This window comes from Lycium barbarum, chromosome 7, assembly GCF_019175385.1.
Source record: "Lycium barbarum isolate Lr01 chromosome 7, ASM1917538v2, whole genome shotgun sequence".
Classification (NCBI taxonomy): domain Eukaryota; kingdom Viridiplantae; phylum Streptophyta; class Magnoliopsida; order Solanales; family Solanaceae; genus Lycium; species Lycium barbarum.
Window position 1 is genome coordinate 81,720,332 of NC_083343.1, and position 72,089 is coordinate 81,792,420.

Below are 72,089 nucleotides of genomic sequence, written 5' to 3' on the forward strand. Positions count from 1 at the left end.
GCTATAATGACACCCCGAGCTTATAATGCCGGGTAGAATATATGTATATGGATGTATATATATATATATATATATATGTATGTATATGATTACGTAACGCGCGCACACATCTGCAGATGGTACGGATAACCCTGAAGCCTTGGTAGGGCCAGGTAGAAATAATATTGAGCCTTGGTTGGCCAAGTACGTATGAAACACCGAACCTTATGGTCGGGTACGCTATGTATGTATATAAGTGCATGGCTATGTATATAATATGAATATGAATGTGAAAAGACTATGTATACGAATACGAGCCCTATTATGAAATACGCATGAGAAATGGAAAGTTCCTATGAAAGGCAGGTAAGTGCCATGATGATGATATTATTGTCTTCCCTCCTATGCCACTTCATGTGTTGTCTATGATGCTTCTACATTGATGTTGATCATGTTTTACATACTCAGTACATTCTTCGTACTGACGTCCTTTTGTTTGTGGACGCTGCGTCATGCCCGCAGGTGCACAGGGAGACAGACTTGATCCATAGCTGCTTATTCATATATTACATAGCGGAGCTCCATTTCCTTCGGAGCCATAGCTTTTGGGTACTTATTCTTTTGTGTATATAATTATGGGCATAGCGGGGTCCTGTCCCGCTCATGTGGTGTGTTATACTCTTCCTAGAGGCTCGTAGTCAGGTGTATATGGTTATACATGTCCGGCCTTGTCGGCCTATGTTTTGTATATCATTTTGTCGGCCACGTTGGCCCACGTACATTGATGTGGCATAGATGCCTATGGTGATATAAATGTACCGTTGTCCAATTAGTTGACGAATGAATGGAAATGTATGTATAATTATGTGGCTCACCTAGATGTAAGTATAAGCGTAAGCTAAGAGGGTGCTCGGGTGGGTTAGCACCGGGTGCTCGTCGCGGCCCCGAGTCGGGTCGTGACAAGTACCTTTGCCTTTTTGAAATGAAAATCATGCATATCATCATCATCATATATCATATATACCTATAACGTGTCCCGGCCCTCTAGTGAGGGACTCGGTGGATAAGTCATGCATGTCATCATCATATATCATATACATATAACGTGTCCCGGCCCTCTAGTGAGGGACTCGGTGAATAAGTCATGCATGTCATCATCATATACCATATACATATAACGTGTCCCGGCCCTCTAGTGAGGGACTCGGTGAATAGAGTCATCATATGCCATCCTGGCCGCCATCCCCGTATCATCATATCATCAAGTCATCATATCATCATATACATATACATATAACGTGTCCCGGCCCTCTAGTGAGGGACTCGGTGAACAATGCAGTGGAGTGCGCACGAGAACATGTCCTGGCCCGGGACTCAGTGAAAAACATATTGAGGCATGCACGAGCAGAGTAGTGAGAAACTATATGCATATAAATTAATTTCTAAGACTCGATAGATAAGTACACTAATCGACACTTGAAGGATCATAAACACGTTTCAAGTCAATCCGAGTTGGCATCAGGAAGTTATGGACGTTATTCATTACAGGAACTTCTACGGACGTTTCAGAACAATCTGAGTTAGCATATGAAAGTTATGGACGTTATTCATTATAGAAACCTCTACAAACGTTTTCAAAACAATCCGAGACCGTCTATGAAAGTTAAGGGCATTAATCTTTATGGAACCCTTTAAGGAACAGAAACTTTTTATGCTTTGCTCGTTATTCCATCATACAATGAACTCGACCACATTAAGCATGCTCATGTCAAGAAGTGAATAAGAATCACAAACAAGCTCGGAATATATGACCTTCTTTCTTCATAAGAATCGTGTGATAGAGCTATGATGTAGGAAATTCTTGCTCCTAAATCGTGTGTTGTGTATTTCAGAGATGCCTAAAAAGAAAAAGGCTACAGCAGCCTAAAAGGGCAAGACGGTGGCAGAAAAGCGGGCTAAAAGAGCACCGCCACCGGTAGCAGAGGAAAGTGAGTCCCAGAGTGCGGCTCAATCTCAGTCCTCCCAGACAGTGCCTATTACTGAGGAGCGTGAGGGAGCCTCAGCCCCAGCTCCTCCACCAGATGCTTCGGGCCAAGATGTGAGAGAGGCCATTAATTTGTTGACTCAGTTGGTTGCGGCCCAGACTCAGATGCAAAGCTCGGGGAAAGGCGACAGGGCTGTTAGTGCAAGGGCCCGTGACTTCATTACTTTGAAACCCCCGGAATTCTTTGGGTCGAGACCGGAGGAGGATCCTCAGGACTTCATAGACGGTATGTTGAGGACGTTCCGATTGATACATGCTTCAGACACTGAGTCGGTAGAGCTAGCGTCGTATAGGTTGAGGGATGTCTCAATCCAGTGGTATACGGTTTGGATGGCTTCACGGGGAGCCAATGCACCTCCCCCGGTATCGCAAGAGTTTGTTGATGCTTTTCTCCGTCACTATATGCCTCCAGAAGTTCGGCGAGCAAGGGCCGATAAATTCTTGAATTTGAGGCAAGGTAGCATGAGTGCTACAGAGTATATTCTCCGCTTCAACTCCTTGGCCAGGTATGCTTCGGCCATGGTAGCGGATATGGGCGATCGGGTGCACCGGTTCGTGAAAGGCCTAGGGCCACACTTAATGGATAAATTCTTGACTGCGTCCCTTCAGGATGGCATGGATATTGCACGCATTCAGGAACATGCTCAGGAATTAGAGGAACACCTATAGTAGCGGAGAAATGAACGTGAGCAAGACAGGGGACATAGCAAGAGGGCTAGACCTTCGGGTTCGATAAGTGAGTCCATGGGCGGGCACAGACAACAGTTCCCCAGGCATTCAGGCTATCCTACGACCAGTACACCTCCACAGTTTACGGGGCAGAGAATTGACAAATCTACTCATTCCGGGCCGAGTCAGGGTTACTCGGGGTCTCAGTTTAGAGATGATTCAGGCCAGTCAAGGCCACCTGTACCACGATGTTCCCAGTGTGGAAAGTTGCATTGGGGTCGATGCCGATTGGGCTCGGATGGTTTCTATTCATGTGGTCAACCAGGCCATATCATGCGTGATTGCCCCTCAGTACAGGGTAGAGGTAGGACCCAGCCAGCATGGTCGGCAGCCGGATCATCAGCATCTGTACGCCCTACGGGGCCAGGTTCACATGCGCCAGTCGGCCATGGTAGAGGTAGAGGCAGAGCTCCCAGTACTAGCGGTCCTCAGCACTGTATTTATGCTTTGGCTGGACGCCAAGATCTTGAGTCTTCTCCTGATGTGGTCACAGGTATATTATCGGTATTCTCTCATGATGTATATGCTTTGATTGATCCGGACTCCACATTATCATATGTTACTCCATATATTGCGGGTCGATTTATAGTCGAGCCGGAGTCGATCAAACCTTTTGAGTTGTCTACGCCCGTTGGCGAATCGGTGATAGCTAGCCGAGTGTATAGAGATTGTGTAGTCGTGATATGTGACCGTCGTACTATAGTTGACTTGTATGAACTAAAGATGGTAGATTTTGATGTCATTATGGGCATGGATTGGTTGGCTTCTTGCTATGCCACTGTCGATTGTAGAATGAAAATGGTTCGCTTCCAGTTTCCGGGAGAACCAGTTTTATAATGGAAAGGAAATACGGTGTCACCAAAAGGTAGGTTTATTTCCTATCTGAAGGCAAGGAAGATGATCATGAAAGGGTGTATCTATCACTTAGTGCGAGTTCAAGATGTTGAAGCTGAGTCGCCGACTCTTCAGTCAGTTCCAGTAGTGAATGAATTTCCGGATGTGTTCCCGGAAGAGCTTCCAGGCCTTCCTCCCGAGCGGGAGATTGATTTTGCGATTGATGTGTTGCCAGACACTAAACCCATATCTATTCCTCCCTATAGAATGGCGCCCGCAGAACTGAAAGAGTTGAAGGAGCAATTGAAAGACTTGCTTGATAAAGGCTTCATTAGGCCCAGTTCATCCCCATGGGGAGCCCCTGTATTGTTTGTCCGAAAGAAGGATGGCTCCTTGAGAATGTGCATTGATTATCGAAAATTAAATAAGGTGACGATTAAGAACAAATATCCTCTTCCGAGGATTGATGATCTATTTGATCAATTGCAAGGTGCCAAGTGGTTTTCAAAGATCGATTTGAGGTCTGAGTATCACCAAGTAAGAGTTAGGGAGAAAGATATCCCTAAGACAGCTTTCAGAACAAGATACGGTCATTTTGAGTTCCGAGTGATTTCGTTTGGGTTAACTAATGCACCGGCAGTGTTTATGGACTTAATGAACAATGTATTCAGGCTTTTTCTGGATCTATTCGTGATTGTATTCATCGATGATATCCTAGTGTATTCTAGATCCGAGGCAGAACATGCGGATCACTTGCGTATTGTCCTTGGAGTTCTTCGAACTCGAGAGCTATTCGCGAAGTTTTCCAAATGCGAGTTTTGGTTGAACTGAGTGGCATTTCTGGGCCACATTGTTGCAGCTGACGGAATTCGAGTGGATAGCCAAAAGATTGAGGCAGTGAAGACTTGGCCAAGGCCCACGACCCCTACGGAGGTTCGTAGCTTTTTGGGCTTAGCAGGTTATTACAGAAGATTTGTTTAGGGTTTCTCTTCTATTTCTGCACCGCTTACAAAGTTGACTCAGAAGTCAGCCAAGTTTCAATGGACAGACGCTTGCGAACGTAGTTTCCAAGAGTTAAAGGGTCGATTGACTTCTGCCCCAGTTCTGACACTTCCAGAGGGATTGGAAGGATACGTTGTTTATTGCGATGCTTCAGGTGTTGGGCTAGGCTGTGTATTGATGCAACATGGCAAGGTGGTTGCGTATGCTTCCAGGCAGTTACGGAAACATGAGCAGAATTATCCTACCCATGACTTAGAATTAGCCGCGGTGGTCCATGCATTAAAGATATGGAGACATTACTTATATGGTGTCCACGTGGATATTTATACAGATCATAAGAGTCTCCAGTACATCTTCAAGCAGAAAGAGTTGAATTTGCGGCAACGACGATGGCTAGAGCTGCTAAAGGACTATGATGTTGAAATCCTGTACCACCCCGGAAAGGCAAATGTTGTGGCTGATGCTCTTAGCCGTAGGTTGATGGGAAGTCTAAGTGATGTACGACTAGAAAAGAAAGAGATGGCCCGTGATCTTCAGCAGTTAGCTAGCCTAGGAGTCCGAGTGGTGGACTCAGGTAGCAGCGGAGCTGCTATTCATAATTCAGCAGTTTCATCGCTAGTAGCGGAAGTAAAAGAGCGACAGTATGAGGATCCCACGCTAATGCAGTACAGAGATGCACTCCCTCAGAAAGAGGAGTCATCGATTGATATTACAGGAGATGGAGTTCTCCGATGCCGGGGCAGATTATGTGTTCCCGATGTGGCAGGTCTACGCCACCAGATTTTGAGAGAAGCTCATTGTTCCTGTTACTCCATTCACCCTGGAGCGATGAAAATGTATCATGATCTTAAGTCCGTATATTGGTGGAATGGTATAAAGAAAGATATAGCGGAATTCGTGGCTCAATGTCCTAATTGTCAACAGGTGAAAATCGAGCACCAAAAGCCGGGTGGATTATTGCAAGCTATAGAAATCCCGACGTGGAAGTGGGAAGTGATTAATATGGATTTCATTTCAGGCTTACCCCGTTCTCGACGTAAATATGATTCCATATGGGTGATCGTGGATAGACTCACTAAATCAGCTCATTTCTTACCGGTCAGGACGACCTATGTGGCTGAAGATTACGCAAAGCTTTATCTTAAAGAGATAGTGAGACTCCACGGTGTTCCAGTATCTATTATCTCCGATAGGGGAACTCAGTTTACAGCCAAGTTTTGGAGGTCTTTCCAAGAGGGTTTAGGGACCCAAGTGCGCCTTAGCACGGCATTTCACCCCCAGACCGATGGGCAAGCTGAACGTACTATTCAGACTCTTGAAGATATGTTACGGGCATGTATGATAGATTTTGGAGGAAATTGGGATGACCATTTGCCACTCATTGAGTTTGCTTACAATAACAGTTATCATTCTAGCATTCAAATGGCACCGTATGAGGCTTTATATGGGCGAAAGTGTAGATCCCCGATTGGGTGGTTTGAAACTGGAGAGGCCAAGTTGATAGGGCCAGATTTGGTCCAGCAAGCTATAGCGAAAGTCAAGCTCATACAAGATCGGTTGTTAGCGGCTCAAAGTCGCCAGAAGTCCTATGCGGATAATCGTCGAAGGGACTTAGAGTTCCAAGTTAAGGATTGGGTATTCTTGAAAGTGTCGCCAATGAAAGGCGTTATGAGATTTGGAAAAAAGGGGAAGCTCAGTCCCCGGTATATCGGACCCTATGAGATTGTTCGCAAAATAGGCAAAGTGGCCTATGAGCTAGATCTACCTCCAGATTTGGAGTCAGTCCATCCAGTATTTCATGTCTCGATGCTTCGGAAGTGTGTTGGAGATCCTACGAGAATCGTCCTAGTGAATGATATTCAAGTGACAGAAAAGTTAACTTATGATGAAATACCCATTGCCATATTAGATAGGCAAGTACGGAGGCTTAGAAACAAAGAAGTGGCCTCAATTAAAGTTCTGTGGAGAAATAACAATCGAGAGGAAATGACATGGGAAGTGGAAGAGAATATGCGATCCAAATACCCACATTTATTTCAGCCATTGGGAGAAGTCCAAGATGAGACGTCGAGATCATGAGGTATGTATGATTCCCTTTTATACATTCAGGTCGTGTGTGGCCAAATTTCTAGTGTTGTTGTATTATTGCCCTGTGAGGCATTGTTATTGTGGGCTGCTGTGACAGGGTGGTAGTGCCACATTACAGAGGAAACTCTGGCGAAATTTTTATAGAATTCCCCAAGCCTTTAACATTCGAGGACGAATGTTCCTAAGGGGGGTAGAATGTTACACCTCGGAAAATTTCCCGTTGATACGCAAGTGAACGAACTAGTGATGTGTGCGAGAGTATAATGTTTCATGAGCAATGTGCGTAAATGGACGAGAATGATTAGAATGAAAAGTCGAGAAATTTGAAAAGTTGAAAGTTGGCAAAACTGCCCAGTGGTCGTAAAGTGAAAAATACGGACCGTAAACTGGTATACGGTCCGTAAACTGGAAGGTCGTAAACTGCCATGCAAGGCTTCGACTTTCTGCCCAGTGGAGAAATGGTAAAATACGACCAGGAGGACGGACCGTAAAGTGATTTACGGCCCGTAAACCATGGTCGTAAATCACCACGCATGCAGCCTAAAGTTTCTGGCGCTGCTTAAGGTTAAACACGGCCACGAGGGACGGTCCATAAACTGAAATACGGACCGTAAACCTCCATGGACGACCACTGTTCACCCCAGCACAGATTTTCAGTTCATTAAATATAAGGACCAAGACTTGTTTTATTTCATTTCTACACTACACCACTTCTCTCTAGAATTATCTCTCTACATTTATTTCATAAGTTTTCAAGGACTATAAGCCACCAACAACATAAACAAGTGAATCAAGTGTAAGCAAGCCATTAATACCATTCAAGTCAAGAAATGCAAATGGAGAAAAACTAGGGTTTTGCTCAAAGTGGAGTATTATTAGCCAAAGCTTGTTCCTACAACTTCTAAGGTAATATTCATGATTTTTACATGATGTTTAAGGTATTGAAGAGTTGAAATACATGGATTGTAGAAAATATGGTCAAGTAGGTCATGAATGATGAATAGTGGCATTTTGAGGAATAGTTTGAATTGAATCATGAATGTTGTTGTGTTGTGATATGAATGCATTATAAATGTTACTAAGATCATGAACTAGACACTTTAGACGAATGGACGAAGTTGGATGTTATGACCATGAATATGGGTGAATTAGAGGCAAATTAAGGAGTCTAAATAATGTGGATAACGTGAATGACTAATGGCCATTGTTATGATACTAATGAAGGTATAGACGCTAGCATTGGAAGGAAGCGTGCAAGTGTAGAATAGTCCGACGAAAAGGTATGTAAGGCTAACCCTTCTTTCATAAGGCATGGTTCCTTGGCCTAACTCTTAAATCCTCTATATGAGTATGTTGTATTCAAGTGACTGACACTCCGAGCTCATAAGCTCACAACCCTCGATACGTGCTACGAATGTACTACGCACCCTATTGACGAGTAAGCATAAGATAGAGATGTAGCGAAAACGATGATGATAGTGATGACGATGATGATAATAATGATGCTAAAGGTACCTACGGGCTATTATATTCACATGTGCCTATGAAGGGCTATAATGACACCCCGAGCTTATAATGCCGGGTAGAATATATGTATATGGATGTATATATATATATATATATATGTATGTATATGATTACGTAACGCGCGCACACATCTGCAGATGGTACGGATAACCCTGAAGCCTTGGTAGGGCCAGGTAGAAATAATATTGAGCCTTGGTTGGCCAAGTACGTATGAAACACCGAACCTTATGGTCGGGTACGCTATGTATGTATATAAGTGCATGGCTATGTATATAATATGAATATGAATGTGAAAAGACTATGTATACGAATACGAGCCCTATTATGAAATACGCATGAGAAATGGAAAGTTCCTATGAAAGGCAGGTAAGTGCCATGATGATGATATTATTGTCTTCCCTCCTATGCCACTTCATGTGTTGTCTATGATGCTTCTACATTGATGTTGATCATGTTTTACATACTCAGTACATTCTTCGTACTGACGTCCTTTTGTTTGTGGACGCTACGTCATGCCCGCAGGTGCACAGGGAGACAGACTTGATCCATAGCTGCTTATTCATAGATTACATAGCGGAGCTCCATTTCCTTCGGAGCCATAGCTTTTGGGTACTTATTCTTTTGTGTATATAATTATGGGCATAGCGGGGTCCTGTCCCGCTCATATGGTGTGTTATACTCTTCCTAGAGGCTCGTAGTCAGGTGTATATGGTTAGACATGTCCGGCCTTGTCGGCCTATGTTTTGTATATCATTTTTTCGGCCACGTTGGCCCACGTACATTGATGTGGCATAGATGCCTATGGTGATATAAATGTACCATTGTCCAATTAGTTGACGAATGAATGGAAATGTATGTATAATTATGTGGCTCACCTAGATGTAAGTATAAGAGTAAGCTAAGAGGGTGCTCGGGTGGGTTAGCACCGGGTGCTCGTCGCGGCCCCGAGTCGGGTCGTGACAAGTACCTTTGCCTTTTTGAAATGAAAATCATGCATATCATCATCATCATATATCATATATACCTATAACGTGTCCCGGCCCTCTAGTGAGGGACTCGGTGGATAAGTCATGCATGTCATCATCATATATCATATACATATAACGTGTCCCGGCCCTCTAGTGAGGGACTCGGTGAATAAGTCATGCATGTCATCATCATATACCATATACATATAACGTGTCCCGGCCCTCTAGTGAGGGACTCGGTGAATAGAGTCATCATATGCCATCCTGGCCGCCATCCCCGTATCATCATATCATCAAGTCATCATATCATCATATACATATACATATAACGTGTCCCGGCCCTCTAGTGAGGGACTCGGTGAACAATGCAGTGGAGTGCGCACGAGAACATGTCCTGGCCCGGGACTCAGTGAAAAACATATTGAGGCATGCACGAGCAGAGTAGTGAGAAACTATATGCATATAAATCAATTTCTAAGACTCGATAGATAAGTACACTAATCGACACTTGAAGGATCATAAACACGTTTCAAGTCAATCCGAGTTGGCATCAGGAAGTTATGGACGTTATTCATTACAGGAACTTCTACGGACGTTTCAGAACAATCTGAGTTAACATATGAAAGTTATGGACGTTATTCATTATAGAAACCTCTACAAACGTTTTCAAAACAATCCGAGACCGTCTATGAAAGTTAAGGGCATTAATCTTTATGGAACCCTTTAAGGAACAGAAACTTTTTATGCTTTGCTCGTTATTCCATCATACAATGAACTCGACCACATTAAGCATGCTCATGTCAAGAAGTGAATAAGAATCACAAACAAGCTCGGAATTAGGAGTAGAGTTACCCCAAGGTACATGTCGTAACTTACTCAGCTCTAGGACATGCCAAAAGAAAGAAAGGGTAAGTCTTACATACCTTGTCCGCTTCCTAGGCTAATCCGAATTTAAGTCTCGACTTTCCCAAAATCTACAACAACGTCGGAAGATAGCAAACATTAGCTTTAGGTCTTTAGGAATCCGATTCCAAGCTAGCAATTCACCTACAGAAATTTGGGCAGCATCTCCCCTATAAATTCAACCAGCCCCGAGAATTCAACTCGGCCAAATCATCAACAACAATACCATCAATCATACTTTCAACTTCAACAATTAATTCAAAATTCATACTAACGTTAGCAACCCTTCCTACATAATTCGACGACATTCCATTTACATCCCAATTAACCACAACAACCCCATTTACAATCTTCCAAACTCAATAAGAACAACAACAACACATCCCTCGCTTCCAAGCTTATGAATTATACCAACAACCACACATTAACAACATCATTCATACAAAATTAAGAAACCATGCTAATGTCACATTAACTTCTTCAACAATCCCACAACGATTACAACTTCATTTCAAGCCATCAAACCTTCATTTTCATCATGGAATCCACAACAACAACAACCAAAAATACTAAATAAAATCAATTCATCACATCCTACCAACATAGCCCCTATTCGGCCACAACCAACACACACATATTTCGTGAATTTCATCCATTTCTACATACCACAACACTCACAAATCATCTCTAACACATAGAAAAGGAGATTAATTCTTACCTTTACCCCTTTCACTTCTCAACTTGGCTAGGGTGGATAAATTGCACAAATGAATGCTTTGCATGCTCCAACATCTACTCCATGTTAATAAGGGTCTTCCAATTGGTTGAAATACTAGAAGAAAATTATTTTTCTTGATCAATTTTTATGGCATCAATTTTTGGGAGCCATGGCCGAATGCCTTTATCTTTTTTTTTTTTCTTGAAGTTTCTTGAATTGTGAAAGAAGATTATGTCTTGCTATGTAAGCATTTGTCCATATATATAATTAGCCCCAACAAATAAAAAGGTGGACACATGCCCCCACTCATGGCTTGAGTTAATTGGCCAAGCCATGGGTGGGGCCCACTTAAGCCACACGGCCATAGTGGCTTTTGTGGTTCAAGAATTAATTATTTCCAAATTCCAACTTTGCCCTTAATATTCCATACCAATAATACTTATAAGCAACTTGTGCATTGAAATAAAATCGGAAAAAGTAGCCTTGCCCTTAACTTATCGCGCTTATCTTGAAACATCCGAATGTGCAAAAATACGGGATATAACAAATAACTCCGCTTCCGGACTTATGGCACCCATGTCATGAAGAAACTTGACGTACTAAAATACAGAGTGTAACACAATGTGCATCCGCCATTTGTCTTGATACAAATGTCTCCGATCCCCGCAATCTTTGTGTAACTTGTGTTACACATTTTCACAGTGCCGAAATCACCTGCTACATATCTGCAAAAAAGATCTCTTACCGGTGTGGCAGGTAAGTTGTTGTTGTGTCAACCACTCATTCTGATCTGAACCTGCCAAGTGCATGCATTCCTCTTCCTCGTTTATGAAGAGAACAACATTATCATTGTTTTGCACTGTGGCAGTTGCGTTGTCGTCATTCTTCTGGCCACTTCTTTCACCTTTGCCCCTTTTTAGATTTGGACAATCTCTTTTGTGGTGAACTGGTTGATCGCAATTGTAGCAATTTCTAGCTTTTGACTTGGATCGGATCTTAGACTTCCCACGAGCACCAGATCTACCATAGTTGCTCGAACCCCTTTGGTAACTCCTGCCTCTACTTTCTGTGATGAGAGCTTGTTCGCGACTTTCAGGTTTCTTTCTCATCTTCTCATTGAGTAGAAGAGCTGATATGATGTCCTTCAGCTCAATTGAGTACTTACCATGCAAGATGGTTGTTGCCAAATTATCGTAAGAAGATGGCAACGAGTTCAAGAAAACAATGGTTTTATCTTCCTCCTCGATCTTTACAGCAAGGTTGGCCAGCTGCGTGATTAATCCATTAAGCACATTTAAATGTGACAAAAATTTGTACCTTCACCCATATGCATGGTGTATAATTGCTTCTTTAGGTACAATTTATTTGTTAATGTCTTGGACATATACAGGTTTTCCAACCTTGTCCAGATACCACATGCACTTTCTTCGTCAATGATGTTATTGACCACATCATCTGTTAAGTGCAACCTGATTGCACTAGCTGCCTTTTCATCTATTTCTTCCTAGTCCTCAAGTTTCATGGATTCAAGCTTTTTGGATTTTCCCACTAGTGCCTTGTGCAACCCTTGTTGGATGAGCAGATCCCTCATCCTTCTCTGCCATGTTGAGAAACCGTTATCACTGTTGAATTTTACTAGCTCGTACTTTACTCCAGACTTTTTTTTTCCACTGAGTATAGTACAACCGACCGCAAAAAATATTTCTGTAAATGAGCAAAATTTGTGCTCTGATACAAGTTGTTGGGAATAAACCCGCCACAGAAATAATATTCACGGCATTAACAACGGAATAATAATGTAGTACCGTGATACGGTTAATCAACAAGAATAAAAAAGAGTGATAATGACACCAAGATTTTTACGTGGAAACCCAAAGGGGAAAAAACCACAAGTCAAGAGGAGCAACTGATATCACTATAGCAAGGATTTTACACTTTGTAGGTCTAAGTAAAATACTCCAAAGACCACTACACACTCAAAAGAAATAACCCTCTTTTAATATTTTTCCACCTCACTACAATATCGCTCACACTCTATTTTTCCTTACAGACTATTTCTCTAGCTGTGAATGGCTCACTCGTCTTTCTCTCTTTGTTTGGTGTGATTACAAATGGAAGAATGACTCTCCATTTATAGGAGACCAAACTTGGCCTCCAAGCACAAAAAGAAGAAAAAGAAAAAGGACCCAAAATTTGTAATCCACAAATTTTTCCTTTGGCTCCAAGAATTTGCCTTTGGCTCCAAGTATGAATTCCAACCCTGTAATTTGGCACATGCCAATTACAACCAAATGGGATGGATCTCATCAATGCGTTGTACTGTTACCACTATACCGAAGTCCTGAGGCTTTCTAACTATAGACTATCAAACCAAAATTTGTGATATAGTTGGGGGTTTTTCATTTGAAGAAATATTGATGTTTCTCATCCACCAGCACAGTTACTGGGAAATCGTGGTCCCATCCCTGAGATAGGACAGACCAGCTCAGCACGTGCAAACTGGAAGGCACGACAGAAGTTCCAAAGACGTCCAAGTAGCTTAACCAGCGTGCCTACCACTTCTCAAGCACATCCCGCCTACATTATACCTGCCTATTCTGCCCCGATTAACTCCACCACAACGATTATTCCTCTACATCCGTCAACAGACTTTGACATTCTTGCAATCATATATCTCCCACGAATCAACAGGCTATTACCTACCAATCAAATACCGTTTTCAACCTTGTCAGCTACCCGATAGTACCCTCGGCTCTTCTATACAAGGGGCTTCCCCGTCAATATCCGGGATCATCAAATTTTCACCTAACGACATTCTACTAGCTATATCACTTACATTTTTGTTCTTTCCTCAGTTCTTGCTGCTAGTGCCTATACTTTGTAATTGTTGGAATTCTAGCATCCACAAATATCACCGTCGGTTGATCATTTAATTGATGTACTGCTAAATTATCTTCAGGAATGGGACTTGCCACCATACAAATATGCAGTATCAAATTAAACATTTAACAAAAAATAAATATTGCATTACTAACCATTATAGTAGTCCCTCCAGTCCATTTGCTTGTCATGTATTTCTTTTCACGCCCCTTAAGAAAAATTAACTAAAAGGATAATTTGATTAAATTATTCTTAGTTATTCTTTGATCTCAATTTAATATTATTGTCTTTTTTATTTCCACATTAACCTCTCTCCACATTAATTGAGTAAGGGAAATGGAAACTAATAGTTAATTATATCTTGATTTTATAAAGGGAAAAGGGTCAAATATACCCCTGTACTTTAGTTTATTGGCTAACTTTGCCTTCCGTTAACCAAAGTAGTCAAATATACCCCTCCCGTTGAAAGTTGGGGCCAAATATATCCCTACTGTAAGCAAAGTTCCAAAAATATCCTTCATTTCTAACATATTTCCACATAAACAACTCTAGTCATTGGAATTGGGTGACGTGGACGCCACAAGGCATTTAACTTATTCTATGTGGTGCCTACGTGGCAATTTTTTTTTAAATAATCTGGAAAATTGATTTTTCTAAAAACAAATCTGTTTAAAATGGCTTTATTAAAAATATGATTTTTTATTTTATTTTATAAAACTCGCTTCTTAAAAAAAAATTATGGAAAATGATTTTGTTTTTAAATCAGTTTTTCAGATTTTTTAAAATTAATCCAGATTTTAAAAAAAAAAATAGGACACTTTTTTCTTAAAAAAAATACTTTACAGTTTTCCAGATTTAAAAAAAATCATTTTCCAAATTTTTTAACTAAAATATCCAATTTTCGAGAATATATTTTTAAAAAATGGGTTTTATTAAAACAAAAAAGTTTCATATTTTTAATAAAAGCCAATTTTTTCAGATTTGTTTTACAAAATTAATTTTCTAGATTGTTTTTTTTTTAAATTGCCACATAAGCACCACATAGAATAAGTTAAATTCCATGTGGCGTCCATGTCACCCAGGTCCAATGACTAAACTTGCTTATGTGGGAATATGTTAGAAATAAGAGATATTTTTGAAACTTTGCTAACGGTAGGGATATATTTTACTACTTTAGTTAACGGAGGGCAAAGTTAGCCAATAAACTAAAGTAGAGGAGTATATTTGACCCTTTTCCCTTTTATAAAATGATAACTATTTTGGACCGTATATTTCTAGTAAGGGCGACAAGTACACAGAAAGTACATTACAATTTCTAGCGTCAGCATAACTGGTCTCTAAACCAAATGACCCCTAAATGTTGTTTAAAAGACATATTGTTTAGTAATCTTTTTTTTTTTTTTTTGGGCGCGGATTGCCCTTCTTTATGGGTGGTCTTTAATTTTTATCCCTCAAATTGGTGGTCTTTAACATTTATCCCTCAAATTGGTGGCCTTTAACATTTACCTTTCGCTTAACACCCAGAGGTCCTGGGTTGGAACCCAAGCTCAGTAAAAAAAATAAAAAATTGTAAGGCATAAATTGGAATCGCAAGGCTGAAGTTGAGATTCGCAAGGCAACCCTAACTTATGCCTTAAGGCAAACTTTTCCCTAAAACTAGGCCTTAAAGGCAGAGGTTTGCAAAATCTAGCAATTTTTTTTTTTTTACCTCAAGACAGAGTTTGAAACCTAACGTATGCCCTGCGAATCCCAACTTACGTCCACCTTTTGTTTATACCCAAGATAGCCTACATTAATAGTGACAGTGCAATTAATTCAAAGCACTCAAGTACTGAAATTCAATCAATCAAAAGGAAAGGATGACTAATAGTTTTTATTATATAAATTGCTCTAGCAATTACTTTCCATTTAAATAATTGATTTATTTGACTCCATTATAAAGTGACTTTGTGAAATGCAATAATTAAAATTTTCTTTCTTGTTTTTACGTCCAAACATCTTTTAATCTATTCTCTTTCATTTTTGTCTTTTTTTCTCTTTCTCAATGCTTTCCTTTTCTTTCTCATTCTCATTCTTTCTACCATAAACAAATCTAACAATATAGGCAAGCCTATTAAATTTCTACTTGAAAAACAATTAAAAAAAAATATTATAAGCAAAAAATCTTATTTCACTTAAAAACACATGACTATATTAATGAACATCTTGTATATAGTGTTATACATAGGTATATATTGATCATACATTATTATATGTATTTACATAGCCTGAAGGAAAAAAATTCAAACCCTTCTATAGTATTATATATTGTATAATCGCGTTTCTATAATCTTGTTTAATTGTTAGTATATACACGAATATACATGATTATACATAAATATACAAAGTATATACATATCATATTAATCAACTTCCTACATTCAAAATCCATTAACAATGAAAAATCAAGTTCAACTCAAGCACCCATCAACACCATAATCTCCATTTTCCCTCAACAAACATAGAATAACCAAGCAAGAAGATATGGTGTTGAAGACAACATCAGCAAGAGCTTTCTCGCAATTTTTATTTCTTCTTCTTCAATGAGAGATTCAACATAAATCTTATTTTCGTCGAAGAAATAGAGCTTATAAGTACTAAGCGTCACTTTGGAGATGAGAAATTACCCAGTGAAAAAAAAATGAGAAAATAATGTCAACAGAGACACTCAATGGGACCAGAATCTTCATTTAAAAAATCTGAGAATTACTCCGATCATAAAAAACAACTCCGACATCAAACCATCCGAGCTCTAGCTAGAAATGAAGGAGGGAGGGAGAGAGAGAGAGGAGGAAACACCCATTTGAGATTTCACAACAAATTTTTAGATCTGGGAAACCTAGATTCTTCTAAGAATGGTAATGGTTTGCTAACCTAAGATCAGAAGATGGAATGTGCAAAGAGAGAGAGGCAAAGGAGAAAACAAAGCATGAGAGACAGAGACAGAGAGAGAGAGAGAGAGGGGGGGCGGGGAGGTGGGGGTGGGGGAGTGGGGGACGAAGGATGAGTCATAGGGTAATAATTAAAGAGTTGGGCTAAAATTGACAAACTAGATCACCGAAGAGCATCTGACTGTAATTATCTCTTCTTTAATTACATCATTTTCAAGCAATATTTCCAACTCAACGAGAATTTAGGGTAGATCTTATTGCCGTACATCATTTTATATGATTATCTTTAGAGTAATTTGTAGAATCCATCTACTAATGTGTAATGTGATGACAGATCACCATTACATTGAGCAAAAAGAGCAATATTTTGAGAAGGCATAAACAGAAATAGATAATGACCATTTCATTTGATTTCGGATGGAGAAGAACAAATAGGGAACACTAGTAGTACAAAGATCTCACTCAAAAAATGTACAATTTCAGACGGCACCCTTAGTAAAGGCCTTTCCAGTCTGCAACGGCCAGCACCTTCCTGGACACTAATCACAAACTCTGTCCACACTCGCACACCCAATAATTTCAAGCAAAAGCATAAATTACATTTCCACGAATACTTCCATGGTACCACACACACAAAAAAAAAAAAAAAAAAAAAAAAAAAAAAAAACTGTACCTCATGAGCCGGTATGTAAAAGCATCATCATCCAACTAAACTGTGCAATCCTGATAACCCAGCCCTTCATCTGGAATCATATCCACAAAGGCAGGAGAGCAGCTAATGGGAACCAGCAAGTTGTCAAGCACATTAAAGCCAACATTGATTCCATTAAGAGTTGCCAGTCCTTTTGCAAATAGAAAGCTCATTCTAATGCATTTATACTCATTCCGGAAACAATGAAGCAAACTGGACTTTTCCACCATCTCACCATTTGATAAGGTGATAATACAACTACCGATCGGAATCCTTTGGCAGTGCTGCACAGTTCGTTCTCTTAATCAAATTAAGTTTCGTTCAGTACACACCTCAAAAGAAATACAAGTCAAGATAGATACCAGACCTTAAACACACACTCCACCAGCAGACATGCTCGAAATGACAACATTTGACCTGTCTTTATGTTTATCTGACATGTCTGAAAATGGTGACAGATTTACTTTGATCTTCTTCAGTGAAGGATTTCGTCCTTTCCTTTTCAACCTTGTTAAAACAAGAAAATCTATCAGGAACCTCACAAAAAGGCTCCTCCTAAAGGGACATAGTAAGTGACAGATGTAAAGGTAGATACCTGTACTTCTAGCTCAGCTATTCTTTGTAAAGATAATTGTTCAACACATGCACGACGTTTTCGTTCTTCTTCAAGCAACCCAGTCATCTGATATCGCAGCTCAGCCATTTCTTGAGCTAAATCCTCTGCTTCTTCTTTGGCTTTTAGCTTTTCCATTCTCAGCTCGTCCTAACCATTCAAATTAATGGACCAACAGCATTAAATCGCACTAAGACTTGGATGTGACTGTTTCTACAGATGTCAACTACAAATATACCTTAAGGTGCTTTACAAGTGATTCATAATTCTTTCTTTGACCTGCCGTTTCCCTCATCTTGTCAGTCAAGTCGACATCTGATGATGGCCCTATAGTAGCCAGTCTGATAAGGAGTGGGCCCAAAATGTCACCACAGCAGCTTCAACAAAAGCAATAGTGTGAGACACGATGTAAAAATAGTTGGAAAGATAAGTTATTCTAAATATAATTAACAGGTATTCAGCACAGAAAGACTCTTAGTACAAGCATGGTCAACTACAAGACTATGCAATCACTATCTCCGACTAACTACGAAATGCATGTAACAAATGCGAAAACATGAATGACAATTTGCTTTATTAGATGAATCATACTAAGAATTTACTCAGGAATAAGTATGGTTCCTTCACATCATAACAGCTTGTCTCAAACATCTAATCTTAAATTAATTACTTAACATTAAGCATGCATCATCTTAAGCTAATGGTAGACTAAGATATGCGTATATACTCACTCCATACCTCGAAGCACTGTCATCTTCTTTACTTGGGGAACTGTCATCATTGTTCGCTAGCCAACCACGAAATAGCTCCTCTACTTTTACAGAAAATGTTTTGGCATTCAATTCAGATGCCTGGAGTTGTTCCCTAAGATTTTCATTTTCCTTTTCTACACTTTCAATAACTTTCTCTGCATCATAGATTCGAAGTTCGAGGTCATGAATAAGCTCATTCATCATAGCATTATCTTGATCTGTTTCATCCTGGGATTTCTTAGCTTCGAAATAATTCTGCTCCAAGGCTATCAAATCAAGCTTCATACTCTCTATTTCAAATTGATGCTCTAGACCAACAGATGCTATTGACTCCTCTAGTCTCTCTATGCACAAAGCTGAGCCCTCTATCTCTAACTCTTTGTTTCCCAACTGCTGCAACAAATATAAGCGTTCAACATTGGACGTTTCCAACTCTTCCCTTAACCTTGTAACCTCTTTTTCCATATTTTCAAAGTCCGCAAGTTTCAACTGAAGGCTGCATACACACTCACTTAGAGAATCCATCTCTTCATTCCTCAAATTCAGCTGATCCTGCAGGTAATCTACGACGTATATATTGGAAATGGTGAGCCTAAAATAGGAAATTCAAGGTAACAGAATATAATATATAAGATTTTTACTATTAAAAGGGAGTGATGTTGTGTGACAAGCTACAAAAATATAAAGGTATGACTTATCAACAATTACTAGCCAACAATTGACCAAATAAAGGGGCAAGTCTGCAAAAGATATAAACCATAAAAAGACTATAGTAGTCCATAAACAGGTGATATTGCTCCAAGGAAAATGCTAAATGTTCATATGATGGAAAAAGATGACTCTGACTTGGAGAATCAACGGTTAACTGTCATTTGTGTCTTATCAGTGACATAAGCTTGACTCTCTTTTTCCGAATCTTTCTACTGTCTGGGGCGGGGCTCTGAGCACCAGGAGTCCGGGAATATACTTTAGGTAAGAAACTAAGGAATGTTTACCAAGGAAAATAGAAAATAGTCCTATATACTGTAACAAGCATACTTTGGAGTCATACCTATCTCTTGGGAACAGTTCTCCAGCTCGCTTTTCAGCTTCTGGATGTGATTTTTGTCTTCTTCTCGGGCCTCAGATAACGTCTGCCCATGCTGTTCTAGTTTCTGTAAAATATATTTAATAGGAATAGTCAAATTTTCACCTTAGTCTCCAAGCTTTCTAACTAGTTAATAGAATGTTCCTGATTGATAATATAAGTTGTCTATACAATGGTTATTTTCGCAGTCAACCATTTGAAATTAATTGTGATGACAATAAGTTGTGTTAAACACGCATATTATATCTTCATAGTTCATAAGACAACAGATCTCATAGTTCAAGTTCATACTTCATAGTTGTTTGTAACTCTATTCCATTCGCAGAACCAGCATACCAAAATAGCCATCAAAGTTGAACAACTATTTTTCATTTCAAAAAAAAATAAACAGAAAAAAAAAAGCAAGTAAAATTGGAAGATTTTTTTATTTTAATTTTTTTTGAGACTGGTAACATACAAAAAATTGGAAGAAATAAAAACATATAAACCAATCATATTGCCATAATTTGAAACTGCTTTGAAATTATTAATTTTTGCTTCATCAAATAGATGTAATGATTGCATTACTATGAGAAATTTAATAGCCTTAATATATTTACCCAACTTTTCTTATTATCTTCTATGCTACTTCTTACTATATTTACTGCCCCAACTTTTCTTATTGCCTTCATTGCATATTTCTTGAATTCGAAACTTTCACAACAATCGCAAACATTGTTCAGTCTATTTGTTTTTATGTAGATTGAGAGGACTTTAGGTCCTTTAACGAGACATGGTAGCAGACTTCAGACATATAAAACATCCTGTGGTTATCGCTAGCGCACAAGGTTAAGTGAAAGTTGATAGAGAAAAATATTCAAATTAATTCCCTTTTCTTTCTTTTTTTCAAACAATAATGTGTCTCTTCCTTTCCTTGTGCCGAGGGTCTACCAGAAACAGTCTCTCTACCTCCCAAGATAAGGTTAAGGTCTCTGTGCACTCTACCCTCCCCAGACCCCAGTTGTGGGATTTCACCCGGTATGTTTTGTTGTTGTAATGCTTCTCTTCCAGACCCCACTTGTGGGATTACACTGGGTATGCTGTAATAATGCTTCTCTTCTTTTCAAACATAATGCTACTTTCTTCTATTGTCCACGTCTGTTTTATTTTAATTGGCATGCACTTTGTAGTATTAATTTCATAATTTGGTTAGTTTTCCTGAGGCAATAATTGTCAGTCTTCGTACGACTCTTTGCTGCAATCTCAATGTTTCTAATCCGTTTTACGGATAATTTACCCCCTATTCAATAAAATGGTCCATTTGTTTGTATGTATATTCTGAAGATTACCAGGAAAATGACATTGGGATTTATGTTATTTTGATTCAGTTTTAGGTGAAAGTTAATGGTCTCGTGTGGGACTTTGAATTCTTTTGTTCATTGTATGTAAATCTTCCTTTTTTCTTTTTTATAATCGGGGTGTCCGGGCCAATTAAGATCTCTCACATTCAAAAGATAAAAGTTGCCGAGATGAAAATGTTGAGATGGATGTGTGGGCACACCAGGAGTGACAGGATTAGGAATAAGGCTATCCGGGGCAAGGTGGGAGTGGCCTCCGTGGAAGACAAGATGCGGGAAGCGAGACTGAGATGGTTTGAACATGTGAAGAGGAGAGACACACAGATGCCCCAATGCAGAGGTGTGAGAGGTTGGCCATGGATGGTTTCAGAAGAAGTAGGGGTAGGCCAAAGAAATATTGGGGAGAGGTGATTAGACAGGACATGGCGCAGTTATAGCTTACTGAGGACATGACCTTAGATAGGAGGGTATGGAGGACTCAGATTAGGGTAGAAGGCTAGTTATCGTTTATCCTTGCATATTTTTTTTTTTTTTTTGACTAGCACCGGGTGTCCGAGTCTCTTTGAGCCCCGACTAATCCCGGGGGTGCACAGGCCCTCGGCAAGGAGTTTCCCGCAAGTGCACCACGGTTAATTCAGGGTTTCCCCAGTCCGATGGCCCCCAGAAATTGTTTGCACCCAGCGGGTTTCGAACTTGAGACCTTGAAGGGGAGCACCCCAAGGCTCAAGTCAATTGCCACCAGGCAAGGAGTTTATCCTTGCATATTAGTAGTCACATTATCGCGATATAAGTTCTTGTGCTTTGATTTCGGCTACTATCTGTTATTCTATACTTTGATTATCTTATTTTATCTGTGATAGCTACTGCCCCTTTGCAAACTACTTCATCATGGCTTAGTCGCTTTCGTTATTTTCATTTCCATATCGCTTTGAATTTCTTGGCCTTATGTTATATTGAGCCGAGGGTCTTTCGGAAACAACCGTCCTATCTTGGTAGGAGTCAGGTCTGCGTACACTCTACCCTCCCCAGACCCCACGTTGTGGGATTACACTGGATTGTTGTTGTTGTTGTTGGGGTGTCCGGGCCAACTTGTGTGCACCTCGACTAACTCCACATGGCACCCGCTACCTGCACCAACACAGGTACCAGGTAACTCTATCCACCAAGGCTTAGACAGATGGAAAGAAATCTCTTTTTGTTTTTGCCTCCGCTGGGAATTAAACCTGAGACCTCATGGTTCTCAACCCACTTCATTGTGGTACTAAACCACATCTTTGGGTGTTGTATTGTGTAAATCTTCTTCTACTTCATTTCTGATTTGAAAATCCTTTAGTTAGTGAGTTAGTAACGAAAATTTACGGAACTCAGAGAGAAAATAGTTTTTGAATACAAATTTATTTTCAAAAAATTTCAATGTTTCTCTTTTCTTATCAGACTTCTATTACCATGTCCTTAATTCTTTTGTGCTCAAATATAAAAATCATTGTCTTCCTATGGCAGCATTTCTATTAATGTATGTAAAGATAGCAAGAATGGTTATGAAAGAGCTAATTTGTCGTATGGAAAGATTTATCAACACTATGAAATTAAAATTAAATATACATCAATACATTTTTATTTCCCATCATCTATGTTTGAGTTGAATAAAATGTATCATTAATTTCTTATATGAATTTTTTCTTTCCACATTCCAGAGAAGCTTCAATTGGATGAAGACATAGACAAACGTGAACATATTAGAATTTAATTGGATTTAGACTTAAAAAGGTAATCCTAATTTGTTTGTTGAGAGACTTTATACAATTTGTTTTTAAAATTTGCACTCATTAAAATAGGATACACGTGCAACGCGCGTATCCAAAAACTACTACTATATTAAAAATGGAAGGTTTTTAAGGTAAAAGTTGAATTACAAAAGTACCCATCAAGAGTTGGACTTTTGTATCCTTCAATAATTTTTCTAATCAAGTATCCTCTAAGTATTAAATAATTCATTTAACATTTAATGCATATATATATGTGCACTATATTTGCCATCGAATTTAAAAGTTTGCCTTGAAATTTTTAAAAAATAATTGGTACGATGCATGTATTTAAACTATTTACATTTTCTATTATTAATTCTTGACAACCAAGATTTAAAGGTAAGTTTTATTAAGTGGTTGTTAGATCAACTATGTTGTATAGGGCAGAGTGTTGGCCAGTCAAGAACTCACACGTCCAAAAGATGAAAGTAGCGGAAATGAGGATGCTTAGATGGATGTGTGGGCATACTAGGAGAGATAAGATTATGAACGAGGATATTGTTAGGATTTAAATCCCAAATCCGACCTTTGTAAGCAGGTTCCCAGGAAAGATTGGAGGGTCACAGCTGGACCACTTAAATACCAACCTCCTTAGATAGAACCTACTTACGCCGTGATGTAAGCGAAGAATAAATAGCACACACAGATTTATAATGGTTCACCCTAAATGTGAGAGCTACGTCCACGTTGCTGCTGCAGATCTTATTAAAGAAGAAATATTACAAGTGTTTACAACACTCAACCTCACAACCCCAATCCCAATTACACTCAAGAATTTTACCACAGAAAATTCTCTCAAAGACCTTCTCTTACTTAGGCCTTTCACTAAGAGTATTTCTCTTAGATTTTTTCTCTCTTGGGATGTGTATAGCAAATGATCTTAATGATATCTTACAAATGAACCATAAGCTACCTATTTATAGGAATGAATTTCCTATGATGAGGTAAGCGCTTACATCACAACTATTATGAGGTAAGCGCTTACATCACGACTATGTGAACAAAAGAATTGACTTGTTTGGCCAATTCCACACCTAACAAATCTCCCACTTGAAGACTAATTTTAATTTGTCTTCACACTTTGATCGATGCAGCAGCTCTTTCCTACTTTCATACTTCGTGCAGGCCAACTGAAGTTGAGCATAGCTTCAGTTTGTCTATCGTCACTGCCTTTGTCAGCATGTCTGCTGGATCCTGACTCCCTGCGATCTTCTCAAGCACTAGCGCTCCATCTTCCAAAGCTGATCTAATGAAATGGTACCGGAGTTGTATGTGCTTCGTTCGAGCATGGTAAACCGGGTTCTTTGCCAAATGAATAGCGCTTTGGCTATCACAATATAGCACACTTCCCTCGTGGTCCTGATCCAATTCCCGCAGAAAAGATTGTAGCCACATCATTTCCTTTGTGGCCTCCGTCACAGCAACGTACTCAGCCTCACAACTAGAGAGAGCTACTATCTTTTGCAACTTGGAAACCCAAGAGATTGCAGTACCTCCGAAGGTGTAAACATACCCGGATGTGCTCTTTCTGCTATCAATATCACCACCGTTGTCAGCATCAACATACCCTTGCAATCCTGTTTTTGATTTTCGGAAATACAGAGCTGAACTCGAGCTGCCTTTCAGATATCTGAATATCCACTTCACAGCCTCCCAGTGTTGCTTTCCCGGATTGCTCATAAATCGGCTGACAACTCCCACTGCATGTGCAATGTCTGGCCTTGTACATATCATTGCATACATAAGACTACCGATTGCAGATGCATAAGGTATCTTGTCCATCTGCTTCTTCTCATCCTCGGTTATCGGCGACTGATCCTTTGACAACCGAAAGTGTCCAGCCAAGGGAGTGCTGACTGGCTTGGCATCATGCATGTTAAACCTTTTGATAACTTTCCTCACATATTCTTCTTGTGAGAGTTTGATGCCCTCCTTGCTTCGGGCGATTCTCATCCCAAGGATTTGCTTTGCAGCTCCCAAATCCTTCATTGCAAACTCTTCCGATAACCCTTTTTTCAACCGATCAATCTCCTGTAGGTTTGCTCCTACGATTAGCATGTCGTCGACATAGAGTAGCAGTATCATGTACGAGTCTTCAAATTTTTTGAAGTAACAACAGTGATCTGCCTCGCACCTTGAAAAATCAGCTTTCTTCATAAAGCTGTCAAACTTTAAATACCACTGTCTTGGAGCCTGTTTTAGTCCGTACAGACTCTTTTGAAGTTTGCACACCAGATTCTCCTTTCCTTTGATTTTGAATCCCTCCGGCTGTCGCATGTAGATTTCCTCGTCTAGATCACCGTGAAGAAATGCAGTTTTCACGTCCATCTGTTGCAGATGTAGATTTTCCTTTGCTACCAGCCCAAGAACAGTTCTGATAGTCACCATCTTGACTACGGGAGAGAAGATCTCCGTATAGTCAATGCCTTCTTTCTGTTGAAATCCCTTTGCAACCAGCCTTGCTTTATAACGCTTGCTTCCATTGGGTTCTTCCTTTATCCGATAAACCCATTTGTTTTGCAATGCCTTTTTATCCTTTGGCAACTCGGATAATTCCCATGTATGATTTGCCGATAATGAATCCATTTCATCCTTCATTGCCAGCTCCCACTTAGTCGATTCATCGACTTGCATTGCTTCTTCATAACATTCCGGCTCCCCTCTATCAGTGAGTAGAATGTAGTTGAGGGATGGAGAGTACCTGTGAAGCGGCTTCCTGATCCTGGATGATCTACGCAGCTCTGTGATTGGCGTCTGTTCATTTGTTTCAGAATCAGCACTTTCATCAGCACCTTCTCGGATTGTTTGTTCCTCTGCCTCGGTTGTACCTGGCTGCGGCTCAGGTGCCGGAAAGTCCCTCAAATCGACTATTTCCGATTCCTTGTCCTGACATTCTGAATTCTTTTGCAGCTTGTCTTTGTACAGTACCTCTTCGTTAAAGACAACATTCCTGCTTCTGATGATCTTCCGATTTTGTTCATCCCAAAATCGGTACCCAAGCTCGGTGTCACCATAGCCAATGAAGTAACACTTCTTTGATTTTGGATCAAGCTTGCTTCTAGCCGTATCATCATTATGAACATATGATAAGCAACCGAACACTTTCAGAAATGAAAGATTTACCTTCTTGCCACTCCAGACTTCTTCTGGAATTCTGAAATCCAAGGGAACTGACGGTCCTCGGTTAATTAAGAAGGCCGCGGTATTGACTGCATCTGCCCAGAATGTCTTGGGCAGTCCAGAGTGTATTCTCATACTCCGAGCACGCTCGTTCAACGTTCGGTTCATTCTTTCGGCTACTCCATTCTGTTGCGGCGTTCCAGGAATAGTCTTCATCATCTTGATCCCATTATCGGCACAGTACCGTTTGAAATCACCATCAGTGTATTCTCCGCCGTTGTCGGACCTCAAACACTTCAACTTGAGGTTTGTTTCATTCTCGACCATGGCTTTCCATCTTTTGAATACACTAAACACATCGGATTTATTTTTCATAAAATAAACCCATACCTTCCTGGTTGAATCATCAATGAAGGTCACGTAGTAGTGTGATCCTCCAAGGGAGGGTACAGTGGTAGGTCCCCACACGTCTGTGTGCACCAATTCCAGCTTTTCGACCTTCAACTCCCTGCCTGCATTTGAGAAGCTTACTCGCTTTTGTTTTCCGAGAATGCAGCTCTCACACATATGAAGGTCCACCGTCTTCAGCTCCGGAATTAAGCCATTTGTCACCAACAGCTTCATCCCCTTCTGGCTGATATGCCCAAGCCGACAATGCCACAAATCTGTCTTTTTTGTGTTGTCAACCACAACAACAATATCACGACAGCTATCCGTCATGTAAAGAGTGCCAATCTTCTTTCCTCGGCCAACTACCATAGCACCTTTCGCCACCTTCCAAGACCCATTACCAAAGTTGAGATCATATCCCTCATCATCAAGCTGACCTACTGAAATCAGGTTTCGCATCAGCTTTGGAACATGTCTAACTTTTGTAATCTTCCACGAGGATCCATTTGACATCTTCAAATTAATGTCTCCCGTGCCAACAACGTCTAGCGGCTCTCCATCGACTAAATAAACTTTGCCGAGATTCCCAGCCATGTAGTTTGTCATTATATCATGATGTGGGGTGGTATGAAAGGACGCTCCTGAGTCAAGCACCCAAGAGTCTATCGGGCTTTCAACCGATAGCAACAACGCATCGCCAATGTCTTCCGTAGCAGCGTTGATTCCAGCCCCCTTGTTGTCCTCCTTCTTTGGCGCCCTGCAGTTCTTCTTGAAGTGACCTGGTTTTCCACAGTTCCAACACTCATGTGTTCGTCCTGGTCTGGATTGACCCCTGCCATTCCTTGACTTCGATCTGCCCCTATTTCGGTTGTAGTTTCTGTCATAATTTCTGCTTCTGTTTTCAACATTAAAAGCAGAACTCGTCGATGCCTCTCCCGAATCTGTCCTGCGCACCTCCTCAGCAAGGATACGATCCCTAACATCGTTGAACTTTAGTTTGTCACTGCCGACAGAATTACTAACCGCTGCTCTCATTGGCTCCCAACTATTTGGTAGGGATGCCAACAAAATTAGAGCTTGTACTTCATCATCGAAATCAATTTTTACCGATGACAATTGATTTACAATGGTATTGAATTCATTTATGTGTGCAGCAACATGAGCATTTTCCATCATCTTTAGATGAAATAGTTTCTTCATGAGAAATACCTTATTATTTGCCGAAGGTTTCTCATACATGTCAGACAATACCTTCATCATATCTGCGATGGTCTTCTCCTTTGCCACGTTGTGAGCAACGTTCTTCGACAGCGTCAGTCGAATGACTCCCAGAACTTGTCTGTCGAGGAGATCCCATTCTGCTTGCTTCATCTCCTCTGGTTTCGGACTCAGAGGTTCATGAAGCTTTCTGCCATATAAATAATCTTCAATTTGCATTCTCCAGAACGCAAAATCTGTACCATCGAATTTACCGATGCCGTGCGTCGTACCATCTTCGCCTCCCATCGTTTCTAAATCACAACACAACCTGTTGCTCTGATACCAGTTGTTAGGATTTAAATCCCAAATCCGACCTTTGTAAGCAGGTTCCCAGGAAAGATTGGAGGGTCACAGCTGGACCACTTAAATACCAACCTCCTTAGACAGAACCTACTTACGCCGTGATGTAAGCGAAGAATAAATAGCACACACAGATTTATAGTGGTTCACCCTCAATGTGAGAGCTACGTCCACGTTGCTGCTGCAGATCTTATTAAAGAAGAAATATTACAAGTGTTTACAACACTCAACCTCACAACCCCAATCCCAATTACACTCAAGAATTTTACCACAGAAAATTCTCTCAAAGACCTTCTCTTACTTAGGCCTTTCACTAAGAGTATTTCTCTTAGATTTTTTCTCTCTTGGGATGTGTATAGCAAATGATCTTAATGATATCTTACAAATGAACCATAAGCTACCTATTTATAGGAATGAATTTCCTATGATGAGGTAAGCGCTTACATCACAACTATTATGAGGTAAGCGCTTACATCACGACTATGTGAACAAAAGAATTGACTTGTTTGGCCAATTCCACACCTAACAGATATACGGGATAAGGTGAGAGTGGCCTCAGTGGTTGATAAGATGCAGGAAGCGAGGCTAAGATTCTTCTGACATGTGAAGAGGAGTGCAGATGCCCCAGTGAGAAGATGCGAGAGGCTGGCAGTGATAGGCCCAAGGAGAGGTAGAGATAGACCGAGAAAGAATTAGGGAGAGGTGATTAAACATGACATGACACACCTTCAGCTCACTGAGGACATGACTCTAAATAGGAGAGCATGGAGGTCGAGGATTAGGGTAGGTCGGTAGGAGGTTAGTACGTAGTCGAGCGATTTCTCTTTTTTCTGGGGGTAATGAATTTGAAAGAAATTGTATTGAGAAGTAATCTATATGGAACTTCTGAAATGTCTAATTGTGTCAAGGGTCCTGGATATGCATGGTTTTAGTTTAGAGCACCTTATTTGCTCCATATACTCATCAGTATTATTATTACTATTATCTAATCATCATCTTATTCTTCAATTTAGCACTACTATTGTTTCCTTTACTTTGGGTATCTTTACTAATTTTGATGTTAGTATATTTCCTTCGATATTTTCGTCATAGCTTCTTTACTCCTTTTTTTTTTCAAACATGTTTTGTAAAATGTTTTTATTGAGTCTATTGCAAACAACCTCTCTACCTCCCATGGTAGTGGTAATGTCTGCATACACTCTACCCTCCCTAGACCCCACTTGTGGGATTACACTGGGTATGTTGTTGTTTGTTGTTTGAGGGTCTACCGCAAACAACATCTCTACCTCGCAAAGGTAGGTCTACGTACACCCACCCTCCCAGACCCCAGTTGGGGAATTACACGGGGTTGTTGTTGTTGTTGTTGTTGTTGTTGTTGTGGTAGAATTAACTCTTGAAATGCCAATTCTTATATCATACTTTTTTTTTTAACCTTTTTGGACAGATTTTATATTTTATGTCTTCTCTTAAATTAAACTTTAAGACTTTGAAGGATTCGTCTTAATTTTTAATTTACAAATCCAATTAGTTTAGACCATTTTATGTCTTTTCTTAAATTAGACTTTTAAGATTTTGATTGATTCGTCTTAATTCTTTACTTATTATTGCAACTGATTTAAACAATTTTGACAAAGAAACATATATAAATCTTCATAGTTTAAAAATATTTTGATGTGGGATTTTATGTAAATTCTATATCTAAATTATTTTCTTAGTCTTGATAATATAATTTATCGGCCAACTCCAGAGTTAAATATTGTGTCATGGTATTCACATATATATATATTATGAATGGAAACCCGCAGCCGCTATCCTTCGGGTGCACACAGGGTAAACCTAGCTCCTGTGCAATAGCTCGCAAACCACAAAAGAGAGGTAACCCGCACTAGGCAAGCCCCGTGCGACGAGCTCGACCCAGAAGGCAAATCCCCTGCTGTCGTAGGCAGGGGGTTTTGAACTTGAGACCTCCCTTATGAAAGCCCCATGCTCAACCAACTGACCCACCCTTGCGGGTTATATATATATATATATATATATATATATATATATATATATACACATACATATATATATATAATATGTATGTGTATATGTATGTATGTATGTATGTATATAGTGTGTGTGTCTGCGTATATGTGTGTGATAATTTATAAATAATTAATTTAAGCTGGTATTGTAAATGAAATCTATGTTGCTCGGACTCCAAAAATATTGCCGCACCATGTCGGGTTCTCTAAAAATGTACTTATTTTGGAGGATCCGACACGCACCCTGCGGCATTTTTGAAGAGCCCGAGCAATATAGAATAAAATAATGCAAGAAATATTTTCTTAGAATAAAATTCAAAAACAAAGATAAGAAAAAGTGCACTTGTATATATATAATATTATTTATGTGACTTTTAAAATTGTGTACTTACTGATATGGGGTACACGCTCAAATCGTGTAACAAGAGACTAGTTTCTGAAAAACTCTACCATCCTCTTTACATTAGTTTATGGATTATAAGAATCAACATATGACAAGTATATCATAGATAAAGATCGTTAGAAGCTTTAAATAATAATATCTGTTTACGCTAGAACATATAAAATTTTATGGTTAGCAAGAGTATTAGATAAAAGTGTGCCAGCTCCTCATAATTTTAATCACTAGAAACTTGATTGTACATAGGTAAAAGGTAACCACTGAAACAAACCTTGAAACAAAAAAGCAGTTAATTGACGTGGGTAAAGATACAAAAAGGAAAAGAACATCAATGGCTCCAACCTATTCGCATAGACACATCGAAAAGACCTTTCGTATGCTTCTACATTTGTATGTTCCAAGATCAATAGCAAAGATCATACTTTGTGCTCTGGATTTTAAATCTATGTCAACACTATTGTCACAGAGAAGTATAAAAGCACATCAATTTTACTAACAAAAATGCAGAACGTCACCAGCTTTACAGCCATATAACACAGTGGTTGCCTCTTTAGGAGATGGTATTACTCAACTAATAAAGGCAGGTTTTGGTGTCAAACAACTTTATTTATCTAGAATAACTGAAGATGGCGTGAGAATGGCCAAAAGATAAAAAACAAAAGATTTACAAACAAAGATAAAGATATATGAAATTACTCTGATCAGTTCAAAGCTCTGACCCTGTGAACCCCTCAGCGTATCTTTTTCTTTCCTAAGCTGTCAAAAAGAGAATGAAGCAAAAGGAAGTAGAGAACGATAAATAGCAAGAAAGTTACCACATATCCAGTCATTATCAGGAAAAATAATTTGTACAACAGCTATGAACATAGAAGCAGGCCAAACTAAAAAAAGAAGTTAGCAAATACGCAAATTGACACCAACTTGCTTTATTAGTAAAGCTTTTCGACTAATCCAAAAAAAAAAAAAAATCCCAAATTTTGAATCATGCAAAGCCAGTAACAGTTTCAATAAAATACTGCACACAATATTCTCACTTAAAATTGTTCAACCAATTAATTCCAGTATTAAATCCCGGACTATTAGTCAGATGTTTGGATGTCATTTTTAGTTTCCATATTACTCCATAATACAGGGTAATTCTAATATAATTTTATGTTTAATTCAAGGTAGACTAACAGTACAGGTAGTACTAATGCATGCATAAGAGCACGTGAAAAAACAAAAATGTCCTTTTATTACTTTTTTACTTAAACCTTCTTTTACTTGTTATTACTCAACTATATCTGATAATATTTATAGTATTGATTTTAAATATTGTTTTTTTTCTTTGATAAGTAGATTTTAAATATTCTATATTCTAAGGTGATTAACCAAACATCCGATAAAAATGCAAATACAATGGCTAATGTCATTCACCTAATTAATACACATGAATTATAATCCGCATTTAACTTGTTCATGAATCAAACAATCCCCAAGTGCCATGAAAAGTTCCTGAAATTAGTTCGAGCATTACTTCCATGGATATACAACAACAACAACTACGCTTCAGTCCAATATAAGTTGCGTTATTACTTCCATGGATATACTATAACAAATATTATAAAATGAGCACATTTTACCTCTTTACATCTTGCCTTTATCTCCAATAGCTCCTTTACATCAAAAGAGTGGTCACCATCACTAGTAGACATTCTAAAAACACAAAAAGCAAATTAGCATCCACAGAAGAAAAACAGTACATCGAACTTAGTTTATCAGGACAGGATTAAAAAAATGCTGGCCTCACAAGCGATAGTCATATTAAGCACCAAATGCAAAGCATTCTTATACCTCACTTCTAACTGCTTACACCCACATAGATCAGATATGAACAACAATCAAATCATAGTAAAAGCAGATAAGTAAGATAACCATATGTGCATAAAAACTAGAAGAGGTTTCAGTTCCCAACTAATGTCATAATACCTGTATAATAAAAAGAGTATGTCTTAAAATGCACACACTCCATCTTCCCATTTCTTGATTAATGAAAAGGTTCCTTCAACATAGAGGTTTAAGAAAATGATAACCAGACATGGGTTTGAATCTAAGTAAAAACCTGTTTGCATGGTTGTTACATATTGTTTCGTAATGTATCATACTATATTGTTTTGTGTTGTATTGTATCGTAGTGTATTGTTCTGATGAATACAACGTTTGGATAGATTGTATCGTTTTTCGTCGTTACATAGTATCACACGTCAGCAATTTGAAAGATAAACCTACAAGAATAGTAGGGTACGGGGTAGACCTACTATAAAAAGGTAGGGTAAAGGATAAAATAGAATAATTAGATAATAAGTAAAGACAAAATAAGAAAAAGAAATAAGGTAAGATCAGAGGCGGATCTAGGATTTAAACTCTTGGGGTTCAACCTTTTAAATTTTAGCATTGAACCATTATATTTCTAAAGTTATGGGTTCATATCTACTATTTATTGTAAATTTAATAAATTTTTACATATAAATTTGTACAGCGCATCGAAAGTCTGGGGTTCAATTAAACCCTAAATTATAATGCTCCATCCGCCACTGGGTAAGATCACACCAAATCGGTCGTTACACAAAATGGACTTTTAATCGTTACATAACGATAGACTTACAGATCAATACAATAAAATTCAAGAAACTATCAAAACAAACATCATATTTAAACTAACAACACAATACAATAGGTAACAACCATCCAAACAAGCTACGTTTGTGAGCTTGTTTGTGAATAAGTGATTGTTTGATAATGAGCAAGAAATATCCGTCTTTCTGCTAAACAGGATGGATTGAACTCGGTAATTCAAAATTCTTCCTGCTTCTTGACAATCACATACACCAGCCAGGGGCGGAGCCTGGTAGGGCTTAGGGGGGTTCATCCGAACCTCCTTCGGTGAAAAATTACACTGTTTCTACATGGTTAAAAATATTAAAAGTACTTTTTGTGTATATATAGTAGATGTTGAACCCCTTTGGCTTCTTCGTGTGTTTACTTCATTCATATGTTGAACCCCTTAGTGAAAATCCTGGCTCCGCTACTGACACCAGCAAAAAGGATTTCCAGATTATATTACAAGATCAGAAAAAAGGTATAAAACTAAACACTAGTGCCTAGAAGAAGACTAATATATATACTCATTGTGACACTCATTTCCCAAATATTAGCCGCAAAACCTGAACGAAAACACTATCAAAATAGAGGCATAGTTGATTGATTGATCAAAATGCCTACCCCTTATTTTCCCAATTTAAATTAATAAACAGATTGACGAAATTGATTAAAATCTTGTTCAATAATTCAGACTTGTTTCAGATTCTTCACATTCCCAAATATATGAAAAAAAATCATTTTCAGATAAAAACAGCAAGGTAACACCTATGAAATTATTACAATGGTAAAAAGTTCCGAATTTTCTTTTACATACATAAGCAAATGAACGTAATTTCTTGATCATATACTGCTGTTCCAAAATTAGCTGATTAAAAAAAGGAATAAGAAACTGACACTCAAATAGAAAAGAAAATAAAAATAAATACCGATTAATGGGGTTTACGATGCGCAATGGTCTCCAGAATATTCTGAGATTTCCAAATTTTCAAATTAGCAAAAACCTGATTTATGTAATATTTGACTGGGAAATTTTGAAATGTAAAGAGATTTTTACCGGGTTTCACTTAAGGGATGGGAATCGGGTCTAACCCGTTAAAGGGGCAACCGGGTTTTTTTTTTAAATGGAAGGGATAATTAATGATTTTTAGTCCCTCAAATTGGTAAATTCTAATTTTTGTCCTTATAATATATAACTAAGTAGGTGTTTGGCCGTAGAAATCAAATATTTTTCACTTTATTTGTAATTTTGAAGTTGGAGTTGAAGATATTATTGTGAAATTTCGTTATAGTTTTTGCAAAGAATATTTGATTGTTTGAATGTACTGAAAGTGAAAAAAAGTGAAAACAAGATTTTAGGATGTTTTCTAAATTCCAAATAAAACTTCAAGTTGTATTTGAAATTTTCATAGACAAATGTTGATTTTCAAATAAAGTGAAGAATTCTCATGGCCAAACGGGTCCTTAATGAATGCTAATTTGAACCCGCATAATATATAATTAGCTAAGTATATTTAGAGTCCTAAAATCTTTGAAATATCAATTTTGCAAAGTGCATCCGTAATCCGTATTGCCGGGTCAAGCCAATAAAGCATTGATTTTAGAGACTCAAATTTCCGAGGCTCCAAAATTGTTATTTAGTAGTTCATTTTACGACTTAAAATTTGTTTTAAAAATATGGAAGTTTATAGAGAACGAGAAGTATAATATCATAACTTTGTAAAAGGAGCAAATGAGCATAATATCAAACTTAAAATAAAAAGGTGTAAAAAAGGGACAACAAAAGATATTTACATAAATATACGAAATAAAGCTCATTTTATAGTAACTTAACAATACCATTGAATTTTAAAATATAGAAATGAGATCTTTAAAAAACATATACAACCTCTGACAAAATTAGAAATTGTTGAGGTTTTCTGTTTTTCCTCTGTCTTCTCTTTCCCACAAACTTTAGTAATTGTTGTAACACCCATTCGCGGAAGTTCACGGCTCTTCGTTGGAATTCTGTTCGGTGCTGGTACTTCTTTGTCGGAGTTCTCACCCATAGTTTCCTCAACTTCTTCTCTCCATGTACACTTGTATGTGTCATTGTATTAATAGGACATACATTTAACATATGTGTTGCCTACAGTTATATCCATGTGATATACACGGTAAATATCACTTATATGTCATATGTAGGTCATGCATGTATAATACTAATACACATGACATACACACAACATACAGTCATTTCACCACTAGAAACTTACCATAACCACTAGAAACTACCATAATAACCCCACCTATTCCACCATAAGAATAGAAAACCATTTTCATACAAAACAAATGGAAGAAGAAGGAAGTTTATAATCCAAGCCTGTCTAGAGAGGAGGCTGCATATGTATAGTGTTTTTTTTTTCGGGGAAAGCTTTCTAATTGACACTCATAGTCGCTGGTTAACCGGAGTTCCCCTATGATTTGAGAGCTTTGGAGCTCTTTATAGAAAAAAAATATACAGTTTTTCTTTGTTTCAAAATTTGAACTCTGAAGTTCATTCCCAGATAAAATTAGTATTTGATGGGCGAAAATTAGTCGAGTCACGATCATTGAAGAGTCCGGAGTTTTTCATATCTGAAAATACTTTGAAAGATTTCTATTCATTGGACTATATCTTGTTTGCGGTTGTTTTATGGTGTTATAATGCGATGGTTTATTCTAAGAAATGGTTTGAACTAAGTCACAAAATATGGATTATGTATTTTAGATCTCATTTACAATTACATGCGAATATAAATACACACCAGCCGTATACAAGAGATAAGGAAGTGGTGTCTTAGGAAACCTTGACTTGCCAGCGAAAGCTTATCCCTTATCAAGAGTAGTATCGACTAAACCAAATATGGATAAACATGCTCTAATACTCCCCTTGCAAGATGGAGGGGGTGAGACAATGTTCAGCTTGTCTCGAAGAAATTCAACTCTGGTAGAGGGAAGCGGCTTTGTCATGACGTTGGCCAGCTGGTCTTTAGAAGATAAAAATTGCACATTGAGATCCTTTTTTGCGACCTTGTCCCGAACAAAGTGGAAACCAATTTCCACATGTTCCGTGCAAGTTTGAACAAAAAGGATTGCAGTCAGGACAATTTAGTTGTTGCATCCACAAGGGCTTTGTACTTAGATTTTGTTGATGATCTTGCCACTGTACGTAGCTTCTTGGACGACAAAGATACAAGAAGGCTACCAATAAAGACGGCTTAACCACCTGTTGATTTTTGGTCATCCACCAAGACAGCCCAATCTGAATGAGTGAAGGCTTGCAAAGTTAGGGATGAAGATTTTGGTATGATGAACTGATGATCAACTGTATGCTTAAGGTAGAAAAGAATACGCTTCATGGTTGCCCAATGATTCACACTAGGTGAGTGCATAAATTGACACACCTTGTTAACAACGAAGGCAAGATCAAGCCCTGGTAAGAGTGACATATTGCGAGGCACCAACGATCGTGCGCTAAAGGTCGGATCATGAAAGGATGAGTTGTCTCTAACATGAAGTTTAAATTTTATAGCCATTGGTGTAAGGATTGGCTTGCAGTTACTCATACATGCTTGAGCTAAATGATCAAGAATATATTGGTGCTGAGATAAGTAGAGTCCTGAGGAAGATTGTTGATCTGTTACACAGGAACACCTAAGAAGAACTTGAGAGGACCTAAACCTTGAATAGAAAGCTCATTTTGCAATTTTGAGATTATTTGCTCAATAAGAGAGGGTTAATTCCCTGTCAAGATGATGTCACGAATAAGCCAATAGATAGGTAATAATTCTATTCCCACGAAATGCAAATAAAGATGTATCAATTTTGGATGGCAAAAAAACAAATGGTAAAGAGAAATTGATGAAGGTTCATATACCATGATTGAGGTGCTTGTTTGAGACCATAAAGAGATTTCTCAACAACAAGCATGTGAAGGATGCAACGGATGAACAAACCTAGAAGCTTGTTTCATGAACACTTGCTCCTAAAGGTGTATATGTAAAAAAGGAATTATGCACATCAAGTTGTCGGATAGACCAACTGATGCTGGAATAGTGAGAGCTACACGGATGGTTGAAGGTTTTACAATAGGACTAAAAGTCTCACAATAATCTTACCCCTCGAGTTGATGAAACCCCTTAGCAACAAGACACGCTTTGTAGAGCTTTATATGTCTAAAGGAGCTTCTCTTAATGCGATACACCTATGATATGTCATGACATATTTTGATTAGGCCTGTGCACGACTCGGTTCGATTCGATTTTGGCCATCATCGAGTTAAAATTTCGAATTTCGACTTTCTAAAATTCTCAACCAAACTCGATCCATTCTAGGTTCAATTCGATTCGTTTTTTATTATTTCGGTTCGGTTACACAAATCGATTTGTTCGGTTTATTCGAAATTTAAACAAGTAACTATTTCATTTCAGTTTTAGAGTAAACATAACAAAAAATAATGAGATTCTAAATTTGCAGGCTTATAACCAAGACATTAACCAAGAAAAAATCATAAACTTGCAAGCATAATAGCATATAAATAGCAAAACAAGAGCTTGACAAACTTGTGGAAGCATACAAATTCGCCAACACCACATTACATATACCAAATTAATAATCCAGCATCTTGTAACTTGCAAGCAAACAAGCATAATAACTCGGTTTGCATCCTCAAAAAAATAAAAATAAAACTCTAATTTGTACAGGCTAGGATCAAAGAACAAACAAAGCCATGGGTGGAGGCAATGGCCAAAAGGCAAAGATGGCTCATGAGAAGAACGCTGAAAAGATGAAAGACCAAAAGGGCAGTCAACTTGAGGCCAACAAGAAGGCCATGAATATCCAGTACAAGGTGTGCATGCAGACATTCATTTGCACCACTTCTGAAGTTAAATAAATATTACTTCACTATTAAGTATTAGGCGTATATATAGTTAGACTATTAGAGTATTAGTCATATTAGTCACTAGTGGCATATAAATTCGGTTTGTTCGGGTCGGTTCGGTTGATAATTGAAGCCAACCGTATCTGAACCGTTAAACCGTAATATTTTACAATTGCATTTGTAAATCAAAATCGAATTGTATTATCCAAATTGAATTATCCAAATTGTTTCGAATCGGTTCGGAAATTCGGATTGAACCGATTTGTGCACAGGCCTAATTTTGATGATGTTATATCCCGTGTTTACACACGTTTGGAAAACAAAACTTGAATTATATTGGATTCTTGAGATATAAGGTCAAATTTGATATTTTGTTGGACATAGGAGTTATGCATGAAAGAATAGAGTCATGAAAGTGTGAGACAAGGCTAAGGGTAATTTTGGAATTTTGGAAATTAGTTTCGGGAATTACAAAATGTGAATTATAAGTTATTGGGCTCAAAAATTTAATTGGAGTTGAGGCCCAAAATAGGGGTCATGGCCGACCATACAAGGCCTTGACCCAAGCCCAATTTTAGTTGGTCATGTGCTTGGTCATGTGACCAAGCACTTCAATTTCATATATCATAGAAGACTTAAGGAATTAGAAGATAAGAACAACAAAGAAAAAAAAAGAAGAGAGAGAGCAAGAGGTTTCGGGTTTGCCTTGGAAATTTAGGTACCAAAAATATTGCTTCAAAAATTCATTTCTTGTTGATTTCCTACTAAGTCAAGGTTCCTTTGTAACTTGGTATAGTTGGATTGGAGTGGGGAGCATTAGAATCACCAAAGTGATCATATTTCCAAGTGAAGAAGACTTGAAGAAAAGGTAAGAATTTCTACCTTTTTATTGTGTTATGAAGTTTTGATTGTGTTGTAGTATGTAGAAATGTGTTGATTGTATGGAAAAATGGAAGTTTGTAATGTGGGTTTGGAATTGGAGGTGTAGCCGTGTGTATATATATGTTGTATAGCCAAAATGTATAGAATTCGTGTTATATTCTAGTTGTGATTGTGATGAAATGCATATGGGAATTGAAAGTTGGATGAATTTAGTTGATATGGGAAACTAAGCATATGGCCGTGTGGTATATTGCATTTGGAATAGAAATGAATTAAGTTGTTTAGTGTATTGGAGTGTTGTTGTAATGCTTGATATGTAAATGAAGTTAGAATGATATAAGTTTGTATTGAATTGGAATGTAGAAACTTATGTCGTTTTAGTATGATTTTCCGACATTAAGGAAATGAAGTTGTTTGGTTGCTAATAGTGATGATCATTGATGAACTTGGAAGTTGGAAACTTGTTATGAAGTTGTATGCCAAAGATTTGATGTGTTACATAAGTTATGACTTTGGCGGAAAGTTGTATATTATGTATATCGAGTGTATATGTTGAGGAAAACGATATGAAATGTTTCTAGAACTATATGGTGATGATCATGATTGTTGTTGAATGTGAAATTATTGATCTTAGTTGAAAGTTGGGTTGAATTGAAGATTATGTCAACTTATGAGAAAAATGACTAGTTGAAGGATATTTATGTTTTTAATGTTCATTGTTGATATTGTTGTTGTCGTTTGGGTTGTTGTTGATGATTTATAGCCGAGTTGAATTCTCGGGGTGCTATATGTATAGGGGAAGTGCTGCCGAAATTTCGGTAGCCAAATATGCATTAAGTTGGAACTTTGGTATTCATAGCTTACAATTGGTAAACTTGACCAATTGCAGTTTTTCGACGAAACGGGAAGTGAATTTGGAAAGGCTTAAGGAGCGTGAAAGGTATGTAAAGCAACCCCTATTCTTCCCTTGGCATGCCCTTAGTGTGTTAGGGTCGGATCCGGGCCTCGAAGGACCTCTTGGCCCTCGGAATCCGCAAGAGAAAATTTCAGTTTTTCCTTCAGTAGAATTGAACCCTTTTAATACGCTATTTCTTGGAATTATGCAATTTTGTTCTAAACTACTTGGAAAGTCATAGAATGTTTGTAGAACCTTTTTAGGTGATACCATAAGCTTAGAGGGCATAATTTGAGCCCACCGCCTTATTTGTCCCGAGGCGGGCCCACTATTTCCGGTTTTGCCCCTAGTATGCTAAAGCTCACTTTTTAAGCGATTTTTGAAAGAAATGTTTTGATTACCCTACTAATCGCTTAAAGAATATTATTTTAAATATTCTATTAAATCTTATAAATTGTTTTGACACTCGGAATGACTTCAGGAAGGTTATATTTCTGTAAATTATTATGATATCCGAATTGTATTAGTTCTGATTCCGTCCGACTCCATTGGATTTGTTTGGCTTTGATACGCTTCATCGAGTCTTTGAAACCATTTATGATATTTTTAAATTGCATTAGTCTCTCACTACTCCATTCGTGGATGTCCCAATGTTTCCCACACTGAGCCCGAGCCAGGATATGTTGTCAAGCGTGATTCTCTGCATTGTTCGCCGCGCCCCGATGTGAGGGGGCAGGTATACGTGTACATGGGTCTGTGGAGTATGATGTGCCATGTCCGCCTATTCTGATCTGATCTGTTATGGCCATTCTGATATGGCAATTTATGATACGGGGCCACGCCTCTTTTTCTGATTCCTCTGTATTGTGGCACCAGTGTCGGGAGGGTGACCACGTTCTGTCTGCCGAGTCCCGTGGCAGGGGCCGGATATGATATGACATATGTTTCTGTACACATGCTGTCTGTTTTGGGAAATATGCATTTGACACTCTGGATTTTGTACTCATTTTCTGTAACCATTATGATTTGACTTCTGTGATTCCGCTTTACATATTCAGTACATATTTCGTACTGACCCCCTTCCTTCGGGGGCTGCGTTTTCATGCCGCGCAGGTACAGACGACAGGTTCGCTGATCCATCTGTTTAGGATCCCACTTCTGCTATTTTGGGGCGCTCTCTTCTTCATAGCCCATCTTTTGGTACAGTCTGTCACTGCTATCTGGATATGTACTTTGTTCTGGGTATGACGGGGCCCTGTCCCGTCTTATGATTATGATATGTTCTGTAGAGGTCTGTGGATATATCTGTGTGGGTTCTGTACATATGTTTGGGATACTTTGTTCTATGATGGCCTTATCGGCCTATGTGTGCTAAGTCTGCTTTTTATGCTAAATTCTGTAGCGTCCACTAATATTATTATTATATTATTTTGTTAATATGCTAATTTTGGTATCGGGTACGGATAGGTGCCCAGCTAGGGCACTGGTCGCGGCCCACGGGGTTGGGTCGTGACAAAAGTGGTATCAGAGCGGTTCGTCCTCGGATTGTCCACAGACCGTGTCTAGTAGAGTCTTGTTTATCGGTGTGTTGTGCACCACACCTATAGACCGGAGGCTACAGGGCATTTAGGATACTACCCTTCTTTCTATCTTAGATCGTGCGATAGAGCTGTGTTATCAGGATGACCCCTCCCTAACGAGTGGCTATATTTGCAGATATGCCTCCAAAAAGGGCAACAACGGCCCAAAAGGCCAAGTCAGCAGCCTTGGGAGAGACTAGCCGGGTCCAGAGGATTACCAGGGCCCAGGCACATATTGCTCCGGAGACTTTGCCCCAGACAGAGGGTTCTTCTACACCGCCACTCGTAGAGGAGATTGGGGCAGCCGTAGCTGCAGATCGGGGGGCGGCTCCACCGCCAGCTCCCGCAGTTCCAGTACCTGAGCCTCCAGCTCCACGGCCAGGCGCTGAGGATCAGTCTATGAGGGAGGCAGTTCAGTTGCTGACTAGACTTGTGGCAGGGCAGGTTCAGGGGCATGGACTGGGAGGTGACCGGGCAGTCAGACGTGATAGTTCGAGAGCCCGTGAGTTTTTGACTTGTAGTCCTCCAGAGTTCTTCGGGACAAAGCCCGAGGAGGATCCTGAGGAGTTTATCAGGAAGATGCGACGCACTCTAGATTTGATTAATGCTTCCGAGACAGAGTCAGTCGCGTTAGCTTCGTACCGGTTATATGATGTGGCGGCAAACTGGTACGAGTCATGGGGGCTATCCAGAGGGGACGGCGCTCCCCCAGCAGTTTGGGGCGATTTTTCTCAAGCATTTCTTGGACATTTTCTGCCCCCAGAGTTGCGACGAGCCAGATCTGATAGATTCTTATTATTGAGGCAGAAGGGCCGCAGTGTCCGGGACTATAGTTTGGAGTTTGATTCCTTGGCTCGATATGCACCTGCTGTGGTGGCTACTATGGCGGACCGGATGCACAGATATATCATGGGGGCTGGATCGGTATTTTGTTGATAGCTGTTTAGTATTGGCTGCTCAGCCCGGCATGGACATTGCCCGTATTCAGGCCCACACCCAGGGCATGGAGGATTGGGGCAGAGGGGGACACCAGCCTGACAGGGGCCAGGATCGGAGACAGCCCAAGAGGGCCAGGTCATCTGGAGATTTTCGGGGCAAACAGCCCCAACAGCCGCAGCAGCCTAGCAGATTTTCATCTCAGCCGGCGCAGAGCGCACCTCCCCAGCCTACAGGTCGCAGGTTCGATAGCCCAGGGTATTCAGGAGCAGGCCAGAGCTCCAGGGCTTCAGGTTCGCGGACAGATAGGGGTTCTGGTCAGATGAGGCCACCCAGGGTTCAGTGTTCTTTTTGCGGCAGATACCATACGGGAGAGTGCTACAGAGCCACCGGTGCGTGCTTTTCTTGTGGCCGTCAGGGCCATTCTGTGAGAGATTGCCCGTATAAGGGTAGTTCGGGTGGTGCAGCGCAGCCTACCGAATCAGCCGCTGGGTCTTCATCTTCGTCAGTGGCTATGCGCCCTATGGGACAGGGTATTTCGGCACCAGCGGGTCGCGGCAGAGGCCGTGGTGGAGCTTCTGGTATTAGCGGTCCTTCGAACCGCATTTATGCTTTGGCCAGCCGCCAGGATCAGGAGGCATCTCCTAATGTCGTTACAGGTACTTTATTGGTCTTCTCTCGGTCTGTGTATGCATTAATTGATCCAGGTTCGACTTTATCATATATTTCACCTCTTGTTGCCGATAAAATTGGTATTATGTCTGAACCTATAGAGCCATTTGAGGTAGCCACACCGATAGGGGACTTTATTGTAGCGAAACAGGTTTATAAAGACTGTTCTGTGATTGTATGTGGCCGTGATACTAAGGCAGATCTGGTAGAGTTAGATATGACTGAATTTGATGTTATTATGGGTATGGACTGGCTAGCTTCCTGTTATGCTAATGTTGACTGCCAGAATAAGGTGGTTCGCTTCCAGTTTCCCGGGGAGCCAGTTTTAGATTGGGCTGGTAATACAGCATCGCCGAAAGGTAAGTTTATTTCATACCTTAAGGCAAAGAAAATGATCAGAAAGGGTTATATTTATCATCTGGTACGGGTGCAAGACTTGGACGCAGAGACGCCGACACTTCAGTCAGTCCCCGTGGTTAATGAGTTTCCAGATGTTTTCCCCGACGAGCTTCCAGGTCTTCCTCCAGAGCGGGAGATAGATTTCTCTATTAATTTACTTCCAGACACTCAGCCTATCTCTATTCCTCCGTACAGAATGACGCCTGCAGAGTTAAAGGAGTTGAAGGAGCAGCTGAAAGATTTGTTGGATAAGGGCTTCATCAGGCCCAGTACTTCGCCTTGGGGAGCCCCGGTATTATTTGTGCGTAAGAAAGACGGGTCGCTGCGTATGTGTATTGACTATCGGCAGCTGAATAAGGTAACTATAAAGAATAAATACCCCCTCCCCAGGATTGATGATTTGTTTGATCAGCTGCAGGGCGCTAAGTGTTTTTCGAAGATAGATCTTCGATCCGGCTACCACCAGGTTCGAGTACGAGAGGCCGATATCCCTAAGACAGCTTTCCGGACCCGATATGGGCATTACGAGTTCAGGGTTATGTCTTTTGGGCTGACAAATGCTCCCGCTGTATTCATGGATTTGATGAACCGGGTATTCAGGCCATTCTTGGATATGTTTGTAATTGTATTCATTGATGATATCCTGGTTTATTCTCGGTCTGAGGCGGAGCACGCAGATCATCTGAGATCGGTATTAGGGGTACTCCGGCATCAGAAATTATATGCAAAATTTTCTAAGTGTGAATTCTGGCTGTCTTCAGTGGCTTTCTTGGGGCATATTATCGCAGCTGATGGTGTCCGGGTGGACACACAGAAGATTGAGGCCGTGAAGAATTGGCCCAGACCTACGACGCCCACAGAGGTACGCAGTTTCCTGGGGTTAGCAGGTTATTACAGGAGGTTTGTGGAGAAGTTTGTTTCGATTTCAGCGCCTTTGACAAGGCTGACTCAGAAGGGAGCTAAGTTCCAGTGGTCTGACGCTTGTGAACGGAGCTTCCAGTTGCTGAAGGAGAAGCTGACTTCAGCCCCAGTTCTGACTCTTCCAGAGGGACCGGACGGGTATGTTATTTATTATGACGCTTCTAGCATGGGGTTGGGCTGTGTATTGATGCAGCACGGCAGAGTTATAGCGTATGCTTCCCGGCAGCTCAAAAAGCATGAGAAGAATTATCCTACCCACGATCTGGAGCTCGCAGCGGTAATTCATGCTCTGAAGATATGGAGACACTATTTATATGGCGTTCATGTGGATATCTATACTGATCATAAGAGTCTCCAGTATATTTTCAGACAGAGAGAGCTTAATTTGCGGCAGCGGAGGTGGCTGGAGCTTCTGAAAGATTATGACGTGGATATTCTGTATCATCCGGGTAAGGCTAATGTTGTTGCAGATGCGCTCAGTCGGAAGTCTATGGGCAGTTTGGCCGATTTACAGCCAGACAGGAGAGAGATAGCCCGTGATATTCAGCAATTGGCTAGTCTCGGGGTTCGTCTGGCCGATTCTAGAGATACACGGATTTCTGTTCGAGGGGTTTCTGAGTCGTCCATCAGGGACGATATTAAGCGGCGACAATATGAAGATCCCATCTTAGCTCAGTACAGGGACACAGCCTATGATAAGGAGAGGACTCCGTTCGAGTTTTCACCGGACGGCACTTTGTTATACCAAGGCAGGCTGTGTGTACCTGATATTGCAGGCCTTCGGCAGCAGGTTATGAGCGAGGCACATTATGCTCGCTATTCGGTCCATCCTGGGTCTACGAAGATGTACCATGATCTCCGATGCTTATACTGGTGGGACGGTATGAAGCGGGATATTGCAGAATTCGTCGCCCAGTGTCCTAATTGTCAGCAGGTCAAGGTTGAGCATCAGAAACCGGGTGGACTGTTGCAGGAGATGGAAATCCCAACTTGTAAGTGGGAGGTTATTAATATGGACTTCATTACAGGTTTGCCTCGCACTCCACGGAAGTATGATTCCATCTGGGTCGTTGTGGATAGGCTGACAAAATCAGCCCATTTTCTTCCCGTCAGGACTACTTATTCCGCCGAGGATTATGCCAGGCTCTATATTAGAGAGATTGTGAAGCTTCACGGAGTTCCTATATCTATTATTTCTGACAGAGGCGCCCAGTTTACGGCGCGTTTCTGGAGGTCGTTTCAGGAGGGCCTAGGGACTCAGGTGAGTCTGAGCACAACCTTTCATCCTCAGAGCGACGGACAGGACGAGCGCACTATACAGACGCTGGAGGATATGTTGCGGGCCTGCGTTATTGATTTCAGAGGCAGCTGGGATGATCACTTGCCGTTGATTGAGTTCGCACATAATAATAGTTACCATTCCAGCATCCAGATGGCTCCGTACGAGGCATTATATGGCAGGAAATGCAGATCGCCGATCGGCTGGTTTGATATTGGCGAGTCAGAGTTGATTGGCCCAGATATGGTCCAGCAGGCCGTGGACAAGGTAAAACTTATTCGAGAGCGACTGTTGGCAGCCCAGAGTCGACAGAAGTCATACGCGGATAAACGGCGTCAACCGTTGGAGTTTCAGGTAGGCGAGTGGGTATTTCTGAAGGTATCGCCTATGAAAGGCATGATGCGGTTCGGCAGAAAGGGTAAGCTCAGTCCGCGTTATATTGGGCCTTATCAGATTGTTCGGAAGGTTGGAAATGTCGCCTATGAGTTAGATTTGCCATCTGATTTGGAAGCGGTACATCCGGTATTCCATGTGTCTATGCTCCGCAAATGCATTGGTGACCGTTCCAGAATATTTCCTGCGGATGATATTCAGGTGACGGAGCAACTATCGTACGAGGAGCAGCCCGTATCTATTTTGGATCGTCAGGTAAGGAGGCTCCGGAATAAAGACGTAGCCTCTGTTAAGGTACTGTGGCGGAACGATAATAGGGAGGAAATGACGTGGGAGGCTGAAGAGGAAATGAAGAAGAAATATCCTCATCTGTTCCCTATGCCCACAGGTAACCTTAAATTCCTGTTTAATTTCATTTCAATATCAATCGTATGACGTATGTGTTGTCTATAATCAGAAACTCCGCCAAAGTATTTTCCAACCCTATAAGATTAATTTTACATTCGAGGACGAATGTTCTAAAGGGGGGGAGGATGTTATATCCCGTGTTTACACACGTTTGGAAAAAAAAAAACTTGAATTATATTGGATTCTTGAGATATAAGGTCAAATTTGATATTTTGTTGGACATAGGAGTTATGCATGAAAGAATAGAGTCATGAAAGTGTGAGACAAGGCTAAGGGTAATTTTGGAATTTTAGAAATTAGTTTCGGGAATTACAAAATGTGAATTATAAGTTATTGGGCTCAAAAATTTAATTGGAGTTGAGGCCCAAAATAGGGGTCATGGCCGGCCATACAAGGACTTGACCCAAGCCCAATTTTAGTTGGTCATGTGCTTGGTCATGTGACCAAGCACTTCAATTTCATATATCATAGAAGACTTAAGGAATTAGAAGATAAGAACAACAAAGAAAAAAAAAGAAGAGAGAGAGCAAGAGGTTTCGGGTTTGCCTTGGAAATTTAGGTACCAAAAACATTGCTTCAAAAATTCATTTCTTGTTGATTTCCTACTAAGTCAAGGTTCCTTTGTAACTTGGTATAGTTGGATTGGAGTGGGGAGCATTAGAATCACCAAAGTGATCATATTTCCAAGTGAAGAAGACTTGAAGAAAAGGTAAGAATTTCTACCTTTTTATTGTGTTATGAAGTTTTGATTGTGTTGTAGTATGTAGAAATGTGTTGATTGTATGGAAAAATGGAAGTTTGTAATGTGGGTTTGGAATTGGAGGTGTAGCCGTGTGTATATATATGTTGTATAGCCAAAATGTATAGAATTCATGTTATATTCTAGTTGTGATTGTGATGAAATGCATATGGGAATTGAAAGTTGGATGAATTTAGTTGATATGGGAAACTAAGCATATGGCCGTGTGGTATATTGCATTTGGAATAGAAATGAATTAAGTTATTTAGTGTATTGGAGTGTTGTTGTAATGCTTGATATGTAAATGAAGTTAGAATGATATAAGTTTGTATTGAATTGGAATGTAGAAACTTATGTCGTTTTAGTATGATTTTCCGACATTAAGGAAATGAAGTTGTTTGGTTGCTAATAGTGATGATCATTGATGAACTTGGAAGTTGGAAACTTGTTATGAAGTTGTATGCCAAAGATTTGATGTGTTACATAAGTTATGACTTTGGCGGAAAGTTGTATATTATGTATATCGAGTGTATATCTTGAGGAAAACGATATGAAATGTTTCTAGAACTATATGGTGATGATCATGATTGTTGTTGAATGTGAAATTATTGATCTTAGTTGAAATTTGGGTTGAATTGAAGATTATGTCAACTTATGAGAAAAATGACTAGTTGAAGGATATTTATGTTTTTAATGTTCATGGTTGATATTGTTGTTGTCGTTTGGGTTGTTGTTGATGATTTATAGCCGAGTTGAATTCTCGGGGTGCTATATGTATAGGGGAAGTGCTGCCGAAATTTCGGTAGCCAAATATGCATTAAGTTGGAACTTTGGTATTCATAGCTTACAATTGGTAAACTTGACCAATTGCAGTTTTTCGACGAAACGGGAAGTGAATTTGGAAAGGCTTAAGGAGCGTGAAAGGTATGTAAAGCAACCCCTATTCTTCCCTTGGCATGCCCTTAGTGTGTTAGGGTCGGATCCGGGCCTCGAAGGACCTCTTGGCCCTCGGAATCCGCAAGAGAAAATTTCAGTTTTTCCTTCAGTAGAATTGAACCCTTTTAATACGCTATTTCTTGGAATTATGCAATTTTGTTCTAAACTACTTGGAAAGTCATAGAATGTTTGTAGAACCTTTTTAGGTGATACCATAAGCTTAGAGGGCATAATTTGAGCCCACCGCCTTATTTGTCCCGAGGCGGGCCCACTATTTCCGGTTTTGCCCCTAGTATGCTAAAGCTCACTTTTTAAGCGATTTTTGAAAGAAATGTTTTGATTACCCTACTAATCGCTTAAAGAATATTATTTTAAATATTCTATTAAATCTTATAAATTGTTTTGACACTCGGAATGACTTCAGGAAGGTTATATTTCTGTAAATTATTATGATATCCGAATTGTATTAGTTCTGATTCCGTCCGACTCCATTGGATTTGTTTGGCTTTGATACGCTTCATCGAGTCTTTGAAACCATTTATGATATTTTTAAATTGCATTAGTCTCTCACTACTCCATTCGTGGATGTCCCAATGTTTCCCACACTGAGCCCGGGCCAGGATATGTTGTCAAGCGTGATTCTCTGCATTGTTCGCCGCGCCCCGATGTGAGGGGGCAGGTATACGCGTACATGGGTCTGTGGAGTATGATGTGCCATGTCCGCCTATTCTGATCTGATCTGTTATGGCCATTCTGATATGGCATTTTATGATACGGGGCCACGCCTCTTTTTCTGATTCCTCTGTATTGTGGCACCAGTGTCGGGAGGGTGACCACGTTCTGTCTGCCGAGTCCCGTGGCAGGGGCCGGATATGATATGACATATGTTTCTGTACACATGCTGTCTGTTTTGGGAAATATGCATTTGACACTCTGGATTTTGTACTCATTTTCTGTAACCATTATGATTTGACTTCTGTGATTCCGCTTTACATATTCAGTACATATTTCGTACTGACCCCCTTCCTTCGGGGGCTGCGTTTTCATGCCGCGCAGGTACAGACGACAGGTTCGCTGATCCATCTGTTTAGGATCCCACTTCTGCTATTTTGGGGCGCTCTCTTCTTCATAGCCCATCTTTTGGTACAGTCTGTCACTGCTATCTGGATATGTACTTTGTTCTGGGTATGACGGGGCCCTGTCCCGTCTTATGATTATGATATGTTCTGTAGAGGTCTGTGGATATATCTGTGTGGGTTCTGTACATATGTTTGGGATACTTTGTTCTATGATGGCCTTATCGGCCTATGTGTGCTAAGTCTGCTTTTTATGCTAAATTCTGTAGCGTCCACTAATATTATTATTATATTATTTTGTTAATATGCTAATTTGGGTATCGGGTACGGATAGGTGCCCAGCTAGGGCACTGGTCGCGGCCCACGGGGTTGGGTCGTGACAGATGATTTGACAAACCTTACTCAAAGAACCAGAATACTACTATGTATCTCGAGATCTAAGTCTTAGGGGGAACAAATGAGGTATCTGGGTAAGAGATCTGGTCCTTAGGGGGAATACAAAGGATGTCGCTTTGTCATCATCAAAAAGGGAGAAATTGATAAAAAAAAAATGATATGTTTAGATGACACGATAAACCCTAAGGAACCAGATACAATTAGGTTCATCTTCTGAACTTAGATAACCTTATGATATCTCATATGCTGCTTATCTAACGTGCTCCTTGAAAGAACAGATGCCTGCAGGAATTGCTCATATATGAGAGACCAGATATGTTGATTCAGAAGGACTAGATGGGATCAGGTCTCCAGCCTGCTCAACCAACAATGTAGTTGTAGAGCTACTAATAGTGTATCCAGCACTTACAACGTGTTCGAAGAACAGATGAGGAACCAGGTTCCTCCAGATAAAGGTTCTGGTCACTGAAGCTGAAAGTCCAAATCCACAACTGTAAAGTAAGCGATTGAAAATTACAATGCAACTGTACAACAATACCTCATCAAGGTTGACTGATTGACGATCCAGATCTCACGAACGTACATCTCTACTTTCTCTCTCTCTCTCTCTCTCTCTCTCTCTCTCTCTCTCTCTCTCTCAGTGCATATAGAGACATCATCTTCCAAGAGAAGACTTATTCTTGCACAATCCAAAAATTGCTCCATCCAAAGTGCAAGTCTCCAACTTTCAAGGTGTTCCTCAAGAACAGAGCCACAACAACCTGAAGGACTAGGTCCAGAACTGAATATGTTTTAGATCGTTAGGTTGTTGAGTCTTTGTTCTTTTGTGCTTAAGCTATAAACCTACTCTTTTGTGAAAAGAAGTTGTTTGTAGGTATCAAAATTCTCAAGGTTGCTTTCACAAGCTCTTGAGTGGTACACTAGGGTAGAGTTAGCGTAGTTGTATTAGTGTGTGGCTAGAGTTAGTCACTGTGGTGAAGTCTCAAAGGGTGCCTTTGAATGGTACACTAGGCTGGGGTAAATCTAGGTGTATTAGTGTGCTTGGCTAGGGGTAGTCAAGGATGAGGGCTGCATAAGCGTTATTGTAAGGGTGAGGGATTATGGGAGTTAATTCCTAACTTACGATAGATTTGTATCCTGAGTTGCTCGGTTAGTGGAGTTGAAATCCTACAGGGGTAAGTCATGGTTTTTAATCCCTTGAGCAAGGAATTTTTCACATAAAAATCTTGTGTTGATTCTCTTACTGTATCGCAGAGGGGAACTAGTACACGACCAGGTCCCTCATATACTACTTGGTGGACGCACAACCTGTAACAACCTATTTACATCCTAGTACATTCATTGAGGGTTCAAAGGTAGCAAGATTCAAAGTTCCATCGCGAAGAAGGGCATCCATTTCCAAAGCCACGGCATCTCTCCAAGCCTTATAATTATTTGCTTTTTTATGATACAAAATAGGGAGTAGAAGTAGTGGTAAGAGAGAGGTAGGAGGCATGTAACAGAGCTGCATATGATAAGTTCTTTGAGGAGGGGTTTCCAATAATTAATATTCTATTTTGGCCTATGGAAGAATATGCAAGCATGGTTTTCTTGCTTGTTTGAGTAATAGCAGTGAGATTTCCCAATACCATGCTAAGAATAGCTAGAATTTTAAGAAGAATGTGTCATTCATTTGATGAGAAATAAAAAGGAACATCGAAAATTTGAGTTGTTGAAGCTAAAGCAGCTACTTTAAAATTAACAGAAAGAGCGAGAAGGAAACGCCATCGACAAGGGGGAGAAGGACGTTGTGGGAGTGAAGGAAGCATGTTGTAGTTACTGATTTCGAAAAGAAGGGGGATGGAGGGTGTAGCAAAGTTATGTGTACCATAATTGGAGCAAAAAGGAAGAGAGAGAGAGGTGTCATAGAAACCCGACTGAGCTGGAGTAACAAACGAAGAAGGATTTGTAGGCGAAGTTGTGAGGTGATAAGAAAGGGGAGGTGTTAAATGTGATGTTGTAGCTGGAATATTTATAGGGGATGAGGCCCAAGGAGTAGGAAATGGACCTAGGAAGTAATGATGGTTAGAAAGCTGAAGTGTGGAAGGATTAGGACCTAAATGAACTGATGAGCAAAGGGAAAAACTACTTCATCAAATTTGACATACCGTGTCACACCCCGACCTTACTAGGGTGTGATAGGCATCCGACCCCATATTCGGAGCTGAACGGACCCGCTAACTCTTATTACATACTTAACCTCTTCGGATTCTTAACTTAAATTAAATAAAATACGTAATGAAAACTTTCAAAAATATTCTTTTCCTTCGTTCTCAAATCAAACAAAATCTGTAATCATTTGGAACATAACACATAACACAGAATGACACTTCGGCTGGTGAAGCCGCTTTCAAGACCGACATACTACACCCACGCCTCTGTCTGCAAAGTCTCTAACATCAATCCAGAAATCCTAGCATACAAGCTCTGACTCGGCAACACTTCAGGGCCAAATGGAGCTTGCCAACTCCGCTGGAACCTCTTCTGTAATAGCTTCTACTCATCTGGATGTACCTGCGCGGCATGAAACGCAGCCCCCAAAGAAAAGGGGTCAGTACGAGCAATGTACTGAGTATGTAAGGCATGTATAGTAACACAGTAAGGAATATAAATATGAATAATAACAGAATGGAAATATAGAGCATGTCATGAAGTAAAAGAGTAACCTGTACAGCTGAGTGCCGCTTAGGCGGATACCCTGCATGCTTAGTGCTGCGGAACGTGCAACCCGATCCATATATACATATATTGCTGCGGAACGTGCAACCCGATCCATTTGAAAACATTTCTTTTTCATATATATAGAAAATAGAACATATCATATTACCGAGGCGTCGGCTCCGATCCATTTAACCACATATCCCGCGTCTGGGCATCCTGCGTCCGGGATGGTATCATGTCATGTAACACCAACTGATCAGGTGGCTACGCGTATATAACGCTCTGGCCGTTTTTCCCATATTCCCCATATACATACATATATATATATATATATATATATATATATATATATATATATATATATATATATATATATATATATATATATATATATATATATATCATATAGCAGCATGCAGGAGAGCCCAAAGAAAGTCATGTGTCCATCAGAGTGACGTAAGGTCGGTAACCTCCGATTATATTATGGAATAATCGTCATGGCTTTATCTCACCTTGAAGGAACTAGTATTATAAGGCGAGACTATCAATAAAGAATAGCATAAAGAGAAAACATAGAATAAGATCATAAACCTCATAAGACGTCAATTCATATACTTTGAAGTCTTTAGAAAATGGAGTCATAATTAAGGAACAAAATTAAGGATCAAGAACTAGCTTAATATTCTCATATTCCTATTGAATCCATAACTTGAGACGTTCAAACATGAAACCATTCTCATCATAATTATCATAAGCATATTCTCATCTTTGACATCATCGTTATCATCACAAAAACATATCTGTCGTTGTAGTCATAAAAGCTTACAAAATCATAAACCTTTGTTTTGAAAAAATGTAGACATTTTGGAAAACATTTACGGGTTATCAGGAAGGAAATCATTCCTTGGAATTCTAGACGTCTAACATTTGAAAACAAGGAAGATATGGAAACATTTATGAAATCATACGTAGGGATCATGCCTTGAAAGAAAAGGGACGAGCCTTAACATACCTGTTCCACATCCTATTAGCTACGCTTAATTGTCCAAGCTCGCTAGTCTACATTCAAGAATATTGACACAATCATTAGACTCATCATCATATACTTGTCTTAATTCTTCAAATGAATTCATTTATAATCTGCCAAAATTTCGGCAGCATCTCCCTTGTAAATACATCATCCCCGAGAATCTAACTCGACCAATTTATCAACCAACAATCCGAGAATTCAACTCGGCCAAATTATCAACAACAATACCAACAATCATGCCAACAATATCAACATCACAACACTATTATTCATACCAATATATTCCATAAACATCCCACACGATGTTTTTCAACATACAACAACAATATGCACTTCCTTTCGTCCCAATCGAGGAGTATAATCTCGTCAACACACTAACAACATTATATACCGTCTTTACATATATAAATCAGTCCATCACACGGCCACAACATGTTCAAAACAGCCCATAAACACAACAACTACAATACAACACTTTATGACCCTTCCTTCATAACTATTTTCGTTTTTAAAGCTTGCTAGACCTTCAAATAAACTCAACACAAGAGATGGGATGAATAACATACCTTATACTTGAAGAAACTCAGCCACATAAATTTTCTCCAACGCCACACTTGAGTAGAAGCAAGAACAATCACCTTTCACGGACTAGTTTGGCGAAATCTGGTTAAATTCTTGATTTATCGGACTATAATTTTTGAGAGAGGTGTGGAGAATTTTCTAGGGACTTTTGCATTGTTAATTTGCTGAAAATATGAGGTTGATGGGGGTATTTATACCCCTGTTAGGTCGGTTTCACCGACCTCCCCATGTGGGGCCCGCGGAACCCTTTAGACAGTTTGAGGTCTTGCTCTTAAAATGGACATAACTTTTGATTCCGACATTGTGTTAGGGCCCACGACCTATGGTTGGAAAGCTATTTCAATTATCTACAACTTTTATTTCTTGGTGTTTTTCCAAATTCCAAACGTATAAAGCCGTTTTTGCTCCTCCAAGTCAAGTCATCCGAAAACGTTTTCTTAAATCATCCTTTTGGAGGGCTTACACTCATTTTTGGCTTATGGGTCCTTCTTAGGACTTGCTCAACTTCACATGTACTACCCATATATCACTTCATATGTCTTTTATAAAGTCCCGACGTGTGGTCCCCATCTTAACTTATGGTTACAAGGGCTATCATCGAGTGATCACGTTAACCGATTTACTTCCTACACTCTCCAAATGCCATATATATATGTTCTTATGCTCATATAACATAATCTTCATCCCTAAACTTCCTAAATATTTCCATACTAATAAACAAATTGTACATTAAAATAATTTTAGAAAATGGTCTTGCCCTTAAGTCACCACGACTACCTCGAAATATCCGAATGTACGAAATACGAGATATAACATACCGGGCTATGTATATTCTTCTAGAATCTTGGTCAAGACATCTATAGCCTAGGTGGTGCGAGCTATATCCAAGGAAGACGCATGGAATGCTGAAAAAGTTGAGCTTGTTTTTGTTATATGGCCTAATCTAGGAAAATAGAGACAACCCAACATCTTTAAGAAGAGATAATATGGGGTTTACTTGAAGGAAATTTTGTGCGGAGAGAAACCTTTGGTCGTATACGATGGTAAGCGACTAATTAAATATACCGCGTTCCAACAGCAAAATGCCAACAATGAGATGGAGTGATACTGTGATCCATAAGAGACTGAGGGCAGTTTCAATAATACGTCTGTGTTTATGTTTAACTTTTCCCTTCTTGCTCATGAGTATGAAGACAAGAGATGCAATGATAAATACCATATTCTGCAAGAATAGTCGATTAAGAGCGAATTCGCCAGCCCAATCAGATTGAACGAATTTTATTTTAGTGTTGAATTATTTTTCGACAAGTACTTTGAATTTTTGAAAAATTGTAACTACATCAGACTTGATAAACATTGGGAAAACCCAAGTGTAAAATTTGACAATCATCGACAAAGACAAGAAAATATTTGTCTCCTTCAGAGAAATGTGAGGGGGTGGGACCCCAAACATCAACAAATAATAACTGGTAAATGAGTCACTTTTATTGCTAGAAACTGGAAGATGTAATTTGCGTGACTTGCCAAGTTGACAAATGCTACAAAGTTTATTTATAGCCGTTTAGAAACTTGACTGTAGCCATTTGGGGGTTGACCGAGTCAAGATGACCTCGGTTGGGAATTCTAAGGTCGTGGATGAGTAGCGTGTTTTTACTTGAATTCAAATTTGAGCTTCTTGGACTTTTCTTTTTTCTTGAATTTCAGTCTTGTGTTTCTTGATTTTCTTAGATTTCTTGATCTTCTTCATCTTTCATCATTTGGGGTTGGACTTGGTGAAACCAGATTTTTCTGATTTTCTGGTGTCCCACTTCTGCGGGAGTAGTACTGTTATACCCCGTACATTTATACGACAAATTATCCGCAAGCAAATCGACTCAAGTTAAAGGAGGAATTATTTTCGGACATGAAATAAGAGCTTTTAATTTTCAACTTTGATTATCACAAAAATTGATTAATTAAAGTTAGACAAGTAAATTAGTGGGACATGTGTCAATGTTAAGGGCTACTTATATAAGGCATCAGATGACTTATATTCCTCCATTATTCACAAAACTCATCCATCAAAGTAGAGTTAGTGAGAGAAGCTCTCAAGCTTAGAGAGAGAGAGAAGTTCCCGGGCTACTATTCACGGCGGCGCACTGTTCACGGCGCCGCCACTGTTCACGCGACTGTTCACGCCGCCACTGTTCACGGGCGGCGCACTGTTCACGGCCAGCCCATTTTTGCCCCCTTCTACACAATTAATTGGAGAGATTTGAAGCTCAAGAGGAGGAAAAAGATGGAGCTCATGGTAGCCATGGCTTTCTTGAAGACATTTCATGGTGAAAAATTATAGCTTGTCTCTAAGGTAAGATTTAATTCTTTTCTACATGTTTTGGAGGTAGTTTAGACTTGTATAGCTTGGTAGATGTGTGTTGAATTCAAACGGGTTATGTATGTTGATGTTGAATTATAAATTGAGCCGTGTAAGGGGGGTGTTTTGAGTAAGAATGAGGAATTGATTTTAGTAGCATTATGTAGGAATTAAATGGTTAAATTTAAAGTTGTGTTATCTTATGGACATATTGCTATCCTTGCTAAATTGAAAGGATTGAGGGTATGATTATGTTCATATGATTATTGTTGTTGTTATCATGGGTTATGTGATGAGAATGAAGGAAATTAATGGTTAGAAACTTTATAGAGGTCGTGTGGGTGTGTGAAGAGGAGTGTGGCCGTGAGCCATAGTAATGAAAGAGAATGGTGAATTAAAATTTATTTAGCTTGTTAGAGGTGTCGTTGTGACATTGATGACGTAGATAAAGGGTTAACGAGTTGAGTTGGTGTTGAAATTGGTTGTATGTTGTTATGAGAAATTAAGTGATTTTTATATAATTTTTATGCAATTATGAAAGTAAGATGCTAAATGTGAACTATGGTTGTTATTAATGAATTTGGAAGAAAACAATGCGATTTGGTAGTTTCGTTGCAATTGTAGAAGTTTCGAATGGAATATGGAAATGGGCGGAATGGTTCGAATCCTTGGATATTGTTTAAAATGTTATTGAAATATGTTTGGGTAATCTTGAGTTAGTTGATGAATATGGAAAAACAAAATGTTGATATTAGTTGGATGGTGTGAAGTTAGAATGGAAGAGTTACATTATGTGGAAAGGAAGGGAAAAATTTTGGATTGTTGGAAATGTTGTATGAATTGCTTAGAATGTCTTTAAGTATTGTTGGTATGGATTCGGGTTAGTATTTAAATATATATAAGCATCGATGTTGGCTTGAAGGTAAGTCGTCGAGTTGAATTTATGAAAGTTGTTGAATGATGTAAAAGAGAGTTACTATTATTATTTTGCCTTTCGAATTGGTTATCAATGTTACTAGGTTGGTTATTGTGGTTGTTGTTGTTGATTTTGAGCGAGATAAATTCTCGGGATGGCCTATTTACAGGGGAAGTGCTGCCGAATTTTCTGTAGAATTTAATGATTAGTTTGGAATGAATGGCTTAAGTGCCCTTAGCTAATGATTGGATATTCGTTGGCATATTTGTAGACCTTGGGGAGCCCGAGGCGTAGATTGAGATTTACTTTAGATTGACTATCTTGGAGTGCGTACGAGGTATGTAAAGCATCCTCCTTTCTTTTTGGCATGTCTTAGTTTTACATAGGCTAGATTAAAGCCTTAAGGAAATTCCAAATCCGAAAATCCGAGCATGATATGATATATATATATATATATATTCCTTGGCACTCTTATGTATGATTTGATGAAATATGAACCATTATGTTTTTGAAAGAAGTGATTTCCAAACTTTGTACAAAAAGGTTTCACTTTAATGAATTTCGTAATTTTTGAATGCATATCTTTCGCATAAAGGCTCGGATTGTTCCAACATTTTCATAAGAGTTTGCATTATGTATAATGAGTATGTTTTCCATAAGCGGGCCCGACTTGGATAAATACCCGTCCGTGGGTCCCGCGACGTTCCTTTATGTAATTCGGGAACTTTTGAAAGAATTCGTTATGACTATTATTTCGATTTTTCAAGTATGATCAGTTTACTTATGTTTGAGTTCATGATAATGATTTTATGCATATGACTACTCACGACTCTACTCGTGCGTTCTGTTATATCTTTCGCCGGTTCCCGGGCCGGTTCTGTTATCGTGCGCATTTTGATATACTCCGGAGTTATGCTGTGTTATGGTTCTCCGAGCTACTCGCTAATGAGGGTCGGGTTCCACATATATTTGGTGTTATGCTGTGTATGGCGTTATGTTGTGATGTGATATGTGACGGGGATACGGAGATTTGAAACATTCTGGTGTTATGCTGTGTTATGGCGCCATCGACGGGCGGGCGATCATATTCTTCTGTACCCTACGCATGACTTACATATTTTTGAAAGTAAACAAATTTTGATATGTTAGATTTATACTTATGTTCTGTACTACTATTTCATTTATGCCTCAGATTTGTTTTTGTATTTTCTACTTTGCATACTCAGTACATATTTCGTACTGACCCCCTTTCTTCGGGGGGCTGCGTTTCATGCCCGCAGGTACAGACGCACAGTTTGGTGATCTACCCATTTAGGACACCCTCTTCTGCTGTTTGGAGTGCTCTTCTCATTTCAGAGCACACATTTTGGTATATATATTCGTTCGCTATGTATATATGTATTTGTTCAGGGGCACGGCGGGGCCCTGTCCCGCCATATGATTCGGTTTGTCTGTTTAGAGGTCTGTAGACGTATTTGTGGGTGTGTGTGCCTACTTCTGTACAGTTGTGTTTATATGATTCTATTCGTTATGGCAGCCTTGTCGGCTCGCACATGTATATGTTGTTCTGTTGGCCCTGTGTGGCCTTTGTTGGTATTTGCTGTGTACAGGGTTATTTTGGATAGTCCGAAAAACAAAGGAAACTCTGCCGAAATTTTCTTTGAAAATCTCATAAATATGAAACACCGCCTTGTCGGCTTCTGTTATATGCCTGGATGGGTTTGATATAATCTGAGGCAGTGTTTGATATTTGTGTTGGTATAAGTTATCTGTTTGCCACTTGGATTTGTGATTGTGTTTGGGTGCCCAATTCGGGCACTAGTCACGGCCCACGGGGTTGGGTCGTGACAGAAGTGGTATCAGAGCGGTCCTTCCTCGGAGTGTCTACAGACCGTGTCTAGTAGAGTCTTGTTTATCGGTGTGTTGTGCACCACATCTATAAACAGGAAGCTACAGGACATTTAGGGTGTTTCCTTTCTTTGAATCTTAGATCGTGCGATAGAGCCAGCTGTAGGAAATGGATTCCTTTTTGCTAACCTTTAATTTCAGCTGGAGGATGGTATCGACGTAAGAAAGTGACTGATGATATGGAAAGATGCACAGTACTCAGGTAAACAAGTGTATGAAAGATGTATGTCGGGGGAAGTTATTTGAAGTATGATGGAAATATAAAGTTGAAGGTTGAAAAGAAAATAAACCGGGAAATGTCACCGGTGTCGTTTGAGGTGGGCATGTGAGGTAAGTCTCGACATCTGTATACTTTTATTTGTAATTGTTAGCCCTGTGTGGCTACGATGTGATATGATATGATATATAAATACGTATATGTGTTGGCCCTGTGAGGCATGGTTGGTATTTCCTGTGTACAGGTTTTGGAATAGTAAGAAATACAGAAGGAACCTCTGCCCAAATTTTCCCAGGAATAAGTAAAAAGGAGAATGAAATATAGGTTCATAATGTGCCTTGAAAGTTTATACCGATAGGGCAAGATCAATCAGAAAAGGTGAAGGGTTAGGTACGCCTAGTCCGCAGGATGTAATATGAAAACCATAAGGATTGTTATAGAAGTGAGTGAAGCCTAGCAAGGAAGTAACTAGAGGATATGATGTGATTAGTGTGAAACGAGAAAGCAAATATAAAATAAGAAAGACTTACAAAGTTCTATAGGGAAAATTTAGGATAAAAGTCAAGTGGTAACGAAAGTGAAAGCGAACACAGGAAGAGGAGGAGTTAATTGGAAGAAGAAAGAGTCAAGTTAAGACTAAGTGCACAAGGAAGAAAGTAATATTTCAACGGAAGAGCTCGCAATACAACTGACAACGGACAGCGAAGTAAGAGGAGAGTGAAGGCAATGACGTGGAATTATTACATCGGGAAGCAACAGAAAGAGGAAATACTACATGAATGACTACGTAAGGACCTGGAGTGTGTTATAATGGATTAAAGCAAGTCGACAAACAGAAGAGGTATGTGAAGGACATAATTAACTAAGAGAACACTTGAGAAAGTATTGAGAATTCAGAATCAGTTCAACATTCGAGGACGAATGTTCTAAAGGGGGGGAAGGATGTTATACCCCGTACATTTATACGACAAATTATCCGCAAGCAAATCGACTCAAGTTAAAGGAGGAATTATTTTCGGACATGAAATAAGAGCTTTTAATTTTCAACTTTGATTATCACAAAAATTGATTAATTAAAGTTAGACAAGTAAATTAGTGGGACATGTGTCAATGTTAAGGGCTACTTATATAAGGCATAAGATGACTTATATTCCTCCATTATTCACAAAACTCATCCATCAAAGTAGAGTTAGTGAGAGAAGCTCTCAAGCTTAGAGAGAGAGAGAAGTTCCCGAGCTACTATTCACGGCGCCGCCACTGTTCACGCACTGTTCACGCACTGTTCACGCCGCCACTGTTCACGGGTGGCGCACTGTTCACGGCCAGCCCATTTTTGCCCCCTTCTACACAATTAATTGGAGAGATTTGAAGCTCAAGAGGAGGAAAAAGATGGAGCTCATGGTAGCCATGGCTTTCTTGAAGACATTTCATGGTGAAAAATTAGAGCTTGTCTCTAAGGTAAGATTTAATTCTTTTCTACATGTTTTGGAGGTAGTTTAGACTTGTATAGCTTGGTAGATGTGTGTTGAATTCAAACGGGTTATGTATGTTGATGTTGAATTATAAATTGAGCCGTGTAAGGGGGGTGTTTTGAGTAAGAATGAGGAATTGATTTTAGTAGCATTATGTAGGAATTAAATGGTTAAATTTAAAGTTGTGTTATCTTACGGACATATTGCTATCCTTGCTAAATTGAAAGGATTGAGGGTATGATTATGTTCATATGATTATTGTTGTTGTTATCATGGGTTATGTGATGAGAATGAAGGAAATTAATGGTTAGAAACTTTATAGAGGTCGTGTGGGTGTGTGAAGAGGAGTGTGGCTGTGAGCCATAGTAATGAAAGAGAATGGTGAATTAAAATTTATTTAGCTTGTTAGAGGTGTCGTTGTGACATTGATGACGTAGATAAAGGGTTAACGAGTTGAGTTGGTGTTGAAATTGGTTGTATGTTGTTATGAGAAATTAAGTGATTTTTATATAATTTTTATGCAATTATGAAAGTAAGATGCTAAATGTGAACTATGGTTGTTATTAATGAATTTGGAAGAAAACAATGCGATTTGGTAGTTTCGTTGCAATTGTAGAAGTTTCGAATGGAATATGGAAATGGGCGGAATGGTTCGAATCCTTGGATATTGTTTAAAATGTTATTGAAATATGTTTGGGTAATCTTGAGTTAGTTGATGAATATGGAAAAAAAAAATGTTGATATTAGTTGGATGGTGTGAAGTTAGAATGGAAGAGTTACATTATGTGGAAAGGAAGGGAAAAATTTTGGATTGTTGGAAATGTTGTATGAATTGCTTAGAATGTCTTTAAGTATTGTTGGTATGGATTCGGGTTAGTATTGAAATATATATAAGCATCGATGTTGGCTTGAAGGTAAGTCGTCGAGTTGAATTTATGAAAGTTGTTGAATGATGTAAAAGAGAGTTACTATTATTATTTTGCCTTTCGAATTGGTTATCAATGTTACTAGGTTGGTTATTGTGGTTGTTGTTGTTGATTTTGAGCGAGATAAATTCTCGGGATGGCCTATTTACAGGGGAAGTGCTGCCGAATTTTCTGTAGAATTTAATGATTAGTTTGGAATGAATGGCTTAAGTGCCCTTAGCTAATGATTGGATATTCGTTGGCATATTTGTAGACCTTGGGGAGCCCGAGGCGTAGATTGGGATTTACTTTAGATTGACTATCTTGGAGTGCGTACGAGGTATGTAAAGCATCCTCCTTTCTTTTTGGCATGTCTTAGTTTTACATAGGCTAGATTAAAGCCTTAAGGAAATTCCAAATCCGAAATCCGAGCATGATATGATATATATATATATATATATATATATATATATATATATATATATATATATATATATATATTCCTTGGCACTCTTAGGTATGATTTGATGAAATATGAACCATTATGTTTTTGAAAGAAGTGATTTCCAAACTTTGTACAAAAAGGTTTCACTTTAATGAATTTCGTAATTTTTGAATGCATATCTTTCGCATAAAGGCTCGGATTGTTCCAACATTTTCATAAGAGTTTGCATTATGTATAATGAGTATGTTTTCCATAAGCGGGCCCGACTTGGATAAATACCCGTCCGTGGGTCCCGCGACGTTCCTTTATGTAATTCGGGAACTTTTGAAAGAATTCGTTATGACTATTATTTCGATTTTTCAAGTATGATCAGTTTACTTATGTTTGAGTTCATGATAATGATTTTATGCATATGACTACTCACGACTCTACTCGTGCGTTCTGTTATATCTTTCGCCGGTTCCCGGGCCGGTTCTGTTATCGTGCGCATTTTGATATACTCCGGAGTTATGCTGTGTTATGGTTCTCCGAGCTACTCGCTAATGAGGGTCGGGTTCCACATATATTTGGTGTTATGCTGTGTATGGCGTTATGTTGTGATGTGATATGTGACGGGGATACGGAGATTTGAAACATTCTGGTGTTATGCTGTGTTATGGCGCCATCGACGGGCGGGCGATCATATTCTTCTGTACCCTACGCATGACTTACATATTTTTGAAAGTAAACAAATTTTGATATGTTAGATTTATACTTATGTTCTGTACTACTATTTCATTTATGCCTCAGATTTGTTTTTGTATTTTCTACTTTGCATACTCAGTACATATTTCGTACTGACCCCCTTTCTTCGGGGGGCTGCGTTTCATGCCCGCAGGTACAGACGCACAGTTTGGTGATCTACCCATTTAGGACACCCTCTTCTGCTGTTTGGAGTGCTCTTCTCATTTCAGAGCACACATTTTGGTATATATATTCGTTCGCTATGTATATATGTATTTGTTCAGGGGCACGGCGGGGCCCTGTCCCGCCATATGATTCGGTTTGTCTGTTTAGAGGTCTGTAGACGTATTTGTGGGTGTGTGTGCCTACTTCTGTACAGTTGTGTTTATATGATTCTATTCGTTATGGCAGCCTTGTCGGCTCGCACATGTATATGTTGTTCTGTTGGCCCTGTGTGGCCTTTGTTGGTATTTGCTGTGTACAGGGTTATTTTGGATAGTCCGAAAAACAAAGGAAACTCTGCCGAAATTTTCTTTGAAAATCTCATAAATATGAAACACCGCCTTGTCGGCTTCTGTTATATGCCTGGATGGGTTTGATATAATCTGAGGCAGTGTTTGATATTTGTGTTGGTATAAGTTATCTGTTTGCCACTCGGATTTGTGATTGTGTTTGGGTGCCCATTTCGGGCACTAGTCAAGACCCACGGGGTTGGGTCGTGACAAGTACCGCCCCTGCGGATCCGCCTAAGCGGGACTTGGCCCGCAGACGCGGGAAGCTAACTCATTTAATGAAGTCCCAGTGGATGAGTATCCACTGAGGCAGGATCGCGGAAGCGAGTCTATCTCCGCTTCAGCGGAGATCGCTGAATTAGAAATCTTAATTCATTTCCAACTTTGAACCATTTACCCCATCCACTAAAAAACCCTAATCCTAAGGAGTGTGTGGCGATTTCTGAAGGAGTTGTTGGTGGAATCACTCTGGGGTAAGTCTTCTACTTTATCTTAGTAATTAACCTTGCTTAATTAGTATCCATGGTGGTTATTGAGCTAATGGGAAAGATGAGTTTATGAAACCTAGGTTATTGATCTTAAGTCCCTTTTAATCTAATTGAGTATTGTTGATTTAATTATTGTTTTCTACTATCTAATCATTGGGATTAATAGATTCTAGGCTTGAATCTTCCTCTACTTCAAGAAATCAAGTCATGAAATTACGGCTTCTTTTCAATTTAGGGATTTTGGTGTAATTAGTGATATTGGAGGACTAATTATGGTTAGAATTCCATGAAATTAAGGATAATGACTAATTAGACTATGGATAATGTAATTTCACCCTTAAATTTTTATTTTTCCCTTGATGCTCGTTAGGGGTATCTTGGGGATTTTGGGTAACCTTTGCACCTGATTCTTTTCTGAATAATTGAATATTTTGTGGTTGTTTACTTACTTAGAATTTGGTAATTGTTAGACTATGATCGTTCTGAGGCATTGCGGAAAGGGAAGGCCAGGTGGAATAGTTCGTGGCACCAGTTCGGCATTTGAGGTAGGTTACAACTTACTTTAGTTAGACTTTGATTAGTGAATCATGTGTATACATAGAATTTATAGGGAAAGCATGTTAGGTCTTCGGACATGATGTTGGGATGGATACACAATTAGGTTTGTATGATTTCTGATTATGTGGGCTTGTCGCCGTTATTTAACGCATTGTTGACATGAGGTGTATTTGATTACATGATTGGAGTTGTGGGATGTGATAGACTCATTATAGTGATTAAAACGCAATGTTGATTCCATTTCCATAATTGTTGTGACTTATGCAAGACTTGATGTGACTTATGGTGTTTGTGACCTCCATAGCATATTCATTGGCATTGATTGCATTTGATTTAGTATTCTTGCATTCATACATTTATACATGATGGAAATAATTTGATGAAACAAGTGTGGAAACAGTTTGATGGATTATGGGATCGGGTTGCGCACTGCAACGTATATATATTTATGGGATCGGGTTGCACGCCACAACGGTACATGGACACCATGGATCCCTTGCCTGTCATGACTGCCGAGACGTTGATATTCCATCTGGAGAATGTGTGTACAAAGTGAGTATTGGCCATTGCATTGCATGACATCCATCTCATTGCATTGCATATATCATCATCCATTCTTTATTGTTGTAGTTGTATTGGATTTTCCTTAAAAGCTATTGAGACTTCACAAACTTGTGTTTTAGGAGATTCACCTTAGGCTCTGATTCGGGTGTGTGTTATTCTATAATTTAAGTAGTTATTATGTGCCTATCTGCTTAACTTGTTAATTCTGTGCCTTATATGCGTAAACTAATCATAGTCGGCCTATGATGCTTACCAGTACGTGTGTGTACTGATACTACTCTTGCTGCACTTATTATGAGTGTAGAGTTTTAGGCAGGACATTCACCAAAGCCCCGTTTCTATCCTTGAGGCTATCTTGCTGAGATTTCGAGGGTGAGCCACCTACTAGCCCGCAGCCCTGGATTTTTAACTTTCATTGTCTACTATTATATCCACCAGACAGTGTTTCTTTATGTTTCAACCAGATGTATTATTCCTAGACTTGATTTTGGATTAGTTGTTCTTGTACTAGTGACTTCACGTCCTTGGGGTTGTATTTGACTTATTATTCCGCACATTCCTCATTTATGACATGATAAGACTTATTAATATTTGTTCGTATAATCTATGTTGATTCTTAAATTGATTAAAGGGATGGTTCGCCCACCAATGGGGTTAGTGTGGGTGCCATCATGACCGCGTAGTTGGGTCGTGACAAGTTGGTATTAGTTGGCTTGGTATGGATGCTGTTATGTGGGCTTGTCGCCATAGTTGTTAATAAGTTGTGATTGTTAATTGATTTACCTTATCACCTTGTATCTCACGTATCTCATGAAAAGGGAAGGATTATATATTAATGACTTAAGTTGTGTCAGCATTCATGACATATGTCTATTGGTCCCTTGAATTGTGATATTGTTGAATTTGACTCCATGCATTGACATATCATCCATTTACATACACGATTGGTTATGATAGTGAGAATATGATGAGAATGATAGCCTGTGTGGTAATGAAAAGAATGATAGACTGTGTGGCAAATGGTAACAATGATAGCCTGTGTGACAATGGTAACAATGAAGACTGTGTGGCAAATGGTAACAATGATAGCCTGTGTGACAAATGGTAACACTGATAGCCTGTGTGGAAAATGGTAACAATGACAGCCTGTGTGGAAAATGGTAACAATGACAGCCTATGTGGCATTTGGTATATGGACTTCGCGGGTCCCTCATGGGTCATGACTTTGAGGCATAACCCTTAGCATGTGTGTAGGAGAGGGAGAGTTGTCCTGTGTGGCCATGCATTGCATTAAATTCATTCATTCATTCATTTACTCATGACTACTTACTTGGCATTTGTTATATACTCAATCTGAACTTATACTTGAATATGCTTTCCTTACTTTACTTGATTTCTTGATCTGCTCTACTTGTTCATTTCTTCCTATTGTACGCATTATCTAATAGTTCTAGGCCTATGATGCCTACAAGTACTAGTGTTGTACTCATACTACTCTTGCTGCACTTTTTGTTGAGTGCAGAGTTTGTTCCAGGATCGGGTTCGCAACCTCGAGAGTGATTCCGAGGCCTTCCATCAGGAGATCTTAGGGTGAGCCACTCGCCGGATCTATAGCCCTGGATCCCTTCCTTGCTTATCTATTTATTTCTGATTCCTCAGACAATTTCTATTTATGTATTTTGAGACTTGTATCCCAGTATATCGGATGTTGTATTAGTATTAGAAACTCTTGTACTAGTTCAGACCAGTTTTTGGGGTTGTAGTTGTTTTAGTACTTCCGCACTTACTTATGATATATATATATAGCTTGTTATAATTTTTGTCTTTCCGTCCGCATGTCTTTCTTTTAAATGATGTGACTAAGGGAAGGGTTCGCCTACCAGGGGGATAGTGTGGGTGCCCTCATGAATCGTGACAGGTTGGTATCAGAATCCTAGGTCACCGATCTCACGAATCTAGTAGAGTCTTGTAGATCGGTACGATGAACTCTGTACTTATCTTCGAGAGGCTATATTACATTTAGAAAACTTCCATTCTTTCGCTCCTTTCATGCTACTTCATTCACATTGGTATCTGATTGGTTCAAATTGGTATCTAACTTCATTATTCCAATCTCTCACTGATAGTGAGGACACATTTTGGGATTCGTTCATGAGTAGCTGGATGTAACGTCGCGTGGTATGCCAAGGGACGTGACAAGGTGATGAGGGCATATGATGAAGTTCAGATTTCAGTTATGACTTAAAGACTCGATTGAGTGGGGTTATGATTCAGATTCTCTAGTTCGGTGATATCCCTAGTAAATGGGAGTGATGGTGCAAACAACTATATGATAGCCATGTTTCAGTGGTTAGTTGCTCAAAAGTCGAGGTAGTACGTTATAGTAGAACAAGTGATAGGAAGATGTTTAATGATTTTAAATGGTACGGTTAGTGGGATAACCAAGTGGTAAGCGTTATGACATTGAGGATTACGCTTGAGAGGTTTGGGTAGTACATAAAGAGTTCCTGAGATGTAATGAGGTAGGATACATATTAATGATTCTGAAGACAAAAGGAAAACTTGGAAAAATCAATGGACCAAACAAGAAGAATAGTTGATGAGACTATGAAGAGAAGTTTGAAAAAGCATATAACGTAAAAGATGACTTGTATGATAAGGTATGAGGGAGTAGGACTTCGTATTAAGGTGCGTGTGAAGAGTCTTCAGTTACTTGACATAACGAGGATGTAACGATAAAAATTCGAATGGATCATTCTCAGTTATAGGAAAAGTACAAGTGGTGGAAGGTCTCATCTGGGAAAAAGTTTCTATGGATGATTGACTCGTGTGGAAATAGTCAGGTGTAGTCTTTTAGAAAAGGTCATGGTTACAAGCTCGCTTGATACCTCGGGAGTATGGTGGTAAGAAGGAGTCGTTTGAACTATGATCTTATTGATTTTGTCAGACTGCTCTGTTTATAAGTGAATGTTAAAGGAACATGAATTGATCGATAAGTTTTGACTACGTCGTATGCTTTCGGGGAAATTAGTGACCAACTAATAGAAATGACTCTAGCGATGGACGAGTGTGATGATTTAGTTACTGAAAGAGTTATCAGTTGTTGCACCTAACTTAGAGAAGAAATATGGATATTGTATACGTGATGCGTTTGGCTTAGAGGAATGTGGAGTTTTAAGGTTCGAGTGAGGCAAGGAAACATTCAGACACTCAAGATTGTGGTTTACTACTACCTCCATGATTGGCTTAGCTATTTTAAAAGACATATGATATTTCAATTCACCCCACGTGTGGGTTTGAGTGATTTTTCAGTTGATGATGATAAAAGTAATTTGAAATGGAGTATGGAAACTGAAGAACTAAGATAAAGGCATCTAACTATCGAGTTTGGGGGATTAACGTTCGTAAATCTTGGAAGAAATGTCGCCACTTGAATCATGTACGGGCTATGATGACATTATATTATATCCTTCAGATAGGGTGCAAACTGATGAGTATTATTGAGGAAGGAAGTCTCTAGGCAATTTGACTTAGTGTATAACAAGTGCCAATGTGACTTTTTGATTGAGGATTGATATGGAGGTAACTTGTGTAGTACCAAGATGGGTAATTTCACTACACCCTTGAATGGATGAGCTAGAGTTGATTGATAAGAAGGAATCTCTAGGTCATAATTTTGAGGTAAGACTATGTCGGTAGTAGTAGATTGTGTCAAACTGATGGTTAGATAGTAGGGTTGAGTATTTCAAATACGAATGACTTGAGGGTATTCGTGTGTGGTAAGGCACATGGATTGTAAGATTGGTACTTTTAGATTTGCAAAAGGCATAATAAGTATTGTACTTAGAGATATATGGTTGTGAAGGGTGAAGTATGGGGCCATAGGCCTTACGTTGGAGTGTTTGAAATGATAAGCGAGTTTAATAAAAGTACTAAGATGAGAGTAGATTCCATAAATTCTATCGTATCGGGGTGACTAGTGTGAGTTGACGAACACGAAGGTTTAAATTCATAAGGTATAGTTCATCAGTGCTCGATTGATGACTTGAGAAAATTCATCTTTTGAGTTTGGGAACAATAACACGGGGTTAAATATTCAGGAACAATGGATTTAAATGGGTCACCACATACTTATGAAAGGCTTATTTGTTCATTTTGTAAGTATTTTGAAATAGTTCGGTTGATTATTGGTGTCATTCAGGGAACAGTGCATTACAGTCGGAACAAGTCTGTTCATTTAAAGCCGGGTGGCATATGCATATATTAGCAAAAGGATTCATAGTATTCTAGTAACCCTTATCTAAAGAATTAATGGATTTCTATTTGGGATAAAGGGATGGTAGGTTTACCCGAGCGTTATATTGGAGCTTGGAAGGAGATTTGATAATATTTTGTTGTTGGCAGTTTCATGGGCATTTCTAATGGTCTACGTGGTTACTTGGTGATGAATTGAGGAGGTACAAATGAATATGGCAAGTCTTTGGGGTGATCAGTTTGATTTTTACAAATTAGGCACTGCAAGATAACCGCTAGGATGGTGCGCATGGTATGTTATTCGTAGGATTATAAGGAGTTGGACGATGAGTGTTGACTCAATAGTTCTAGCTCGTCGAAATGAACTAAGGGATTTGAAATTTGTGCAATCGGCCTTGGATAAGGTCAGTTTTTGACAGATATGCTTAGAATTGGCCTAGTGCAAGCACAAATTCTTTTTGGTCTGAGGGAGTCATGATTTAGACTCGCAGTGTGTAACAACGCGTTTTCTATGGAATCCTGATACTAAAGACTACTTTGGAAGGTAATGAAGATAGATAAGTAGAGTCATGGTACTTTACGGGTATAGGTTTGACAATTGGTTGTGGTTTCAGCTAAAGGATCATGGGAACTATGATGATAAATGTGGAATCAAACAGTTGCGTTCAGAGTTATGGTTACAACCAAAATCTAGTATTTCAAGCGAAGTTGGATCTAATGAGTGAGAATTAGACTATTGAGTTAAGTTAAAGGAAGATTTGGCAGATTAAGTGAACGAGCAAATTTCTATAGACTTTACGAAAATTTGGGGTTTACTTGTGTTATAATGTATCGTTTGACTAAGTCAGCTCTTTTCGTACCGGATCAGACTACTTACAACTCGAGTGGAGTTTACATGTCATTTCCTTGAGGATATGCTGTGGGCTTGTATGATTGACTTTGGTGGTCATTGAGATTGGTTCTTTCCATTAGACGAGTTTCCTTACAATGATAGTTACCATTCGGGCGTTGAGATGGCTCTATTTGAGGCTTTGTATGGTAGGAAATGTCATTATCCGATTGGTTGGTTCAGTGTATTCGAGGTGAGACCTTAGGATACTGATTTGTTGAGAGAGACTTTGGATAAAGTGAAGCTGATTCTGGATAAGCTCCTTGCTGCTCAGAGTAGACAAAAAGGGTATCTGGATCGGAAGGTTCATGATTTGGAGTTCATGGTTGGTGACTAGGTTTTATTGAAGTTTCGACCATGAAGGGTGTGATGAGATTTGGGAATAAGGGAAAGTTAAGCCCGAGGTTTAATTGCCCTTTTGAGATTCTTCGGCGTGTTAGTGAGGTAGCCTACGAGTTGGCATTGCCACCAGGTTTAGCGGGTGTTCACTAGGTGTTTCATATTTCCATGTTGAAGAAATACCATTCAGACGGGTCTTATATCATCCATTGGGACTCGGTGCTATTTGATCAGAATCTGTCCTTTGAAGAAAAGCTGATAGCAATCTTGAATAGACAAGTTAGGAAGTTGAGGCAAAGGAGATAGCTTTAGTAAAGGTGCAGTGGAAGCACCATCCAGTTGAGGAGGCTATATGGGAGACTGAAGCTGATATGATGTAACAACCCGCTAGGTCATTATGGGAGCTTTGACCATTTTACCCCTACCCGTAGCGTTCCGAGACTAAGAATTAGCTTAAGGAAAGCTCAGAGTTAGAAGTCTAAAATTTGAGGCCTTGATTTTATCTTGTGTGTATGTTATGCATTGTTTGAAAACTTGTTTCATTTTCATTGGGAGGTGACTTGGTAAATTTGACATCCGTTGGGAATTTCGAGGCCACAGGTGAGTCCGTAGCATGTTTTTACATTGATGTGCATGTTTGGTTTGCGTCTGTAGGACCTCAGATTGATGTTGGGATTTTGGGTGAAAATCTGGTGAAAAACCAGAGCTCACTGGTCGGATACGACCGCTGCAGCGGGTGTAAGACCGCTGTAGCGAGTTAGCCATTGCGGGGCGAGGGTCGCTGCCACGGGGATCGGGGAGTTAATGAGGTCCGTCATAGCGGGATAAATTTCGCTATAGTGAAATCGCCGCAGTGGGAGAAATTTCGCTATAGCGAGATCGCCGCAGTGAAACATTGACCGCTGCAGCGGTCGACAAAATGCAGAAACTGACTTTTATATTGTGGGATTTCGAGTCATTCACCACTTTAAACCAAAAACCGCTCCCTAGAAAGTAAGAGGCGAAATTCCTAGAGTCTTGGTGAGTTCTTCTTTGAAGGTAAGTCTCAACCCTTTTCATTGTTCATTCCATTATCATCCTAAGTTCCTACATTAATTGAAGGCCCTCTAGTGGTGGAGAAAAAGGGTAGGAACCTAGAAGTTGTAAACCCTTACAGAATTCATGGGTGGTTGATTTTATTATTGTTTATTCATCTAGGAGTGTAGATTATCGCTTTCTAGGATGAAAATTTGATTATTAATGGTGGAAATTGCATATTGAGACTTACAGTTCTCATAAAAATGAAAACGTTAGCCTAAAATACGTTTGAAAGGGGTTGAATCGATTAGAAACCTATGAATTGGGGATAGTATGATCATTGGGACTAAGATTATGATTTGGTTACGGTTTACTTGAGTTAGACTTTGGTTAGTTGATTGTATATGTAGTAAAGTTGATAGGAGAATGTATGATTTGGTTGTATTAATTCTAATAATGTGGGCTTGTTGCCATTTCTTCATAGATCGAAACTTGAGATTAAATTGTTATGTTTGAGAAGGAAGGAGTCAATATATACTCTTCTTGTTGATTGAGATGGTTGTATATTCATGTTGTGTTGATGTCACACCCCGAACCATGGCCTAAGCGTAACACGACACTCGGTGCCTAACTGTATGTGACCGAGCGAACCCATAGGCTGGATGAATCAACATGTGATATCAAAACATGCTAAAATAAGGAAATAAGACTAGCACATGCTGATCTACTAAAAAGTCTGGCTGAAATATATTAAAATGCGGAAATACTTTTTAAGTTTGAA

At 39.3% G+C, this 72,089-nt stretch overlaps 1 protein-coding gene across 3 annotated transcripts; it reads right to left on the reverse strand.

The window, feature by feature from the left end:
- Nucleotides 1-16,986: 16,986 nt before the first annotated feature.
- LOC132603496 (uncharacterized) lies at nt 16,987-34,104 on the reverse strand. Of its 3 annotated transcripts, none has more exons than XR_009568348.1 (9): nt 33,951-34,104; nt 32,007-32,079; nt 31,081-31,140; nt 19,710-19,812; nt 18,645-19,221; nt 18,145-18,283; nt 17,889-18,056; nt 17,661-17,800; nt 16,987-17,577 (listed from the first exon to the last, which is right to left on the reverse strand). XR_009568348.1 is itself a non-coding variant. In XM_060316595.1 (8 exons), the coding sequence occupies exons 2-8, from the start codon at nt 32,076-32,078 to the stop codon at nt 17,723-17,725; spliced, it is 1,197 nt and encodes a 398-aa protein (XP_060172578.1). In that variant the 5' UTR covers nt 32,079; nt 33,951-34,104; the 3' UTR covers nt 16,987-17,722. The 3 variants fall into 3 exon arrangements, 1 of the variants encoding a protein (XP_060172578.1); XR_009568349.1 differs by lacking the exon at nt 33,951-34,104 and adding an exon at nt 33,839-33,879; XM_060316595.1 differs by having other exon boundaries at nt 16,987-17,800.
- Between the last annotated feature and the right edge of the window lie 37,985 nt (nt 34,105-72,089).

Excerpts from the sequence above, each read along its gene's own strand:
- LOC132603496 (XM_060316595.1), bottom strand. The coding sequence starts at position 32,078 with ATGTCTACTAGTGATGGTGACCACTCTTTTGATGTAAAGGAGCTATTG. Across the intron at positions 31,141-32,006 it reads TAAAGGCAAGATGTAAAGAG|CTTAGGAAAGAAAAAGATAC; the intron begins GTAAAATGTGCT and ends TCTTTTTGACAG. Across the intron at positions 19,222-19,709 it reads GAACTGTTCCCAAGAGATAG|ATTACCTGCAGGATCAGCTG; the intron begins GTATGACTCCAA and ends TATACGTCGTAG.